Below are 72,089 nucleotides of genomic sequence, written 5' to 3' on the forward strand. Positions count from 1 at the left end.
TGGCTGTGAACCATAAGGCAGACAAGCAACGCCCTGGATTCCACACCAGTGGAGCCCAGGGATCACATCTTACACCATCCCTGAAGGTGCGGTTTATCCCTCCAGCGCCCCAACACTGTAGAGTTCAAAGCTCTATGTGACCACAGGGGAAAAGGAGTGGGTGGGATGAACTGAGGGACTGGGATTGACATGTACACGCTATTGATGACATGTATGATACGGATAACGAGAACCTACATTACAGTGCAGGGAACTCTACTCAATCCCCTGCGGTGACCTCCCCTGCGGTGACCTAACGGGAGGGAATCCACAGACAGAGAGGACGTGTGTACACGTATCGCTGACTCACTCTGCTCAACAGCAGTGACTAACACAATACTGTAACGCAACTATGCTCGAGTAAAATTAAAAAAAAAAAAAACTATGTGAATGGTCCTCAACACATGGTAAATCCAGACTTCCCAACCTCATGGTTCATGTTCAAGAGCAAGACAGTCATAAGCACCCTCGTCTGCAGATTATTGCTCAACTGTTTCACATCTTCAAGAAAAAGGTTTAGGGTCCAAGAAGAATGTTTGCATTCTTCTGCCTTTCACTTGATTCAACAAAAATTATCTATAAAATAAACTTGAAGACCTTAAGAAAGACCCAGCTTATTAAGTAAGGATTCTTTAAAAAAAAAAAATCATAACGCCACTGTTATGATTATAACTGGCAGAAATGGTCTCCTAAGATGCATTCCAACTCTAATTAAAACAGAGCTTTCCCAGGGCTCTCACTTAATTTTAATTTATATTAATATAGAAGAGTCATTCGATATATTGAACAGCCATCCTAAATCTAGTGGCTTAAACGCCAAGCATCTTCCCTTTCCCTAAGCCACAAGCTTGGAGATAGATAAAGGGCTGAGGGATAACATTCGGGATTACCCACCCATACAATAGGCATTTTTCCAGAATATGAAGAAAACTGTTTCCTAAAATGAGATTATGCTGTGCTTAGTCGAGCTTTTTCAAAGATGCAATGCCAAACAGAGTCTGCCCGTCAACAGCCATACTGGTGGACCTAAATGAAACTGTAAGAACAACATCTATTTGGAAACTGACTTTAATCAATGTTAAAGAGCTATAACTTTTCACTTAATTATACTGATGATTTGAGATCTGGAAGAAATTCCATATTGTTCCAAGGCTTCTTCCACTTCATTCAAAACTAGAAACTTCTCACTCCACGCACTCAGCATGACTTTCTTCTTAGCACTTATCGCAACCTGACACTGTTATATACATATTTGTGTACTGTTTCTTGTCCCTCTCTCCCACCAGGATGTCTCTGCAGTTCAGAGGCCCTGGCCGTGTGTTTGCTCTCATATTCCAGCACCAATAATAGACCTGGCACAGACCAAACCCTCGGAAGCGCTGTCTTTGATTACTGTTTGACTGGTAACTCTCGCTCTATGCTTTTATTTGTTGTTGTTGTTGTTCAGCTGCTAAGTCGTGTATGACTCTTTCAGACCCCATGGACTGTGGCACGCCAGGCTTCCCTGTTCTTCACCATCTCCCAGAGTTTGTTCAAACTCACGTGCATTGAGGTGGTGATGCAATCCAACCATCTCATCCTCTGTCGCCCCCTTCTCCTCCTGCCTTTAATGTTTCCCATGAATACTCCGAATACCAGACCATTTTACCTGTCTTCTGAGAAATCTGCAGGCAGGTCAAGAAGCAACAGTTAGAACCAGACATGGAACAAGAGACTGGTTCAAAATTGGGAAAGGAGTACATCAAGGCTGTATATTGTCACCCTACTTATTTAACTTAAAAGGAAGAGTATATCATGCGAAACGCTGAGCTAGATGACTCACAAGCTGGAATCAAGATTGCCAGGAGAAATATCAACAACTTCAGATATGCAGATGATACCATCCTAATGGCAGAGAGTGAAGAGGAACTAAAGAGACCCTTCATAAAGGTGAAAGAGGAGAGTGAAAAAGCTGGCTTAACACTCAACATTCAAAAGAGAAGATCATGGCATTCAGTCCCATAAGTTCATGGCAAATAGATGAGGAAACAACGGAAACAGTGAAAGACTTTCTTTTCTTGGGCTCCAAAATCACTGCAGATGGTGACTGCAGCCATGAAATTAAAAGACACTTGATCCTTGGAAGAAAAGCTATGATAAAGCTAGACAGCGTATTAAAAATCAGAGACATCACCTTGCTGACAAAGGCCTGTAGAGACAAAGCTATGGTTTTTCCAGTAGTCATGTACAGATGTGAGAGTTGGACCAAAAGAGGGCTGAGTGCCCAGGAATTGATGCTTTTGAACTGTGGTGTGGGAGAAGACTCTTGTTTGTCCTTTGGACAGCAAGGAGATCCAACCAGTCAATTCTAAAGGAAAACAACCCTGAATATTCATTGGAAGGACTGATGTTGAAGCTGAAGCTCCAATACTTTGGCCACCTGATGTGAAGAGCTGACTCACTGGAAAAGACCCTGATACTGGGAAAGACTGGGGGCAAGAGGAGAAGGGGACGACAGAGAATGAGACAGTTGGATGGCATCACCAACTCAATGGACGTAGTCTGAGCAAGGACAGGGAAGCCTGGCGTGATGCAGTCCACGGGGCTGCAAAGACTTGGACACACCCGAGCAACAACAACGTCTGAGCACAGACATGAGCCAGGGTAGGAGAGGCCATCCCACTGAGGCTGCCTTCTATTTTAGGAGGTACACAGTGCTGGCAAGGAAACAAGAGGGGCAGAAAGAAGCTTCCACCTGAGTTCTTCCCAAATAGTATTCCTTAATTAGACACACACAGCAAGCTCTTGGTCTTATTACACTGTTTGTTCTGATTTTGTGTAATAAGTGTTTCCTAAATCTGGCCACTGTTCTCCAAGTTCACTGCCACTGTTTGACTCCTGGTCCACTGCCTCCAGCATTCTCCATCAGTCTCTTAAGGCTCCGAATACACCTTCCCTATTTTTGCCATAGTTCACGTCCTAACAGGAATGTTACTCACGTCACTCCCTTGGTTAAAAATTTCTGTTTATTCTCCATGTTTATACAGTAAAATCCATTCACTCTTAGTTATCATACTATGTTCTTTATAACCTGAGTCCAACCTGTAGATACAGTCTACCTGGGCCATACTGACCTCCTTACCATTTTTTAGACACATCACCTTTTAGATTCTGTAATAAATATGCTGATTTTAGATTTCTTTGAAAGAAGATGAGACTAACAATGACACAGGTAGCAAGAATTTCAGCAGTTCTACACTACAGAGTACAAATACTGGGCTGACCAAAACAGTTAGGGTTTTTCATAAGACATCACAGGAAAACCCCAAGGAACTTTTTGGTCAACCCAATAATATGAAGTACAGGCACATCTTGGAGATATTGTAGATTTGGCTCCAGACCACCCCAGTAAAGAGAATATGGCAATAAAGTGAGTCACGTGGATTTTTGGTTTCTCAGGGCATATAAAAGTTATGTTTAAGACTCACAAACATAGAAAACAAAACTATAGCTACCAAAGGAAAAGAAGAAGGGCTAAATTAGGAGTTTGGGATTAGTAGGTAAAAACTAGTATATTTAAAATAGGTAAACAACAAGGGCCTACAAACTAGCATGTAAAAAATAGATAAACAACAAGGTCCTATAGCACAGAGAACTATATTCAGTATCTTAAATAAGTAAATAAAAATAAAAGCTGTGTTTAGATTATACTGTAGTCTGTTAAGTGTGCAATAGCATTACATCTGAGAAAACAATGCACATACCTTAATTAACAAAAACTTTATTTCTAAAAAATAATGACCATGATCTGGGCCTTCAGTGAGCTGCTGTCAAAGCTCGCTGAAGACAGATCATCATAAAAAATATAATGAGTTGGAAATATTGAAAGAATTACCAAAACATGACACAGAAACCCAAAGTGAGCTAATGCTGTTGGAAATATGCCACCAATACACTGGCTTGACACAGAACTGCCAAAAAACTTCAATTTGTAAAAAACACAACTTTGGTAAAGAGCAATAAATCGAAGCACAATAAGACAAAGTGTGCCTCTATCTGTTAGGGAGATGTTTGAAGGAGGCAGATGCAAAACTCTGCCTGCAACCATATCGATCTATGAGTCTTTAAACATACAGGTACTCAAAACCTACCCATATTCACACAGTAAATAAAAACCTCCCGAGCTCAGCCCCTCAGTCCCTACTGTACAAAGCCTCCCACAGTTATTCTGTCATAAGGGCAGCTTTTCAAAGACTTAGCCCAAAACACCACTGCTACGAACCATAAATAGCCACAAGCTCATTCTCAGAAGTGAAATCAAACTTCAGTAAACTTACCTAAGGGAGTTCATCTCTGTTTTCTGATGAGATGAGTCACCAGCCACATGGCTAAGTTTTTGAGCTTGGAATTTTGCTTTATTCTCTAAAGACTCCATTGTTTCTTTCATTATAAATATTTTAGACTTTAATTCACATTTTTTGTTTTCAAGCTATAATTTTAAAAATTAATAGGGATATGTCTCAGTTTCTTTTCCTTAAGCACTCTTTAATAATATTTCTGGGAGAAAACTAAGGAAATAAATTAGATTTATTTAAAAATACATTAAAAGTCATGTGTACACTTTAGGTTCTAGATGTAAGGGCAGGTAAACACATTTATCTCTCCTCTTCAGTATCACTGAAACCAAAGAAAAAAGGAAAGGCAAAAAAGGAAGGGAAGAATATGTCCATAACAGCAAAGAAGCAGGAAGGGAAAACACCAGCAGAAAAAAATTTCTAAAAAAAGTAGACAGTTCTGAATTGAAGAAAAATCAGGACAGAAAATACTATCACTAAAACACAAAATGGACAAGACTTGTATAAAGAAAGTGAACGTTTTCCTAAAGAGCACAAAACACAGCCTGACTTAATGTAGACACACCATGTTTCTCAAGGGGAACACAGTATTGGAGATGAATTAAAATTTCCTAACATAATTGTAAATCCCATGAAATTTCAGTAAGAGTCCTAACAAAATCTTTTTAAATTAGATAAGTGACTTATATTTCATGCTGAAATTTATTTAGGAGAAAAGAAAGTTAAGAAAAAAACAGTAAAAACTGGGGGGGGGAGGGTTAAGAATGCAGCTATACTTGCTTTATGAGATATCAAAATAAATTTAAAAGCCACTGTAATTAAAACAGTATGAATTTCACATATGGACAAGCAAACATATCCCTGATGTAAATTTTAAAAAGGTAGCATTTTAAGAAAGTGGGAAAAGAATAAACTCTTTAAAAACTAGAGTTGGGACAGCCACTCATTGGACACAAAAAATAAGCTAGATTTCTATTTCATTTTATATACAAAAATAAGTTCTAGAAGTAATAATGATCTATCTATAAAACTCAAAACCAAGAAATACTAGTGATAAATTTAAGTCTTCCAGTTAAGATGGCAGACTGACCACACACATTTTTATCTTCTCTTCCTCTAGAAACAGCGCTAAAATGACAGTAAAGGTTAAATATTATACTCTTAAGGACAAAGAGAACAAGAAAGAAAACAAGGGTGAACCGGTGACTTCAGTAACTTGTAGGAATAGTCACTGCAAAACTGTTTACAATAGCCAACACATGGAAGCAACCTACATTCCCACTGATAGAGGAATAAAGAAGATTTGGTACACATATACAATGGAGTATTACTCAGCCACTAAAAAGAATGAACGAATGCCATTTGCAACAACATGGATGGACCGAGAGAGTGTCATACTAAGTAAGTCAGACAGAGGAGAAATATCCTATGATTTCTCTTATATGTGGAATCTAAAAAGAAATGATACAAATGAATTTACTTACAAAACACAAAGAGACTTGCAGACTAAGAAAATAAACTTATGGCTGCCAGGGTGAAGGGATAGTTAGGGAGTTTGGGAAGGTCATGTACATGTTGCTATATTCAAAATGGATAACCAACAAGGACCTATTGTATAGACATGCGACTCTCCTCAATGCTCTGTGCCAACCTGGATGGGAGGGGGATTTGGGAGAGAATGGATACGTGTATACATACGACTGAGTCCTTTCCTGTTCACTGGAACGACTACAACACTGTTAATCAGGTATACCCCAATACAAAACAAAAAGTTTAAAGTCTGAAGGAAAAAAAAACCTGTGAAAGACAAAGAGTAGATACAGAATAGTGGCTCAGAGTGGGGAAAAAAATACAATCTAAAGCAGTTTCTGAACTTAGGAACTAATGATGTTGACACTAAATAATTCTGTTTCGGGGGGCTGTCCTGTGCATTGTAGGCTGTTTAGCAGTTATCTCTGCCCTCTGCTTACTAGATTCAAGTACTTTTGCCCCTTAATTGTGACAGACAAAATCCTCCAGGTATAGCCAAGTATCTCTTAGGAGGCAGAAGTGACCCCAGTTGGTGTCACTGACCTACAATGACCACGGTCAGGAACACCAACGAGCGGCCAGCCGACTGCACTGAAGCTGAGCACATGAGGCCACGCGGTGGGGCGGGGAGGTCCCTACACGGGCATTCCAGGTACTCCGCGTGACGCTCTCTAGGCCCATCCAAGTTGCTGCACATGGCACTGTTCATTCTTGTTAACCGCTGAGTAACAGTCTACTGTATGTGCCACATCTTTATTCCTCTATCAGTTATCTCTTTCTACAAAGTTCTCTTAGAAATCAAAAATACATGAAAAAATCAATAGAAGGGCTAAAAGATAAAGTTGGATCAATCTCCCAGAAAGTGAGAAAAAAGTCAAAGAGAAAATAAAGAAGAAGGGATAAGAACATCAGATCTTTTTAGGAAGTCAAAAACCAACTAATAATAGTTTCAGAAAGAGAAAATAGAATAGTAGAGTAAATTACCAAAGAAATGAAAACAGGAGATAAAGAGAGAAAACCCTAAAACTTTTCAGAAATAAAAACACGTCATGTACAAAGGACTCAGTAACAGAATAGCATCAGACATCTCAAGGAAAGCTGAAAGACAAATGAGGACAGTATTCAAAATTTTTAGTGAAAACAATTCTCCAATTGAGACTGGCATATGCCTAAGCCAGATCATAAATCTGAACGTTGAATAAAGACATTTTCAAACAAATAGACTAGCAACAAAATTTCCTCCCATGTATTCTCTTTCAGGAAACTGCTGGAGAAGGTACTGTGCCAGAAGAAGGAACAAACCGAGAGAGAAGAAAACATGAGGTTCAGTGTAGGAGGGGCAGACAGGGAAAGTCTCATGAGGACAGCTATGGAGAGACACAGTCCATAGGAAGGAGGAAGATGGAAAGCTCAAGAAGGAAGGTCTTTAGGGGGGAAGGACCAGAACTGATAGGTTTGAAAACAAAAATTACTGAAAGACATGTGGCAGAAATAAAGTCCGTGATAAAAATCAACAATGAACAACAGAAAAGTAACAAAACACAAAATGAAACAAAAGCCATGAATAACTCTAGGAAAGTGGTCTACAAGAAAAAAGGCAAGAGTAATATTGTTCCACTTGGCTGAGTCATAAACCATGGTAAGTCTTAGCAATATAGACAGTAACTATCAAAGACAGTAAAACATCTAATTAAACTATGTTAACGTAATGGGGGAAGAAAAGGGGAGTGCTAAGCGATCAACTACCATCCTGGAGACTCACTAAATAATCTTAAATCCATAAGTAGCACAAGCAGTTATTTAGAAACAGGGAGGTAAACACCAGGAAAAGAAGTTAAGCCGCTGTGGATGGTAATCTGTGAGACAGGGAAGTGAGAAGGGAAAAAAAATTGCACTAAAAGTTCCAGATTCTTATATTACAAACAAAAGCACATGCAAGGTATGAAGATTAAAAACAGGAATCACCTGGCTTAAAAACACTGCCTGAGCCTCTGACACTACTGTGAGCAGTCTCCAGTTACACCCCTCATCCCTGCCCACGGAAACAGTTATCCTGGGTCTCATGTTTCTCATTTCCTGTGTGCCTTAGCACAACACAGCTGTATGAATCTCCACACAACATACAGTTTATGTGACCATGTTCTGAAACTCTACATAAAAAGAATCATACTGCATGTTTTCTTTCTTCTTCTTCTGAGAAATAATTTACTTCTGGCTGTACTGCGTCTTTGTTGCTGTGTGGACTTTTCTCTAGCTGTGGAGAGTGGGGGCTGCTCTCCAGTTGGGGTGCTTGGGCTTCTCATTGCAGGGGCTTCTCTTGCTGCAGGGCGTGGGCTCCAGGGCACGTCGGGCTTTAGTAGCTGCAGCACACGGGCTCAGCAGTTGTTGTTCTGGGCTCTGGAGCACAGGCTCAAACACTTGGCGGCACACAGGTTTAGCTGCTCCGCAGCACTGCGATCTTCCCAGATCGGGAGTCAACCTGATCTTCTGCAATGGCCGGCAGGTTCTTTACCCCTGAGCCACCAAGGAAGCCCCTGCACGCTCTCTTCAACGTATCTGCACGATTCATGCACGCTGATGTCTGTGCCCACCGCTGTTCACTTTTGCTGCTTTGTAACGCCCCACTGTATGAATTACCACTCTTTATCTATGTTCCTCACAACTGACACCTAGATGTTTTCTATTTTCTGTCAGTGAGCGAACATTTTAGGTTTTCTGAGCCTGACGGTCCATTGCCACTACTGTACTGTAACACAAAAACAGCTATAGACAACGTATTAACAAATGAGCATTGCTGTGTTCCAATAAAAACTTTATTGCAAAAACAGTCTGGAGGCCAGATTTAGTCTGGGGGCCATAGTTTATTGACTTTGATTCAGGGTTCAATGGATTTGTTGACTAACAAGAGTAATCTACTGGCCAACCTAGAACAATGCCAAATTATTCTTCAAAGAGGTACCAGTTGGCACTCCCAGAAGCTTCACATACTCACTAATAAAGCTAGCTATAACTTGTTAATTTATGATGACTTGAAAGATGTAAAATGGTTTTGCTTTGGTTTTAGCTGGCATTTCCTCTATTTTTGACGTAGAACATCTTTTTATATTTATTAACCATTCATAATTTCTTCTATTGTGAAGTGTCAGTTCACAACTTCTGTCACTTTTTTTAGGTTAAACGTACAGCACATTGTTCTCCCAATTAGTGGCTGTCTTTTCAACTTACAGCCATTTGATGAAGCTACTCCTGTCTATGTGGTCCTATTTGTCTATGTTTTCTTTAACGGAATAAACCTGTTTGTGTCTTGTTTAGGAGCACACACTCTGGAATGAGACACCTGCTAGCTGTGTGATCTTGGGCAAGCCTCCCCTCTGCCTCACTTTCCTCATCTGTGAAATAAGGAAAATATTAGCACTTACTGCTTATAGTTGTGAGAATTAAAGTTATATGTATATGAATATATATAAAATGTTGAGAAAATTACCTGACACACAGTAAATGCTATATAAATGACTGTTATTATTATTTTGCTAAGGTAAAAAAGATTTTCTCTTGTATTTTCTTTTAAAATTTGGAGTTAATTCTTGAACACAAGGATGCAAGTAACCCTGAACTGATTTTTGGGTCTGGCATATATTTTAGGTAGGATCCAATTCCTTTTTTACATACATATATATGAACAGTCAATTGTCCCAGAAACAAGTGAAGTGAAGTGAAAGTGGCTCAGGTGTGTCCGACTCTTTGCAGGTCCATGGAATCTTCCAGGCCAGAATACTGGACTGGGTAGCCATTCCCTTCTCCAAGGGATCTTCTGAACCCAGGGATCAAACCCAGGTCTCCCACATTGCAGGTGGATTCTTTACGGGCTGAGCCACCAAGGAAGCCCATCCCAGAAACAGTGTTACTAAATAACTCTCTCTTATCCTGTTGATCTGAGTCCTCTATATATCAAATTTCTATAATTTGTGGGTTTGCTTTCTACTAGTTTTATCACTCTTAATCCCTGAGCACTACCACCCTATTTTAAATACTAACTCTAAAGCCTTCATATCTAGTAGGACAAATTTTGTATTCTTCTTTAAAATTTCTTTGACTCCTGACTCTCTGCCTCCATGTAAATTTTTAAATCTATTGTCAATTTTCACACACACGCACACACATCATGTTCTTAGGATTTCAGATGAAACTACATCAATTCTACAGATGAATCTGGGGAGGATTTACATTTTTTTACAAACATGGTATCTGTCACCTTTTTAATAAACCTGATAACCCCATAAGATCTTGATGTCTTAATAAGGTTATAAAATTTTTTCTATTAGGATCCTTCAAAATTATACACAGGCATCTTGTATTATTTCTTGCTATAAAAGTGGTATGGATTTTCTTTCCATCTATATTGCATGGGATTTGTCATGCTACTGTAATTCACTGTGCATTCTGAATTGGAGGATTTCTGTGTTTCCCATAATACCTAGAAAAGTATCAGTTACTATGCCATGAAATACAGCCTCTCTCATATTCTATTATAATCTCCTAGAATTCTGACTAAATAAGTGTCGGAACACTTTCACTTTATTCTCTAAGACTTTAAACTTATTTTATATTTCCTATCTCCTACTCTCTTTTCAATGACTTCTAGTACTTCAGATATATTTTCCAGTTTATTAAGTCATGCTTTTGGATTCTGGGCAGGCTAGAGTAATAGGGACCCTTAATAACTAAAAATTTAGGCAAAATACATGGAACAATGGTTTTCAAGACACTGGGCATCAAGCAATGATGTACAGTGGCCCCTAAGAGACATGAGATAAATGAGACGAGCCCAATCACTGCTCCAGCTTGTCGCTGGAAGATTTTCTAGGTGTGATACAGGAAAAGGAATCCAGCTGGACTCGGTGGTCCCCCTGAATTCAGACTATGGGCCTGAGAGTCAAGGGAGGCCAGAGCAGTTAGAATTTGTAGGGCAGATACTAGAGGGGAAAGAGCACAGGGCGAGAGCTCCAGAGATCTACAAACGGTGCCCCCGAGTCTCAGCTGAGCAGAAGCTCAGCACACTAAAAGCTACCCAGGGCCAGGGAAAGAGCCATCAAAGCATCAGAGGGAACTACTGAGGGCTCAGGCCAAGTCAGGAAGAGTTTCTTTCCCATCAGTCATTTGAAAACCTCGTAATTCATGGGGCAACAGGCAGCGAGTGTACCCAAAAAGATGTGGTCTCAGCAGTAAAACAAAACTAGTCCAAAACTAAATGCTCCTCTAGTCCCACTTAAAAGCAAAACCAAAAAGGATCAAGCTACTCCCATCTGACCTAACCGTATCCTAGAACAAACTTCAAGAGTGTTTCTAGGAATATAAGCTCTCCAGCAACCAAAAAAATAAAATAGACAATGTCTGACATCCAATCTAATGCAAAGCAGGAAAATACAACCTAAGTGGAAGAGGAGAAAAAATCAACTGGCCCAAGGTAGACTGAAACAGATGACAGAATTAGTAGATGAATAAAAACAGTGAAGACATGGAGAAGGAAACTAGCCAAAAGAAAACACAGTGAGAAAAAAAAAAGACTATCAAAACACTTACCAATTTGTTAAAAACCCTATCTTTAGTGAGAGTAATAAGGAATGAAAAGGAATTTCACTTTTACTCTAAGGCTATATTACATGATTTTTTGTTTAAAAAAACAAAAGAGCAAACAACTATCATAGCTAACACTTAATGAAAGCTTATGATATGGCAGTGAATATTCTAGGTTCTTGATATTAATTCATTTAATTTTCACAAAAACTCTAAGAAATAAGTTTGAGTACCATTTCTATCTTACAAACAAAGAAATTTACAGATAAAAAGTTTAAGACATTTGCCTACAGAAAACAGATGACAGATGTATTGATATGAACCCATGTAGTCAATCTTCAGAGTACACACTCCTAGTCAGTCACCAACACACAGCTTCTCTAAAATATTATTTTGAAATTTTAAAAACATACAGTACATTAAAATATAATTGAAATAGTCATTCACACAACAAAATATACCCCAAATCCAGTTTGATAAATTACCTGGTGATTAACACACGTCAAATGCTCAATAGTTTTCTCTAATTCTGATTTTCCAAAAATACTCATTTCCTGGAGATGCTGTAAGAGAATTTTATAGACAATGTTCACTCATATCAGATAATAAAACAAAATTTTCAAAAATAAGCAATGCAATTATACAGTACTATTTTGTCTTTTTATAACATAGAAAGGCTTTAGAAAGAAAGTCACTAGAAATTTTACAAAACTGCTGCTTTTTGTTGAAAACAAAAACAAGAGTTCTTCATCTTTTACACTCTACCTCCATGTGTGACTGTGACAGAAGACACAGACTGATACGGGTTCATTTATAAAAATGTACACATGCAGAAAAAGCCTTTGACAAAATTCAGCATCCATTTATGATTAAAACTCTCCAGAAAGTAGGAATAGAAGGAACATACCTCAACATAATAAAAGCTATATATGACAAACCCACAGCAAACATTATCCTCAATGGTGAAAAATTGAAAGCATTTCCCCTAAAATCAGGAACAAGACAAGGTTGCCCACTCTCACCATTACTATTCAACATAGTTTTGGAAGTGGTTGGCCACAGCAATCAGAGCAGAAAAAGAAGTAAAAGGAATCCAGATAGGAAAAGAAGAAGTGAAACTCTCGCTGTTTGCAGATGACATGATCCTCTATATAGAAAACCCTAAAGACTCTACCAGAAAATTACTAGAGTTAATCAACAAATACAGTAAAGTTGCAGGATATAAAATTAACACACAGAAATCCCTTGCATTCCTATACACTAACAATGAGAAAACAGAAAAAGAAATTAAGGAAACAATACCATTCACCACTGCAACAAAAAGAATAAAATACTTAGGAGTATATCTACCTAAAGAAACAAAAGACCTATATATAGAAAACTACAAAACACTGATGAAAGAAATCAAAGAGGACACAAACAGATGGAGAAATATACCGGGTTCATAAATTGGAAGAATCAATATTGTCAAAATGGCTATACTGCCCAAAGCAATCTATAGATTCAGTGCAATCCCTATCAAACTACCAATGGTATTTTTCACAGAACTAGAACAATTAATTTCACAACTTGTATGGAAATACAAAAAACCTCGAATAGCCAAAGTAATCTTGAGAAAGAAGAATGGAACTGGAGGAATCAACCTGCCTGACTTCAGGCTCTACTACAAAGCCACAGTCATCAAGACAGTATGATACTGGCACAAAGACAGAAATACAGATCAATGGAACAGAATAGAAAGCCCAGAGATAAATCCCCATACCTATGGACACCTTATCTTCAACAAAGGAGGCAAGGGTATACAATGGAAAAAAGACAACCTCTTTAACAAGTGGTGCTGGGAAAACTGGTCAACCACCTGTAAAAGAATGAAACTAGAACACTTTCTAACACCATACACAAAAATAAACTCAAAATGGATTAAAGATCTAAATGTAAGACCAGAAACTATAAAACTCCTAGAGGAGAACATAGGCAAAACATTCTCTGATATAAATCACAGCAGGATCCTCTATGACCCACAGCACAGAATATTAGAAACAAAAGCAAAAATAAACAAATGGGACCTAATGAAACTTAAAAGCTTTTGCACAACAAAGGAAATTATACGCAAGGTGAAAAGACAGCCCTCAGATTGGGAGAAAATAATAGCAAACGAAGCAACAGACAAAGGATTAATCTCAAAAATATATAAGCAACTGCTGCAGCTCAACTCCAGAAAAATAAATGACCCAATCAAAAAATGGGCTAAATAACTAAACAGACATTTCTCCAAAGAAGACATACAGATGGCTAGCAAACACATGAAAAGATGCTCAACATCACTCATTATCAGAGAAATGCAAATCAAAATCACAATTAGGTACCATTACACACCAGTCAGGATGGCTGCTTTCCAAAAGTCTACAAGCAATAAATGCTGGAGAGGGTGTGGAGAAAAGGGAACCCTCTTGCACTGCTGGTGGGAATGCAAACTAGTACAGCTGCTATGGAAAACAGTGTGGAGATTTCTTAAAAAACTGGAAATAGAACTGCCATATGACCCAGCAATCCCACTTCTGGGCATACCGAGGAAACCAGATCTGAAAGAGACACGTGCACCCCAGTGTTCATCGCAGCACTGTTTATAATAGCCAGGACATGGAAGCAACCTAGATGCCCATCAGCAGACAAATGAATAAGGAAGCTGTGGTACATATACACCATGGAATATTACTCAGCCGTTAAAAAGAATTCATCTGAATCAGTTCTAATGAGATGGATGAAACTGGAGCCCATTATACAGAGTGAAGTAAGCCAGAAAGATAAAGACCATTACAGTATACTAACACATATATATGGAATTTAGAAAGATGGTAATGATAACCCGATATGCAAAACAGAGAGAGAGACACAGATGTACAGAACAGACTTTTGGACTCTGTGGGAGAAGGCAAGGGTGGGAAGTTTCAAGAGAACAGCATTGAAACATGTATATTATCAAGGGTGAAACAGATCACCAGCCCAGGTTGGATGCATGAGACAAGTGCTCAGGGCTGGTGCACTGGGAAGACCAAGAGGGATCGGGTAGAGAGGGAAGTGGGAGGGGGGATCGGGATGGGGAATACATGTAAACCCATGGCTAATTCATGTCAATGTATGACAAAAACCACTATAATATTGTAAAGTAATTAGCCTCCAACTAACAAAAATAAATGAAAAAAAAAATTTACACAGATCAATCCATTAGGCAACCATAAAGGAAAAACCCAGCAGATTAAGTAAGCCCAGAAGTATGCCCTCATGAGAGGAGATGTAGGAGGAACAACAGACGGGCTCAGGAAGACACAGAAAACAGAAAACAGGGTGATGCAAGAGTTCAAAGTTTCAAGAGTGAGCTGGTCAATAATATAAACACAAGTGTTGTTATTTTTGGTTATATTAACTTATCTGACTCTTGTTGATGCTAAGTCCAGGACAAATGATATATTGGTGCTCCGTGAGAATTTTTCATGCCAATTCTTACTTCCATCCATGTTATTCATTAAAAATGGGCTTCATTGGTGGCTCAAATGGTAAAGAATCTATCTGCCTACAATGCAAGAGAACCAGATCTCTGGATCGGGAAGAACCCTGGGAAGGAAATGACAATCCAATCCAGTATCTTTGCCAGGAGAATTACATGGACAGAGGAGCCTAGCGGGTTTCAGTCCATGGGATCACAAAGAGTTGGACACGACTGACACTTTCACTACTATTCATTAAAAATAAGTTAAGACGTCTGATGTTTCGATTATATATTTCATTGAAGAAGTTACTCTACTGTAGGCCTTTTATTTACTAAATCATTCAGCCAGTACTGAGTATATATCATATACCAAGCATCAAGTAAACTGTGAGGAATACAGTAAAACAGATAAAGTCACTGATGTCACAGACAGTATAGTCTAGTAAAGATAAACCTTAAACAAGATATTAAAATAAAATTCATGAATATTTTGCTAGGAAAAGGAACTTGAATGCAACATATTGGAAGGCAATCAGGGATCCAGAGTCCACTTCCTGTGTAAGGAAATGACGTTTAACCTGGCTCTAAAGGATGAATAGAAATCAGCCAGGTGAGGAGACTGAAAGGGATAAAGGAGTTTTCAATAGCCTATGTTAAAGACAGGGGCATGAGAAAGTCCATTAAGCCTGGAGTTGAGAAAATGAGGGGTGGGGAGTGGGGAGGGCTAAGCCTGACCATGATGTAGCAAGGGCCAATCACGAAAGTCCCTGAGAATAGTTAATGGATTTTAAAACAGGAAGTGAAGTAAGCGGATTTACATCTTTGAGCAATGACTCTGACTTCAGTGTAAAATACAGATTTCAGAGGCCACTGATACACTAGTGCAGTTGAGAGAATTGGCCAGAATAGGATGGTAGCAGGGGAATAGTAACAAGCAAAGTGATTCAAAAGAAACCATTGTGAGCTCAGGAGCCAGAGTCTTTGTGACTTCATTAGCTGGGTAATCTTGGGCAAATCATTATTACTATTTTTTATTAAGGTATAGTTAATTCACAATATAAAATAGGTCTTAGGTATACAACATAATAGTTCACAGTTTTTAAAGATTTACTCCATTTATGATTATAAAATACCAGCTATACTTGCTGTGCTGTACAATATATTCTTGTAGCTTGTTTATTTTATACAAACTCATTAGTACCTTTAAAAAAAATTTTTTTTTAATGTTTTATTTGGCCATATCACAGCATATAGAATCCTAGATCCCAGACCAGGGATCGAATCCACACCCGCTGTTTTGAAAGTGCAGTCTTAGCCACTGGACAAGCAGGGAAATCTAATTCCCTACCCCATCTTGCCTCTCCCCCCACCCCTCTCCCCACCAGCAACCACTAGTTTGTTCTCTGTATCTGTGAGTCTGAGTCTTTCAGACTAGCTTGTTTCATTTTTTAGATTCCACGTGTAAGTGATAACATACAGTATTTGTTTCATTCACTAGCTTGTTTCATTTTTCAGATTGCACATGTAAGTGATAACATACAGTATTTGTTTTCCTCTGACTTATCTCACTAAGCATAAGGCCTTCCAAGTCCACCCGTGTTGTTGCAAACAGCAAAATTTAATTCTTTCTTATGGTCAAGTGGTACTCCATTGAATATACATACTACAGCGTCCTTATTCATTCATTGATGGACACTTCAGTTGCTTTTATATCTTGGGAACTATAAATAACGCTGCTATGAACATATATCTTTCAAATTACTGTTTTTATTTTCTTCAGGCATATACCCAGAAGTAGAATTGCTGGATCATATATTATTATAGATCTACTTTTAGGTTTTTGAGGAATCTTCAAACTGTTTTCCACAGTAGCTACATGAATTTACAATACCAATAGTGCACAAGCATTCCCTTTTCTCTACATCCTTGTCAACATTTGCTATTTGTGGTGTCTTTGATAACAGCCACTCCGACAGGTATAAGGTAATACCTCATTGTGGTTTTGAGTTTCATGATTAGCGATGTTGAGCATCTTTTCATGTGTCTGTTGGTTCAGCAAATTATTTAAATTCACTGTAACCCAGATAGCACATCTGTAGGCATTGCCAACTGAAAAGGCAACTGTGAACATTTATTGTCAAAGCCCGTGTAAAACGCACTAAAAACAGAGTTTCCCACATGGAAAGGGCATAACACGTGTTAACTATTATTAGAGGTAGCATCAGTAGGACTTTGTGATTAAATGAGAGATAGGAGTTTTCAGGGAGAGAGGACTCAGTGACGATGCCTGGGTTCAAAAACTGGCTGGGCAGTGAAATAACAGGAAACTAGTAGAGGAGACTTAATGACTGAGTGGATTAGTTGAGTTTTTATGTAAAAAACCTGTTGTAAACTCATAAATCCTGCCTCCTGTAATCCAGAAAGAGTCTGGTAATATGAATGTCACTTTTCCTGAGTTTTTGGTACTACTGTACTTTTTTATCCTACTTTTACATTCCTTAGTCATTTCAACAGATATGAAAAAGGATAAATCAGTAGCTTGTACTAAAAGTTGCCATATTACACAGAAGTTTTCCATTTGGTAACTGTGACACTTATTTTTATTAAAAAAGCACTTTGTGGGAGGCAATTTTCCAGAAGATCCAAATTGAAAGTACTCTGTTGGGGCAAAACTTTAACTGAAAATCTATGACATAAAGACCACCTCTATAATACTTAAAAGTTCTTATTCTTAACTTTAGGTACTAATTTCTAAACATTAATTCAATAATATTTATTGGAAGCAAACTATGGACTCCATAATAGTAATAATAATAGTTAACATTGAGTACTTTTAATGTACTGAGCACTGTTAAGTGCTTTATGCATGTTAACATTTTGGAGAGATTATGAAATAAAATACTGCCCAGAGATATGACACCAAAAGCACAAACAAAAGAAAACAATTACTTGGACTTCATCAAAATCTTAAAATATCTGTGCTTCAAATAACAATACTAAAAAAATGAAAAGACAACCCACAGAATGAGGGAGGGAAAATATTTGCAAATGATATATCTGACAAGGGACTTGCATTGAAAATATATAAAAGTATTCTTACAACTAAGTAAGATAATCTAATTTAAAAAAATGAGCAATGGATCTGAATAGAAATTTCTCTAAAGAAGATATACAAGTGGCTAAATAAACATATGAAAATAAACACTTTAGTCATCGTGGAAATGCAAATTAAAATTAAAAAGGATACTGCTTCTACCAGCATGATGATAACAAAAAAGACAGATAGTAACAAATATTGGTAAGGATGCAGAGAAATTAGAACTCTAACCCCTGCTAGTGGGACTAAAAATGGCACAGACACTTTAGAAAAATAGCTTGGCAGTTGCTCAAATGATTAAAGTTGACTCTAGGTATCCTATGACTCTAGCTATACATCTAAGGCAAAAGAAAACATACCCACACAGAAAGTTGTATACAAATGTTCAGAGCACCGTTATTTGTAACAGCCGAAGAGCAGAAACCACCCCAATGATAAAGATAATGTCGCCTATCCATACAATGGAATGTTACCCCATAATATAAAGTAATAAAGTGATACATATGACCTAACAGATGGATCTTGAAAACATTATGCTAAGTTAGAGAAGCCAGACAAAAACAAAAAAAACACATATTGAATGGTTCAATTTATATGAAATGTCCAGAGTAGGTAAATCTAGAAATAGAATGTAGTGGTTGCCTAGGCCTGAGGAGGATGGGAGATGTTAAGAGTGATTGCTAACTGGTACAAGAGTTTCTTTTTGACATAATGAACATGCTCTAAAAGTGACTGTGGGGATGGCTGAACAAGTCTGTGGATATACTAAAAACTAATGAATTATACACTTTAAATGGGTAAATTATATGGTATGTGAATATCTCAATGAAGCTTTTTTTTAAGGAAAAAAAAAAATCTCCCTTCATATGAGGGACTGCCTATTGAGATCAGAATTGGTTCTTTTCTATAAAGAAAGAGATAATAAATGTTTTAGGCTTTCATTCAACAATGAAATCTGAATTTCACAATTTTCATATGTCATGAAATGTTCTTCTTTCGATTTTTTTCAATGATTTTAACATGTAAAAACCATTCTTAGCACATTGGCCATATAAAAACAGTGTTCTGGATTTGGCTCATGGGCCATGGTTTGCCAACTCCTGATCTAGATTCAAAATAGTCATATCACAGGAAAACATAAAAAAAAGACCTCCCTTTTTCTCAATAAATTACCTTTTAAAAATAAGTCACTCTAATTACTTACTTTTAACTTGTCTTTTAAAGCTTCCTTTTCTGCCATAATCCTTCTTAAGTCAGATAACGCAAGTTCCTTCTCCTTTTCTATGAGACTAGATAGTATTATGGGAGACTGTAGTTTGGGTAGAGTCTTGTCTGAGTGCGGATAATTCTTCCTGAGCCTTAAAGCAGGAAAAGATATAAATTAAAAAACACTGACCACCAGCCCAGGTGGGATGCATGAGTCAAGTGCTCGGGCCTGGTAGGCTGGGAAGACCCAGAGGAATCGGGTGGAGAGGGAGGTGGGATGGGGGACCGGGATGGGGAATACGTGTAACTCTATGGCTGATTCATATCAATGTATGACAAAACCCACTGAAAAATAAAAAAATTTAAAAAAATTAAAAAAAAAAAAAACCACTGGATATGCTCCCATTTAAAGAAAGGAGAACTAAACATATGCTACTTTTGCTCTCTTCCCAAATGCCACCAAAATGAGAGTAAGAGGATTCAAGCAATAATAGTAATAATTAAAACAAAAAGACAAGAAGATGGAGAGAAGTGCCAACCACAAAATTTTGAAAGCCAAATAGCAGATGGACAACTACTAATTAAGTAAGCAGACCCAAGAAAGCTGAAAGCTAAGCCAACTGCAGGAAAAGCCCAGAAAGCAGATCAATATGTACTGCAGAACCCAAAAAAACTTCAAAAGTAAGAAAAGTTCCTTCAACTTGGCCTTTTAACTCTATATTTTTCTCTTCCTCTCAAAATAGCAATAGGATTTCATGGGAGATTGGTATGAGAACAAATTTTGGTGATAAACATGATGCTTTGCTCAGACTCACTTTGCCTTCTGACAACTGAGGCTTGTAACTGGTCCAACCTAGTGAATTTCCCCTCCCTATCCCTCAAAGCTAAGTCCTTAATATTCATTGTATCCAATTAGTTAGTGCTACCCACTGGAAGATACACATAACCCAACATGATTGAATCCCAAGCAAATACTTGACTCAGAGTCAGGCTAAGACCCATTCAGTGGTTTGAGAAATAGGGAATTATCCCAAAGTGACCTGACCCATAGATAGGCTAGAAAAGAGGAAAAATAAGTATGAAAAAACAATAGAAATCTCTGCTTTGGGCAGAGATAGTAGGGCAGGATGATAGTAGAAACTACTAACTATGAAGGAATATCCCTAAAATCCATATACTACAGTAATATAAAGGATATATACTGGTTCCATTATAGTTAACTGGTGTTACATAATCAATATCTTACTTCATTATATAAGACACTTAGTTTATCTCTTTCTGCTGTCAATAATTTAACATTGGACTGTATATCCACCATGTGCTTTTCAAATCTTTCTAGCATACGCTGAAGTTCATCTCTTTCTCTTGTGACGAGATGGATATCTGAGTCGCAATCACCCTGAAACATAATTCAAGACAGAAGTTATCATTTCAAGACAATATTGTTTCAAGATAATTCAAGACAGAATTATCACCACATGGTTGGCACAAGGATGCTGAAGATGAGACTGACTGAAAGATGCTAACAGACAAAAAGAACACAACTTCCTTTAATGTAATTAAAGAACACAATTATTAATCTATAAGGAGAGCAGGAGAGAGAATGTTGGCAATACTGGGGCAAATTTCCAGGCCTTCGAGTTCCCAGCAAGAGACCCAGCTGCCACTGATCCTACTTGATTAGACCCCATCAGATGCTCCAAGTGTCACTCTACCCCAGTTGTGTATACTGCTGTTGTAACTAAAGTATAATCCCCAGACTGGAAGCATACAGTATCTGGGAACATGCAAGGCATGCAAATTTTGAGGTATATCCCAGACCTACTCAATCAGAAACTATGGGGGCAGGGCCCAGTAACTGGTTTATCAAGCCCTCCAAGTGATTCTGATTCATTTGGAGCTGGGAATCACTAGTTCATAGCCCTCTCCACGGGAGGAATCAAGCGGGTATGTGAATACCTGCTAACCTGCTCACCCAGCCCAAGTAACTTAACAGCCTAGCACATTCCTCAGTGTTTTCTGAGACTAAATCCAAGATCAATTTCCCAAGCATACCAGCCCCCAACTGTCCCAGCACCAAACCTATGTGAGCTCTATTTTTTCTGCAATCAGATAAATATAAATATTTCTACCAGACAGTGTACATTAGGATATTCACTGAATAAGCAAGTACTTCCAACATTCCTAAAACAAAATTATACCTATTACTTCAGTACAACTTAAAAAAAAAACCCATTAACCTCATAGTTATTATAGAAAATAAATATGGTAAATGGACACTTGGGGTCTATGACATATTAATGTTCAAGTACTATATGCAGAAGCTCCAGATAGTGACAATCTGGTATTTTGCTACATTGCAAAGCATTCTGATCTATGTTATTCAATATCTACTATGAACATACCATGTCCAAAGTACACTTGGTAAATGGTAAATATCCATGAAGTATCCTTCACCTGTCACTTGGAAATAAGTTATCCTCTTGGTTAAGCAAGAAAAGTCAAGGGAAAATGAATGAGATTAGCTATCTGGACACCTTGAAGGACAAAATGTATCTGTATTACAGGATAAAAGCAATTAGGGTGAGGACTTAATTAACATTTAAATAACGATAAAAGAAAACCTATGACGTAAACATATTTAAATAAAAATATTTTTACAGAAAGGAGGTGGTATGCCTAGATTTTAGAAAAGGAGAGCTCAACGAATAAGGATTTGACAGTCTGTTTTTCATTATTATCTAGGTCTCAGCTTAAACGCCACTCTCTGTAAGGAGTCCTTCCAGATTCTCCAATCTAATTTAGATCTCCCTCTATATACTCTCATAGCATTCTGAATATTTCCTGTATTCTTTCCTCATTAATACTTACTATAAATGAGATTATAAAGTTATTTACACAACTGGGTGTTTAATGTGTCTTTATCACTAAAACCAGAGATCAAATTGCCAACATCCACTGGGTCATAGGAAGAGCAAGAGAATTAAAAAAAAAAAAAAAAAAAAGAATCTGCTTCACTGACTGTGCTAAAGCCTTTGATTGTATGGATCACATGGATCACAACAAACTGTGGAAAATTCTTAAAGAGACAGGAGTACCAGACACCTTACCTGTCTACTGAGAAACCTGTATGCAGGTCAGGAAGCAATAGTTAGAACTGGAGATGGAACAACAGATTGGTTTAAAATTGGGAAAGGAGTACATCAAGTTTTTTATATTGTCACCCTGCTTATTTAACTTATATGCAGAGTACATCATGCAAAATACCTGAATAGGTGACTCACAAGCTGGAATCAAGACTGCCAGGAGAAATATCAACAACCTCAGATATGCAGATGTTACCATCCTAATGGCAGAAAGTGAAGAGGAACTAAAGAGCCTCTTTATGACGGTGAAAGAGGAAAGAAAGTGAAAAAGCTGGCTTAAAACTCAACATTCAATAAACTAAGATCATGGCATCTGGTCCCATCACTTTATAGCAAATAGATGTAGAGAAAGTGGAAAGAGTGACAGATTTTATTTTCTTGGGCTCCAAAATCAATGTGAATGGTGATTGCAGCCATGAAATTAAAAAATGTTTGCTCCTTGGAAGAAAAGCTATGACAAACCTAGACAGAGTACTACAAAGGGAGATATCACTTCTCTGACAAAGGTCTGTATAGTCAAAGCTACAGTTTTTCCAGTAGTCATGTACAGATGTGAGAGTTGGACCAAAAAGAGGGCTGAGAGCCCAGGAATCGATGCTTTCAAATTGTGATGCTGGAGAAGACTCTTGAGAATCCCCTGGACAGCAAGGAGATCCAACCACTCAATTCTAAAGGAAATCAACCCTAAATAATCACTGGAAGGACTGATGCTGAAGCTGAAGCGCCAATACTTTGGCCACCTGGTGTGAAAAGCAAACTCATTGGAAAAGACCCTGATGCCGGGAAAGACAGAAGGCAGGAGGAGAAGGGGACGACAGAAGACGAGATGGCTGGATGGCATCACTGACTCAACAGACATGAGTTTGAGAAAGCTCAAGAAGATGGTGAAGGACAGGGAAGCCTGGTGTGCTGCAGTCTATGGGGCTGCAGAGAGTCAGACGTGACTTACAGACTGAACCACCACCAACACTAAAACGCAAGTGCCCTCAGAGACACAGGAGGTCCTTCTCACCACACCTTCAGTACTTAGCATGTAATTCTAAAATGAATGAATTCCCCACTTCGCTAAATGTGTCTTGTATGTATGTATGAGTGTTAATAATTCCCTTTTATCACTCCATTTTTCCTAAACACACATGCACACATACACAAACTCATGTACACATACCCACAATGCTAGACTGAGAGTAGGAAACAGGTCTTCTTTATCTTGTATCCTGGATGCCACATTCATAGTATGCTCTCAGTACACATCTACTGAATTAAACCTAACTTTCTATCTACACCTGATGTGCTTGGGAGAAGAAAACGGCAACCCACTCCAGTATTCCTGCCTGGAGAATCCCAGGGATGGAGAAGCCTGGTGGGCTGCTGTCTATGGGGTTGCACAGAGTTGGACATGACTGAAGTGACTTGGCAGCAGCAGCAGATGTGCTTTAAACCAGCAAATAATAAAGAAATAAAACATTTACTAGGAATTAGATGTTATGTTAGACCCTTATACAATTATGTCATGTAATCTTCATAAGAGGTTGTAGATACATTCCTCACTTTGCAAATGAGGAAGCCAGGGCTCCATGAGTTAGGTAACTTGTCTAAGGTCATAAAGCCAGTGTCTGGAGTTGAAGCTTCTAATAAGGTTTCCAACTCCAAAGCATTTCCCATTACACTATACCCAAAACTCACATTTGGAAATCTGGTGAGTACAAGGTCCAAGAGACCAGCGCTGTCCCTACATAGACAACAAGGAACGATAACCCTATATGGAAAACAGAAAAAGAGACACAGATGTATAGAACAGACTTTTAGACTCTGTGGGAGAAGGCGAGGGTGGGATGTCCTGAGAGAAGAGCATTGAAACAAGTATACTATCAAGGGTGAAACAGATCACCAGCCAAGGTTGGATGCATGGGACAAGTGCTCAGGGCTGGTGCACTGGGAAGACCCAGAGGGATGGGATGGAGAGGGAGGCGGGAGGGGGGATTGGGATGTGGAACACATGTAAATCCATGGCTGATTCATGTCAATGTATGGCAAAAACCACTACAATAATGTAAAGTAATTAGCCTCCAACTAATAAAAATAAATGAAAAAAAAAATTACCGATACAAAAAAATGTCAATATATTTTCTGAGTTGCAGCAATCCCAGGAAACTCTGCCCAACAATTTACTATAAAAAGCAGGGGTTGAAAACACAGCCTGTACCAAATCGAGCTTGAAAGAGGTCTATGCTGTCTGCCAACAACTGTTTCTAAACAAGTTTAAAACACCCAGTTTTAGACTGGAATTTACTCCTTAGTTCACAGCACTCACAACTGTCTTACACTCCACCCATCTCACTCATGTACATCACCCATTATTCCCTACCACGCCTGAAATTTACTACTTGACTCTAAATGCTACCAAGGTCCCAACTTTCTAAACTTTACAAAATGAATCATGTCAGGTATCATTAGAACATTTCAAGAAACTAAATAAGATGAAGGGGGGAAGGCCCCTCCTAATTTTACCAGTAACTTACCCATATCTCAACTTGCCTTTCAACCATGAATTCACACCAAGCAAACAAATCCAATATTTAAAAGTATTGAGACACTTACCCACTCAGTTCTACTTATAAGTTGATTAAACTAATCAACATTTTTGAAGAAGACTGTCCCACACAATGAAGGTGATCAATTCAGTGATTTCTTTTTCTTGATTCCTAAGTATATATAGAGATTAAAAAACAACTCAGCACACATAAATTAACTTAACTGTATGTCCCCACCCATTCATTGTGCTCTTAACAGATAACAAAGCACAGTGTTTAAACTAACACTCTAAATCAAATTCAGCCATGAGTCAATTAAGTTACAAAACAGTCTAATCAGAAAATGTCTCAAAACCATTTGGCAATAGGCAGAAGATCTTCAAGAAAAAGATGACAGAGTTGGTAAATGCAGTCAAGTCTAAAATCAAATGTCCTGAGTTTTAATGACTGTACTTCCAACTTCTCTAATTTTATCCATTATGTACATAATGTGAGGGTCATAGAAGCCTCCAGGAATCCTCTAACTCCAGCGTTTAACAGAAAGAAGAATCTGGACACTGTAAAAGCAGTGCTAAGGGGAAGGTTCATAGCATTACAGGCTAACCTCAAGAAACAAGTCAAATAAACAACCTAACTCTACACCTAAAGCAACTTAGAGAAGGAAGAAATGAACCCCAGTGTTAGCAGAAGGAAAGAAATCTTAAAAATTAGGGCAGAAATAAATGCAAAAGAAACAAAAGAGACCATAGAAAAAATCAACAAAACTAAAGGCTGGTTTTTAGAAAAGGTAAACAAAATTGACAAACCGTTAGCCAGACTCATCAAGAAACAAAGGGAGAAGAACCAAATCAACAAAATTAGAAATGAAAATGGAGAGATCACAACAGACAACACTGAAATATGAAGGATCATAAGAGACTACTACCAGCAGCTCTATGCCAATAAAATGGACAACTTGGAAGAAATGGACAAATTCTTAGAGAAGTATAACTTTTCAAAACTGAACCAGGAAGAAATAGAAGGTCTTAACAGACCCGTCACAAGCACGGAAATCGAAACTGTAATCAGAAATCTTCCAGCAAACAAAAGCCCAGGACCAGATGGCTTCACAGCGGAATTCTACCAAAAATTTAGAGAAGAGCTAACACCTGTCTTACTCAAACTCTTCCAGAAAATTGCAGAAGAAGGCAAACTTCCAAACTCATTCTATGAGGCCACCATCACCCTAATTCCAAAACCAAACAAAGATGCCACAAAAAAAGAAAACTACAGGCCAATATCACTGATGAACACAGATGCAAAAATCCTTAACAAAATTCTAGCAAACAGAATCCAACAGCATATTAAAAAGATCATACATCATGACCAAGTGGGCTTTATCCCAGGAATGCAAGGATTCTTTAATATCTGCAAATCAATCAATGTAATACACCACATTAACAAATTGAAAGATAAAAACCACATGATTATCTCAATACATGCAGAAAAAGCCTTTGACAAAATTCAACATCCACTTATGATAAAAATTTTCCAAAAAGCAGGAATAGAAGGAACATACTTCAACATAATAATACAAGCTATATATGACAAACCCACAGCAAACATTACCCTCAATGGTGAAAATTGAAAGCATTTCCCTTAAAGTCAGGAACAAGTCAAGGGTGCCCACTCTCACCATTACTAATCAACATAGTTTTGGAAGTGGTTGGCCACAGCAATCAGAGCAGAAAAAGAAATAAAAGCAATCCAGATAGGAAAAGAAGAGGTAAAACTCTCATTGATTGCAGATGACATGATCTTCTACATAGAAAACCCTAAAGACTCTACCAGAAAATTATTAGAGCTAATCAATAAATACAGTAATGTTGCAGGATATAAAATTAACACACAGAAATCCCTTGCATTTCTATACACTACCAATGAGAAAAGAGAAAGAGAAATTAAGGAAACAATACCACTCACCATTGCAGCAAAAGGAATTGAATACATAGGAGTATATCTGCCTAAAGAAATGAAAGACCTATATATAGAAAACTATAAAATACTGATGAAAGAAATCAAAGAGGACACAAACAGATGGAGAAATATACTGTGTTCATAAATTGGAAGAATCATTATTGTGAAAATGAATATACTACCCAAAGCAATCTATAGATTCAATGCAATCCCTATCAAGTTACCAACGGTATTTTTCACAGAACTAGAACAAATAATTTCACAATTTGTATGGAAATTCAAGAAACCTCGAATAGCCAAAGCAATCTTGAGAAAGAAGAATGGAACTGGAGGGATCAATCTGCCTGACTTCAGGCTCTACTACAAAGCCACAGTCATCAAGACAGTATGATACTGGCACAAAGACAGAAATACAGATCAATGGAAAAGAATAGAAAGCCCAGAGATAAATCCACGTACCTATGGACACCTTATCTTCGACAAAGGAGGCAAGGATATACAATGGAAAAAAGACAACCTCTTTAACAAGTGGGGCTGGGAAAACTGGTCAACCACCTGTAAAAGAATGAAACTAGAACACTTTCTAACACCATACACAAAAATAAACTCAAAATGGATTAAAGATCTAAATGTAAGACCAGAAACTATAAAACTTCTAGAGGAGAACACAGGCAAAACACTCTCTGATATAAATCACAGCAAGATCCTTTTTGACCCACCTCCCAGAATATTGGAAATAAAAGCAAAAATAAACAAATGGGACCTAATGAAACTTAAAAGCTTTTGCACAACAAAGGAAACTATAAGCAAAGTGAAAAGACACACTTCAGAATGGGAGAAAATAATAGCAAATGAAGAAACAGACAAAGGATTAATCTCAAAAATATACAAGCAACTCCTGCAGTTCAATTCCAGAAAAATAAATGACCCAATCAAAAAATGGGCCAAAGAACTAAACAGACATTTCTCCAAAGAAGACATACAGATGGTTAACAAACACATGAAAAGATGCTCAACATCACTCATTATCAGAGAAATGCAAATCAAAACCACAATGAGGTACACGCCAGTCAGAATGGCTGCTATCCCAAAGGGGTACACGCCAGTCAGAATGGCTGCTATCCAAAAGTCTACAAGCAATAAATGCTGGAGAGGGTGTGGAGAAAAGGGAACCCTCTTACACTGTTGGTGGGAATGCAAACTAGTACAGCCGCTATGGAGAACAGTGTGGAGATTTCTTAAAAAACTGGAAATAGAACTGTCATATGACCCAGCAATCCCACTCCTGGGCATACACACCAAGGAAACCAGACCTGAAAGAGACACGTGTACCCCAGTGTTCATCGCAGCACGGTTTATAATAGCCAGGACATGGAAGCAACCTAGATGCCCATCAGCAGACGAATGGATAAGAAAGCTATGGTAGATATATACAATGGAATATTACTCAGCCATTAAAAAGAATACATTTGAATCAGTTCTAATGAGATGGATGAAACTGGAGCCCATTATACAGAGTGAAGTAAGCCAGAAAGATAAAGACCAATACAGTATACTAACGCATATATATGGAATTTACAAAGATGGTAATGATAACCCTATATGCAGGACAGAAAAAGAGACACAGATGTATAGAACAGACTTTTGGACTCGAAGGGAGAAGGCGAGGGTAGGATGATCTGAGAGAATAGCATTGAAACATGTATATTATCAAGTGTGAAACAGATCGGCAGTCCAGGTTGGATGCATGAGACAAGTGCTCAGGGCTGGTATACTGGGATGACCCAGAGGGATGGGATGGGGAGGGAGGTGGGAGGGGGGATCAGGATGGGGAACACATGTAAATCCATGGCTGATTCATGTCAATGTATGGCAAAAACCACTACAATATTGTAAAGTAATTAGCCTCCAACTAATAAAAATAAATGAAAAAAGAAAGAAAGAAAAATCTAAAGAACCCAAATGATAGTCAGAAAATTTTGAAAATAATTAAGACCTAAAATGAGGACATGTCTTTATTCTCACATTTTTATTCATCATCATTAACCTTATACATCTTTAGACCATCAAGTTGCAGACGTGATTGTAGTGGACAAAGGGGATGATCTGTCCAGTGCTCACTGCCATTTTTTACCCCTTCCTGTTGCACAGTTATCATAGAAGATGCCTGGTCTGTACAATGTGGCCTGCCTTTCTGACTGGTCCAAGAATGGGAATGGCCTGAAGCCATGTAGCCTGCCATGGAGACAAAGCCATTCTACTTAAAGAGAGAAAATGCAGATGATACCAAAAGTAAAGATTAGAAAGAGAGGAAGTGTCCAGCAGCATGAGTTCCTGGATCCAGTTTCTGGAAGCTCAGATGCCCCTGCACCCTTCCCAGATATATAATGAGCTATTCAATCTCCCTTAATTTCCAGGAATCAGTACCTTACACTTTGTTCTTAAGTAGTTTTCCTAATTAATGCAGTGTTCCTAAAGTCACAGACTACAAAAAGGTCACAGAAGACTACAAAAATGAAAATTAAGAAAGACTTCTTAAAAATAAGTATGAATAACATTACATTATTACAATAATACACCAAAAGTTTGCTCATAAAGCTCTTTTTTGCCTTATCAAACACTCTCACAAAGAGATATTACCTTTTCTAGTGTTTTAAATACTGGAATTTTTTCACAGGTAGAATGACTTCTAGAGCAAGATCTTCGCTGTATTATATGTTGAAGTTTTTTTAGTTCTTTCTTATAAAAATCTCGTTCATCTTCTATACCTTTCAGAAACGTATCTAAACGAGAAGGTGACTTGTGTCATCGTTTTATTCCGTGTTCTAGTCTCATCCTCTCAATTTCCACAGTAAGTTCTCTTTCTGCAAATTAAAGTCATAAAATCTTAAAACAATGTTGCATATAAAATGTATAATCAGCCAAATAAACTATAACAATAATTTTTACAATGAAAGCTACTAAAAATCATTAGCTATTTTGCATATCATCTACAACTGTCAAATATCAAAGAGGTAAATGCTGAAAGGAAAAGATTTAAAAAAATTATATTAAAAGTTTAAATAAAATCCACTAAGTCAAGTCCTGCTTTTGTCATATACAAGTCTGGGCACTATTCAGTACTACACAGTGAACAATAAATTATCACATGGTACTTACTCTCTGATGACCTGAAAATGCACTAAAAGAAAATTTACCTGTTAAAACTGGTTATAATATGCATGACTTTAACATGAAGCTTAAATTTAACATAGTATACACAGAACAACTAGTCTTTCCTCACACAAGCACAATTATTAACTTTTACCATAGAAATGACATTTTCAGGAGTCAAAAGTAGCCTGTGCATGCATGCATGCTAAGTCACTTCAGTCGTGTCTGACTCTAGGCGACCCCATGGACTGTATGTAGCCCACCAGGCTCCTCTGTCCACGGGATTCTCCAGGCAAGAATCCTGGAGTGTGTAGCCATGCCCTCCTCCAGGGGATCTTACCAACCCAGGGATGGAACCCCCATCATTCATGTCTCCTGCACTGGCAGGCAGGTACTTCACCTCTAGGACCACCTGGGAAGCCAAAAGTTGCCTAATATTGGCAATTTTGTATAGTTCAATCTAATTTAACTGATGTTCTTTACAATTCAAAGGCATGAAGTGATTTTCAAGACATATTCCAATTCACTTACCATCTTCTTTCATTCATTTGACAGATAATTATTGAGCATTTACTGTAGGTCCAGCATGAGCTAAGAATACAGTATGAAAAACATGTCCAAGGTCAAATAATTATTCTAACTGTAGCAGGACAAGAGTCACAAAAGAACAGTATGCAATATAATCCAGAGGATGAACAGCAGAATTCATTCTGAGTGACCAGAGAGGTTAAGAAAGTAAGAGAGCTGAAGATTCCATTCAGGCAAATGCCTTAAATGGTAAGTCAAATAAACTGATGAATGAAAAGTGTCCACTGTATTTAGCACAATGGAGGTGACTGGTGACCTTAACGAGAGCAGTTGTACTGGTAAAGTTAGAGGACAGAAGCAAACTGGAGTGGACTGAGGTGCTAAATGAAGAAGGAAATGGCAACCCATCCCAGTATTCTTGCCTGGAAAATTCCGTGGACATAGGAGCCTGGTGGGCTGCCGTCTATGGGGTCACACAGAGTCAGACACTACTGAAGCAACTTAGCAGCAGCAGCAGAGGTGCTAAAGGATAGAAGGTGATCAAGCAGAAAAGCAGGGATGAATGACTTTTCAAGATGTAAAAACTATAATGAGGAGGAAAGAGTATCTGGATAGGGATGGGTCACAGTTTTTGCTTTAGAATGGGAAAAGGGAAAAGCATGTTTGAATACCAATGGGGAAAAAACAGTTCAAAGGCTAATGTTATCAAAAAGAGATAATATGTAGCATTTTAGAGTGAGAGAGAATGGGACCTAGAGAACAGATGGAGGCAGCGGCCCATCATAAAAGCCAAATGGCTCCACTCTAATAGGGAAGATAAGGATGGATAGGTTCAAGATCTGGGGACAGGAAACATGGAATGCCTCCCTGATGGCTTCTGTTCTTTTAGGAAAACTGGAGGTAAGATCATCTACTCAGAATGGGTTTACTGAGAATGAAAAACACTTGAGTATGTTCCTGCAGGATGGGAGATCAAGCAGTAAGGAATATAGAGTAAGATCTCCATACCTCACTGAAGGGGGCGCTGTGGTTCGGGGCCATGTAACTTCCAGTGCTATAGCTACGGTCTGGGGCACACGCTTGCTCCTAGGAAGAAACGTTATGACCAACCTAGACAGCATATTAAAAAGCAGAGACATTACTTTGACAACAAAGGTCCATTTAGTCAAAACTATGGCTTTTCCAGTAGTTACGTATGGGTGTGAGAGTTGGACTAAAAAGAAAGCTGAGTGCCAAAGAATTGATGCTTTTGAGTTGTGGTGTTGGAGAAGACCCTTGAGAGTCCCTTGGACTGCAAGGAGATCCAACCACTCCATCCTAAAGGCGATCAGTCCTGAATATTCATTGGAAGGACTGATGCTGAAGCTGAAACTCCAGTACTTTGGCCACCTGATGCGAAGAGCTGACTAATTGGAAAAGCCCCTGATGCTGGGAAAGATTGAAGGCGGGAGAAGATGGGGACGGCAGAGGATGAGATGGTTGGATGGCATCACTGACTCAATGGACATGAGTCTGAGTAAACTCTGGGAGCTGGAGTGGACAGGGAGGCCTGGTGTGCTGCAGTCCATGGGGTCGCAAAGAGTAGGAGACAACTGAGCGACTGAACTGAACTCAACTGGGGCACAGGCAAGCAGCACTTAGCTGCTCACAAGTAAACGTTTTAGCTGATCCACGGCTGGATTTTGGGTAGGAGGATGCATTCAAAACACAAAGAAACAGGGGAGTTTCAGGTATCTGAGAGATTATGGTGAAACAGCAAGATAGAGATAGCATGAAAGGAAGTAAAATTGCTAACATTCATATGTAGGCCTAAGCACTTTAATAATATATGAACTCATTTAATCCTCATGACAATCTTTTGGGTTAGGTGCCATCTTAACCACAGAGACAGGGAAACTGAAGTAACATTAAAGAACATGCTCAAGTCAAACAGCTGGTTAAGCAGACAAGGGGTCAGATAGATTAGCCCCACGGATGCTGAAGAGCCTAGGATACAGCATCTTCTTAAAATAGCACACTGGCTTTCCTTCACTTCCTCAGAAACATGGAGTTTGATGGCACCAGGATTCTGCACTTGCCATCCGCCCTGCCTGGAAGATTGCCCCAGACTGTCATATGGCTTGGTGTCCAGCACTAAGCCCTTTGATCAGATGATCTCTAGCATACCCTCCCATTTTATCTAATACCCTGACCATCTGAGATAAATTCCTTCCCTTATGTGCTACCAGTTTTTCTCCCTAACTAGATTAAAGCCTCCATAAGAGCAGTGGGCCTGTGTATCTTGTTTACCTTTATACATCCCAGCACTACAGGCTCATAACCATTTGTCAAATGAATGAATGAATGAATTCTTACAAGTTCCTTAAACCAATTCATTTAGGATAAGGTACCTGGCAGAAAGTTAGCCTATTTCAAGTATGTAAGTGTGTGTGTGTGCCTGAAGGTGATAAAATGGCATTTACTTAAAAAGATTCTGTACTTCAATTTCCCACTATTTCATAATGGTCTTCCTCATAGTCTTAATTCTAATATCCTGTGTCTCAAAGAAAGATAAATTTTCATTGGAAAATATTCAACTGGGGTTCCCTGTACCAACTAGTCAGAATATAAAAGGTTCCTGTAAGGTCCTTGAGGGAGAGAGATTGTCTACTGTATCTCAGTGCCTAGTCTGGTTTCTGATACATTGCAAACACGCAACAAATATTTATTGGATGAATAAATGAAAAAGAAACATCATCTACTACTAAAAATAAAACATTAAGAGGAAATCACACTTTTTAAGTTATTAACATTTTATATTTTACCTGTGACTGCAAAACTTTCAATTTTTTTGTTAAGTCTTTGCTTTTCTTGTTCAAGCTGATGAACAACAGTTTCCAGGTCTGATTTTTTAAGGAGTTCATCATTCAGCCTCTCCTGTTCTTTATGACATAAGCTTAATTCCTGAAAATTTTAACACTAAAATTAAGATTTCTAGAAACTGTACAAAACATGAAAGCACACTTATTTAAGAGTAATTCACATACACACACTTTTAGTTAGTCAAATATATACCATTTCAATTAAAGTTAATTCTCAATTGAGGCTAAAAGCATCATAAAACCCAAACTCAATAGTGCTCCCTTCTAAAGTAGTAGAATTATTGGATTTTATTTTATTTTAATTTGTTTAGCATATTGTCTTTCAAAAAAGTGAATATGACTTGCTCAACAAAAAATTTTAAAGCGTTTTTATGTTTAAAGAAAAGCGAAAATAGACAGTGCTCTGAGACCACCACAGGTATACGTAAGCGCAGACGGTGCTCTGAGACCACCACTGGTATATGTAAGTGAAGACGGTGCTCTGAGACCACCACGGGTATACGTAAGTACGGGGTTATTCTCAGTTTCACCTACACAATGGGGGTAAGATCAGCACCCGGACACCGAGGAGTCATCTATGAATGACTCATCTACAGATCCATCTATGGGTGATTCTATGAGTGTGAAACACTCTGTACTAACACATGGCAAGTACTTAATAAATGTTAGCTAATAACACTGTTAGCATTTATCTTAAAAATACATAAAATGTAATACCAGTGGAAAAAATAAGAAAGGTCAGAAAGTAGCTACATCTTGCTGTCAGGCAACAATGTTGAAACTTGGTCACAGTTCTGAGACAATATTATAAATCACATACAACTGCAAACAGTGTGCATTACAAACAGCAGTGAACAAACAGCAAAATTCCCTGTCCTCATGGAGCTTACACTATAGTGAAAACATCATCAAAACATCTACTTTATATCTCCTGACTTCATGGGACACTTTTACGTATCTATGAAACTCAAAAGTGGACAACAACTAGCAGGTTTAGCTAATTATTCAGTGTTCAGCTGAACTGACTACCTGATAAAGTAGTTGGATAAAACAGAAAGGCACTGTGATACGCTGTTCATAATGAACATAACATAGTGAAAAAGCAGTTAAGTATCTGAACACCTACTATGAGCCAGTGTATCACAAAAGGCTTCGCTTTTTAATTTGCCTCATGACTGCCACAGAGTATTACTACTAGACTGTAAAAAGAGTGTAGTAATGAGAAAACTTGGAAGGTAGTATTAGTCTTTGTTTCCAACATTAATGGAGACTCATCCAATTTAGCAGGCTATTAAAAAAGTCTCAATAATCTATCAGGTGACCACCTAGGATTTTCTACTTGTACACAAGACATTCTTTCTGCCAGTTCTAGGCTATAAGATTATATTTAGGTTAGGCTACATCCAGGTTTATGCTGGGATGATTACTAGTTGTCTCATTTGAAGACCACCAGAATGAACAATATGACTAGTAAAATGGTTTGTACTTCCAAGCAAAATAATTAAAAGAAAGCTGAGTTCTTTTTAATAAAGGTCAACAATTTTCTCAAGTAATTATCAGTTTTTACTTTAAATATTAGTAAAATGACGAGTCATGAAGTCATTTAAGTAATAAAAAATTCCTAACAGGCTTTCCAAATTTGAGTGTAACTTGCTACCTATTATATATGATTAAAGAAGTATACAAATATACATGCTGTCTGAAATAAGTCAGAGAAAGACAACTATCATATGGTATCGCTTATATATGGAATCTAAAAAAATGGGTACAAATGAAGTTATCTACAAAACAGACGTACAGTTACAGATGCAGCAAACAAGCCCACGGTGAGCCGGGGGTAAGCAGGGAGAGGGCGTAAAGTGGAGACTGGGCGCGACATGTGCACACTGATGTGTGTAAACCAGGAAGTTAGTGAGGACCCCTGTATGTGCACACTGCTGTATGTAAACCAGGAAGTGAGTGAGGACCCCTGTATGTGCACACTGCTGTACGTAAACCAGGAAGTTAATGAGGACCCCCTGTATGTACACACTGCTGTATGTAAACCAGGAAGTGAGTGAGGACCCCTGTATGGGCACACTGCTGTATGTAAACCAGGAAGTGAGTGAGGACCCCTGTATGTGCACACTGCTGTATGTAAACCAGGAAGTTAATGAGGACCCCCTGTATGTACACACTGCTGTATGTAAACCAGGAAGTGAGTGAGGACCCCTGTATGGGCACACTGCTGTATGTAAACCAGGAAGTGAGTGAGGACCCCTGTATGTGCACACTGCTGTATGTAAACCAGGAAGTGAGTGAGGACCCCTGTATGTGCACACTGCTGTATGTAAACCAGGAAGTGAGTGAGGACCCCTGTATGTGCACACTGCTGTATGTAAACCAGGAAGTGAGTGAGGACCCCTGTATGTGCACACTGCTGTATGTAAACCAGGAAGTGAGTGAGGACCCCTGTATGTGCACACTGCTGTATGTAAACCAGGAAGTGAGTGAGGACCCCTGTATGTGCACACTGCTGTATGTAAACCAGGAAGTGAGTGAGGACCCCTGTATGTGCACACTGCTGTATGTAAACCAGGAAGTGAGTGAGGACCCCTGTATGTGCACACTGCTGTATGTAAACCAGGAAGTGAGTGAGGACCCCTGTATGTGCACACTGCTGTATGTAAACCAGGAAGTGAGTGAGGACCCCCTGTATGTGCACACTGCTGTATGTAAACCAGGAAGTGAGTGAGGACCCCTGTATGTGCACACTGCTGTATGTAAACCAGGAAGTGAGTGAGGACCCCTGTATGTGCACACTGCTGTATGTAAACCAGGAAGTTAATGAGGACCCCCTGTATGTGCACACTGCTGTATGTAAACCAGGAAGTGAGTGAGGACCCCTGTATGTGCACACTGCTGTATGTAAACCAGGAAGTGAGTGAGGACCCCTGTATGTGCACACTGCTGTATGTAAACCAGGAAGTTAATGAGGACCCCCTGTATGTGCACACTGCTGTATGTAAACCAGGAAGTGAGTGAGGACCCCTGTATGTGCACACTGCTGTATGTAAACCAGGAAGTGAGTGAGGACCCCCTGTATGTGCACACTGCTGTATGTAAACCAGGAAGTTAATGAGGACCCCCTGTATGTACACACTGCTGTATGTAAACCAGGAAGTGAGTGAGGACCCCTGTATGTGCACACTGCTGTATGTAAACCAGGAAGTGAGTGAGGACCCCCTGTATGTGCACACTGCTGTATGTAAACCAGGAAGTTAATGAGGACCCCCTGTATGTGCACACTGCTGTATGTAAACCAGGAAGTTAATGAGGACCCCCTGTATGTACACACTGCTGTATGTAAACCAGGAAGTGAGTGAGGACCCCCTGTATGTACACACTGCTGTATGTAAACCAGGAAGTGAGTGAGGACCCCTGTATGTGCACACTGCTGTATGTAAACCAGGAAGTGAGTGAGGACCCCCTATATGTGCACACTGCTGTATGTAAACCAGGAAGTTAATGAGGACCCCCTGTATGTGCACACTGCTGTATGTAAACCAGGAAGTTAATGAGGACCCCCTGTATGTACACACTGCTGTATGTAAACCAGGAAGTGAGTGAGGACCCCCTGTATGTACACACTGCTGTATGTAAACCAGGAAGTGAGTGAGGACCCCCTGTATGTGCACACTGCTGTATGTAAACCAGGAAGTTAATGAGGACCCCCTGTATGTACACACTGCTGTATGTAAACCAGGAAGTGAGTGAGGACCCCTGTATGTGCACACTGCTGTATGTAAACCAGGAAGTGAGTGAGGACCCCCTGTATGTGCACACTGCTGTATGTAAACCAGGAAGTTAATGAGGACCCCCTGTATGTACACACTGCTGTATGTAAACCAGGAAGTTAATGAGGACCCCCTGTATGTACACACTGCTGTATGTAAACCAGGAAGTGAGTGAGGACCCCTTGTATGTACACACTGCTATATGTAAAACGGGAAATTCACAAGGACCCCCTGTATATACACACTGCTATATGTAAAATAGGAAATTAATAAGGAACCCCTGTATATACACACTGCTATATGTAAAACAGGAAATTAATAAGGACCCCCTGTATATACACACTGCTACATGTAAAATAGGAAATTAATAAGGACCCCCTGTATAGCTCAAGGAACTCTACTGAATACTCTTGTAATGGCCTCTATACATAAAAGAATCTGTAAAAAAGAGTGAATATATGTATAAGTTATTCACTTTGCTGTGTATCTAAAACTAACACAACATTGTAAATCAACTCTATTACAGTAAACTTTTTTTAATTTCTAGAAATATAAATAATATAAATATAAAATAATAATATAAAAATAATATAAAGAACCAAATATATAATACAATGGGATATTACTGGCTATAAAAAAGAAGTAATGATACATGCTATGATACGCATGAACATTGAAAACAATGGGTTAAGCGTAAATCACACATAAAAGGTTTACATATTGTATAATTTCATTTACATAGAATATCTAGAATAGGCAAATTATAGATTACAGAGACAGAAAGCAGATTAGCAGCTGTCAGAGGTTGAGCAGAGGAAAATGAGGACTGACTGCTAATGGGTACGAGGTTTCTTTCTAGAGTGATTAAAATGTTCTGGAATTAGTAGTGATGGCTGTACTACTTTGTATCTATACCAAAACCGCTGTACACTTAAAACAGTAAATATGATAGATAAATTATATTTAGCAAAAAAAATGTCAAATAAAACATAAAATTTTTAATGAAAATTCTAGCAATTCAATACAAAACCTACTCACCAGTTGAAGTTTTCCCATTGTTTCTTCAAGATTCCGCATTTCAGAAAGGTTTTTTTTAATCTCTTTCTAGGAATAAAAAGCTTATTAGGTACATACCTAAAAGTCAAGAATACTTAATGCTAGGTGACAGTGACGATGAGGCCAAGTCATTTTTGAGTAATTCATGTTCCCTGCCATCAGTGAGAGCCAAAGCTTCAGCCAGCTCTAGGCCTCAGTTTCCATGAAGAGGACGCAAAGTTTAGCTTTCTCTTTATTTTCTGGTATCCTGAATGCTTATAGGGACCTATTTGTAACACGTGCAACAAGAGAGCCACTTGAAAATCTTCTGTCTGTGTACTTGTAGGACTATTCTCAAGCCTTGATGTTTAGAATTCCTCTTACGGCCCTGTCATTTCCTGACTTTCCTACCCTATTTGCTTTTCCACCACCCACTACTATCAACCTGGGCTTGTACTCAGCGCTCAGCTGTGTCCAACTCTTGGCTACCCAAGGACTGCAGCCCGCCATGCTCCTCTGTCCATGGAATTCTCCAGGCAAGAATACTGGAGAGGGGTGCCATGCCCTCATCCAGGAGACGATCAACCTGGACCCTCTAAATGGCAACTAAGAGTGCTGAATGCCAAGGTTAAAATATTATGACCTAACAGGAATCTTTTTTTTTTTTTTTTTTTTAATATTATTCTAACAGGAATCTTTTACTCAGCCAAGTTGTCATTCTCGACTACTGCCCATGTGACATGTGAAACTGTTCAGTATGTTGTGCACACATGAGAGAATATGCAAAGAAAGTAGAAAAGGAGAGCAATGAGATACAGAAATACTGCAAAGAAACCAAAGTCACAAAAGCAAAATTAAAACTGCACTAATCGAGACTTCCCTGGTGGTTCAATGGCTAAGACTCCATGCTCCCAACACAGGGGGCCCAGGTTTGATCCCTGGTCAGGGAACTTGATCCCACATGCCAACTAAGACTGGTAAAATAAACAATTTTAAAAATTGCACTAATTATGTTTTCTTCATTTTCAAGGTTGTTTTGCCTATTCTGGGTCCCTTGAGATCCATATGAATTTTTGGATTTTTTCCTATTTTTGTAAAAAAACTATCCCTGGGATTTGGAGAGGGATCACACTGAATCTGCAGATTATTTTGGGTAGTGGGGACATTCAAACAATAAAGTCTTCCAATCCATGAACATAGGATATCTTTCCATTTATTTCTGTCTCTAAATTCTTTCAGCAGTGTTCTATAGTTTTCAGTATATAAATCTTTTGCCTCCTTGGTTAAGTTTATCCCTAAGATCTTTATTCTTTTTGACGCTACTGTAAACAGGATTATTTTCTTAATTTTCTTTTTGGATTTTAATATAGAAATGCATCCAGATTCCTATGCAATGATTTTGTATCCTGCAAGTTTGCTGAATTTATTAGTTCTTTTTTTTGTTTATTGGCATCTTTAGGGTTTTCTGTACATAATATCATCTCATCTGGAAACAAAATTTTACTTCTTTATTTCCAATTTGAATGCCTTTTACTTCTTTTTCTCGCCCAATTCCTCTGGCCAAGACTTCCTGTACTATGTTGAACAGAAGTAGAGAGAATGGACATCCTAGTCTTGTTTCTCATCTTAGAGGGAAAGGTTTCAGTCTTTCACCACTGGGTATGATGTTAGCTGTGGGCTTTTCACATATGGCCTTTATTATGTTGACGTAGTTTCTTTCTATTCTACTAATTAATGGAGATGACACTGTATAAGATTAATTCATTTTAGTTTGATGTAAAGTAGTGACCTTAAAACTATTAATAGGTTATACTCATACTTGGTATAATATAAAGATTATCCAAGTATTATGCAAAACTATCATATACATACAGTTTTACAAAATCAATATCTGGATTCCTAATTTGCAAATATCCTTCTTAAAAATTATCTACCTGAAAACCTGTGGTCTAGGTATCATGTGAATTCTTCTTTCCCATCTACCCTCCCACAATTGCCTTTTGCCCACTTTTCAAAAGAAAAGCAAGCTTCTAATTTCATACTATAATATCTCTACATATAAAAAACTTCTGAAGTACCAGACAACACCTGAAATGTTGGGGCTGGTCAAAGCCTTTTATTAAGATGCTATTTTCTCCCATTATATCTTACTAAAAGATGTCTTTTCAGTACAATTTTACTTTTTTATCTAATAAGTACCAACATTTGTGCTACATCTGTCACTTTGATCCATTGACTACTAATAATTATAATGATAACACTTTTTACAGGAAAATGCTAACATTCTGAACCTTACAGTCACAGGACATTTTTAAATTAAAAAAATTTCAATTCATGTGTTTTTAATTGCACAGACATTTGATAGTTATCATAAAAAGATATTCAAGCATAAAATATGTTACAATAAGATATAATTTTGTGGGGATTTCAAGAAGGGTCATTTGGATTCTACTGGCTATATTTATAAGAACAATATGACAACTTTAAGAGATCAATGTTTACAACTGATTAGAAATTACATCCTTTGCATCTATTTAAAGATGAAAAATGTTAGCTACCAACTTAAAAATGTGCAAGGACATACACAGTTTCAAAAAATACCTTTAAAGGGTTCATGAGCACATAATGACCTAGAGGACAAACTTCAGAAGCCTGCTCATAATGCAGAGAAAGGACAGATGAAAATCTTGACTGAAAAGAGGAAAGAATCTGGAGAATTGCCATAAGAATAGATGTGCTTCAGAAAGACGCGTGAACAACTGGAGAAAGGGCAAACATTTAGAGCATGTAAATAACACTTTAAAAAAGCTTGAATTACAAAACAAACCAAAAGACCTGGATGGGATATCAAAAGAACTCAAGCTCACTCCACTCCAGGAAAATTAACGAGCGCCCCCACAGCTGAGACGTACCTTTGCTTCCTCAAGTTCTTTGTCGGCAGTCTTGAGCACTTCTTCTTTATCTCTTTCCAACTGCTGTGCTAACTGGTCTATTTCAGTTAATTCCTGGCAGAGTTTTTCATTTTTGTTACTTAAATTAACAACTTCAGATGTTACTGTTTCCTGGGTTTCCATAAGCTCTTGTAAATGCTTTTCCAGGTCTTTATTAGTTTGCTGAAGAAAGTCAACCTAAATGGAATTTCTAATTCATAAGTCAATAAATTGGAAAATTATCAAATACTGAACTTTCAAAATACTTCAAAACACTGTGTTTTTTAAAGTACTGAAACTTAAAACTCCAGCTATTTTACATTTTCAAATTTATAATTTTGATTTGTAAAACTGCTGATGAGTGGTTTCATAAAAATATATATATGTCTTCAGTTTTCAAGCATGGAAGGAAAGGATAAGTAAGAAATTTGTGTGACCCTTTTCCCAATATAGAGTTCTAAATATATGACAAGATATGATGATATTAGTCTGGAGTGTGGTCCCATACAGTAGCCACTAGCATCTGCATATGGCTGCCTAAGCACTTAAAATGTGGCTAGTCCAGAGGTGTGCTATAAATACAAAGAGGAGTCCAAAGACTCAGTACAAAAAAATAGTACAACATGCCAAAGATATCTGACAACACCGACTACATGTTGAAATGACAACATTTTGGATATATTTAAGTAGATACACTATTAAAATTAATTTCACTTGTTTTGTTTTTACTTTTTTTAATCAGACTACTAGGAAATTTTAAATGACATATGTGGCTCATACCCTATTTCTACTGAACAGCACTGCTCAAGAGCTATGCTAATATTTGGGACTTAATCTACTCTGGCTGCAGTCCAGGCAGCAGTGATATCTATATTTCTAAAGATCCTATGGAAACAACCTAATGTCCTTGACAGATGAATGGATAAAGATGATGTAGTGTGTGTGTGTGTGTGTGTGTGTGTGTGTGTGTGCGCGCGCGCATGCGCGCGCGCGTGCACAACAGAGTATTATTCAGCCATAAAAAGAAGGGAATAAAGCCATTTACAGACACATGGGCGGACCTAGAGATTATCACACTAAATGAAGTCAGAAAGAAGACAAATACCAGGTGATATCACTTATGTGTGGAATAAAAAAATACAAATGAACTTACTTACAAAACAGAAACAGACTCGAAGACACAGAAAACAAATTTATGGGTACCAAAGGGGAGAGGGGATTGGGGAGGGATAAATTAGGAGTTTTGGATCAGCAGATACAAACTGTTGTATATAAAATACACAAGGTCCTACCGTATAGCACAGGGAACTATATTCAATAACATGTAATAAAACATAACGGAAGGACTTCCCTAGTGGTCCAGTAGTTAGGAATCCAGCTGCCAAAGCAGGGGACACTAGCGCAACCCTCATCCAGAAACTAAGATCCCACAGGCCACGGGGCAACTAAGCCTGAAAAATGCAACTCCCGAGCCCGCCCGCTGCAACTGCTAAAGACTGGGCCCTGGAGCTCAAGCTTGGCAAGAAGAGAAGCCGCCTCCGCAAGACGCCTGTGCGCTGCCTAGAGTCGCCCTGGCCGTCGGAACCAAAGCCCACGTGCAGCACAGGAGACCCAGCGCAGTTAAAAACGAAGAGACACAACGGAAAAGAATATGAAAAACAACAGTGATACAATACGGATAACTGAGTCACTTGCTGCATGCCAGAGAGTAACACACAGTGACTCAGCTGTGCTTCAGTTAAAAAAAAATTTCTAAAAGCCATTTGTCATGTTTCACGAAATCTCTTGTTCTTTCACTCTTAGGTCAAACGCATGGCAAGGCAAACTACTACGTAGTTAAATAAAAACTATGTTTACTTTTTATGTTTATTTTTAAAAATAATATTTGTAATATTATAAAAGAAATAAAAATTTTGAAAATGGAGAAAATCATAAAGAAGACTATCTCACCACACAAAGATAAACCTTAATTATTAGTGTATTTTGGCGTAGTTCTAGTGTTTTCTCTCTCTGAATGTATATACACAATTTTTAAAGCAAACTGAGGATTACTTTTTACCTATAGTTTATTCTCTTCTTTTAAACACCTAATACTGTGGTATATCAATTCCTACACCTCATTAAATATAAAAACAGGATTTTTCAACAGCTGTACCCAATTTTGGATACTCTGACTCTATGAAATTTTTTCTGCTGTAGATAATACCCAAATAAAAAACCCTTCCACCTTTACAAACCCAAAGACTGTTAAAAACACTTACAACTTTATACGCTCAGTGAAATAATCATAAAAGTCGTTACCTGAATATTTAAATGAGCAATAAGCTTTTCATTGGCTTTATTTCTAGTCTCCAGAGAAGGGATATCAGAGGAGCGACCCCCATCCAACGCAATCGACAATCGTTCTATCTCTCGTTCTCTAAGTTCAAGCTGAAAACATAAAGTTGTGCTATCATTTTTAAAGATATGGTTTTGAACTGAAATGATTAACACTGCACAAATGTTTATTTGAATATACTTCCATTTTTCTTATGTCCCACAATGTACACAAAAGATTAGCATTCATATATGTTACTGACACATAAATGGTATTATGAGATCCATTTAAGCAGAGCAAAAATATACACAGAAAATCTCAACCTAAGAATTGTCAACACAGGTTTCATAAGTATTTTTATTGAAGAGATTCTTTCTAATTTTACGTTTTGTTTTTTCCCTCCTCTAAGATTAGGCAATGTTTATACAAAAAGAAACGAAGTCCTAGAACTGAGTTTGAACTACTTCAGTGCCTGGTGAAATAAATGGGAGATAAACAAATGAATATAAAACAAAAAGGAAAGTGATTTGCTATTAAAACTCATTATTAAAAAGGATATAAGGCCGGAATGAATTTGCTTTACTATCTATTACATAGAAAAAAACAGACATACAATCAAAAACATCACTACCAACCATGAATTCACATGCAAGAATCTAGAAAAACACACACACTTTCAAACTTTGGTTTTCTTTTCAAAAAAAAAAATTGAAAACAAAAACCAAGTATTCAATTTAACAAACAATTATTGAGCATAGTTCTAAATATACAAAGATGAATAAAACATGATCCCTTACTTTCAGGAACACACAGCTTTACAGGAAAAGCAATAAAGTAAACCAATAATTGCTTTAATATGTTATTCAATGATACAATAATAGAAATAGGTATATAGTACCAAAGTAGTCAAGGGAACAAATAAGTCCAAAAAAGTTATAAAATATGCTAGGCAGAGAAGAAAGGAGGGATATTCCAGGCAGTGACAAAGAAGCACAGGCAACACGCTATGTTTAAAGGAGCAGAAGTGACTCAGTGTGACTGAATTACAACACGCAAGGGGAATTAACAGTTGGAGATGAGGCCAAAGATTTAGGCAGGAACTAATTATGATAAGCTCTGTATACTTCACTAGGGAGAAATATTACTCAGGACTAAAGGGTGAATGTGATAAGAATAGGACCAGAAGCAAGGAGACCTACTGTAGGAACATATGAGAGATGATTAGAGCCTAAGAAACAGTGGGACAGGACAGAACAGAATACGTAAGTTTAAGAACTGATAGAACTTGGCAAGTGGTATGTGACAGGCAGAGAACAAGACGTATAAAGACTACAGAATGCTGGCTTGGGTGGATGCTGAAGCTTCCAACCAAAGCTGAGCATATAGAAGGAGAAACGAATGTGAGACAGAAGCTGAAAGTTCAGCACTAGGCATATGTGAACACACAGCTTTCATCCAAATGGAAATGCCAGTGTCAAGCTGGGCATATCAGAACGGAGCTCAGCAGAGAAGTGTCAGCCTGAGAGGCTGGGGAGTCATCAATATTCAGGTAATGAACTAAGAGAGTGGATGAGACTATCTGAGAAAACATGGAGAGAAGTCAAAGAATCCTGGGGACTGGTGATATTTTAGGGAGGAGGCAGACAAAAGAGCAAAGACGATATTATAAGAGGCTAAAAAAAAAAAAGGCAAGAAAAGGAAAACAAAAAGAAAATGAAGCCACAGAAGAGTTTCAAAGAGAAATGATCAATAATGTCAAATACTGCAGAGTGAGTCACGAAAATGAAGACTTAAAAGTATCCTTCTGGATGTGGCAACTAATGTCAATGGTAACAGTAACTAGACCAACTTATACAGTGGGGGACAGAGGCCAACAGGAGGTTAAGAAGTGAACAGGAAGTGAAGAAGTAGAGAAAGAAGAATAAGACACCCTCTAGACCGGCTCAGACGGTAAAGCGTCTGTCTGCAATGCAGGAGACGCGGGTTCGATCCCTGGGTTGGGAAGATCCCCTGGAGAAGGAAATGGCAGCCCACTCCAGTATTCTTGCCTGGGAAATCCCAAGGACCACGGAGCCTGGTAGGCTACCATCCATGGGGTCGCAAAGAGTCAGACACGGTGGGGTCGCAAAGAGTCGGACACAACTGAGCGACTTCACTTTCACTTTCAGAGTAGGCATGAGGGAGAAGAAGGCCTTAGTTAGCAAGAGGGGAAAGGTAATTAAAAGATTTTTTAAGGGGTATTAGTGATGATGATAAAAGTATCTCCTCACAGTACTGAAAAAATGTATAGTCATTAAAATGACTATTTAAGTTTGTTAAAGAATAACTGATTAAAGCAATATCCGAAGGAGAAGAGAGGGAATGGGGCCAAGCGCACGAAACAGGAAGAATACCATCCTACCCATTAAGTCTTAAGGAGAACCTGTGAATATTGCTCATTTTAAAGGGAGAGATAGGAAAATGAAAAAGAAGATGATGTCCTAAGAAGGAGGGTGTTACAGGCCATGGAAAGAGCTTGAAGAGAACAGTAAAATCTGGAATATATGCTGAGAAGAGAACAAACTCCCACCAAAAAAAAAAAAAAAAACTGATAGCGCAGACTCAATCAAGACTGATAACCACATGAAATTGGTGATTTCAATCAGAACGGTCAGGCTATTTTCTTCAAACGCCTCAGCCACCTCATGGAGACAATAAAGACTGATCAGTTTATGTTCATAAAGTACTTAGGAAAATGTGATGAAAGAATGACTGAATATAAATTGAAAAATATTAATTAATATTCATCTCATATGCATATTTGATATGTTCAACATCTCTCCATAAAGTAAGTTTTTTGGATGACATTACTACAATTCCTTTTAACTCCATCTATCCAAGTGATCTTCAAAGTAGTTTATAAACTTAACACTTATACCAATACATAGGTTACATCTATACTGGTATGTGCAGATTTCTTCACTCCAAAAAAACGTAGTTATGTGCAGAATATGAAAAACGTGTTACCTGATTTAAACTTCAGTAAGCATATTAAGAAAGAAAGCCTATAATTACCCAAATCAGAATTTATCCAAGACACAAAAAGAAAGTATAAAAGAACAAAGGTTGTTCAAAGTTTTCATCTAACCCCGAGTCTATTCACTCCCTCTTTAGAAAACCGTCTTATGGGGCACCGGTGCTTATAGAGAAAGTTTTCACGTAACCCCAAATCTGTTCACTCCCTTGCTTCTTTACGGAGCACCAGTGCTTTTAGAGAAAACATTCAACAAGCATGGCCACTCGGAAGAGTAACTTTCAAAGACATACTCAAAATGATAAAATCTACAGAAAGGGTAAAACAAGTTTTTAAAAAGACTATCATAAAGCATAATACACTTCAATAAAATATCTCTTGAGATGGAAACAGTTAATATGGTCATAATATTTGGGGAGATAGATGACTCACCTTAAAAAAAAAACCAAACTACTACTCACCTCAATGCATAGTGCAGGGAATGAACTGAAGGCTCTGAAGCCATCTAAGCCATTCCATCTATTAATTCTATTAACGAATTTACTAAAAAGAAAAGCTGTATTAAAAACTCAGGTATCAGAAATATTAAACATAACCCAATTCTATTTACAGTCACAGCGCACTCACCTCAATCCCAACTAGATAAATAAAAAATCCTACCTGCTTGTTATAATCTCTCAGTCCACTTTCCATCACTGCTAACTTCTCTTGTAACTGGCACACTTCCTGTTGAACTTCTTGAATTCTGAAACATATTTATAAGTAATTTCAATATATTTTTGATAAGAAATACAAAATTACAAAAGTGAAATTAGATGCCTTCTTTTAAAAAACCCTGAACTTTTTGTTTCTCAGTGAGGTAGGAGGTGCTGGGCCAAACGGCTCCCAGGCCACAGCACAGAGTACATTATCTTAGAGATTTAATTTTATAAGAACAGATACAAAACTGAGTGGTAAATAATCTGAAACTCAGAATCATTATGTCTCCTACTGCATTTTGAGTCTTAAGACAAATTCTTTTGGGTACTGTTACCAATTCTTAGGTTCAGGGAACTAAGCATCAAGTCTAAAACTCACAATACTATTAAGTGAAATAAGGGACTAAATGTTTTCTGACCCCACATGACCCTGTATTTTCTAACAAATTACCTTGCAATCTTAGAGAGAAGAAAAATACTAAGAAATACCAATTTTCCAGGTAACTACAGCAAAAAAAAACCTACTCTTTCCTGGAACTTGTTAATTCCAAGAGAATCAAGATTTGTCTAAATCACCTGACTTGTATGAATGCCCAAATGTACTGTACTACATCAAACTTTGCCAAGCATTAACAAAACAGGACATAATCATTTTCATACTGGAAAAATAAAGCCTGAAGCCAGGTTTAATTTTGAGAGAGATTTTCCATAGGGTAGGCACAGTACCACTGAACACTGCGTGTACCTGTTGTTAGTATTACCAGAACCAACACCGCCCACTAATCTAGGAGCAGGAGCGCAGTATGTACGCAGCCGCACTCATACATGCATGAGTGACTCTGAATACAGTGTATGTGCAAAGTAAAACAAATATGATAATCAAGAGACTAATGCTACCTATGATGGCCTGATAGAAAAGAAGAATGTTTCTGGCTTACTTCACTCTGTATAATGGGCTCCAGTTTCATCCATCTCATTAGAACTGATTCAGATGAATTCTTTTTAACGGCTGAGTAATATTCCATGGTGTATATGTACCACAGCTTCCTTATTCATTTGTCTGCTGATGGGCATCTAGGTTGCTTCCATGTCCTGGCTATTATAAACAGTGCTGCGATGAACATTGGGGTGCACGTGTCTCTTTCAGATCTGGATTCCTCTGTGTGTATGCCCAGAAGTGGTATTGCTGGGTCATATGGCAGTTCTATTTCCAGTTTTTTAAGAAATCTCCACACTGTTTTCCATAGTGGCTGTACTAGTTTGCATTCCCACCAACAGTGTAAGAGGGTTCCCTTTTCTCCACACCCTCTCCAGCATTTATTGCTTGTAGACTTTTGGATAGCAGCCATCCTGACTGGCGTGTAATGGTACCTCATTGTGGTTTTGATTTGCATTTCTCTGATAATGAGTGATGTTGAGCATCTTTTCATGTGTTTGTTAGCCATCTGTATGTCTTCTTTGGAGAACATTACAGTATACTAACACATATATATGGAATTTAGATAGATGGTAGCGATAACCCTATATGCAAAAAAGAAAAAGAGACACAGAAGTACAGAACAGACTTTTGAACTCTGGGGGAGAACGTGAGGGTGGGATGTTTTGAAAGAACAGCATGTATATTATCTATGGTGAAACAGACCACCAGCCCAGGTGGGATGCATGAGTCAAGTGCTCGGGCCTGGTGCACTGGGAGGACCCTGAGGAGTCGGGTGGAGAAGGAGGTGGGAGGGGGGGATCGGGATGGGGAATACGTGTAACTCTATGGCTGATTCATGTCAATGTATGACAAAACCCACTGAAATGTTGTGAAGTGATTGGCCTCCAACTAATAAAATAATATTAAAAAAAAAAAAAAAGAAGAATGTTAAGGCAAAGAAAGAGACAGAAAATGATACACATGTTGTTGTTCAGTTACTAAGCTGTGTCCAACTCTTTGCGACCCCATGGACTGCAGCAACCCAGGCCTCACTGTTCCTCACCATCTCTCATAATTTGCCCAAGTTCTTGTCCATTGAATCGAATACATATGGAGCCGTCTAAAACTCGGTAAATAATACTAACATATTGTCTAAGTCCTAATTTATAAGTACCAGAAAAACACAAAATATTTCATGGGTAAAGTCAAGTAAGTGTATAAATACAGGTACATAATATTGTGTGAGAATAACTGAGCTAAAGACCCTAATTAGTCCCCCAACCAATGTCTTTTTTTAAATTGCTACAGACATTAATAATAAAGTAGAAAACTCTCTCATATTGTCTACATGATCTACAAGTAAAAAGCCGGCTGCATTAGCCATTCCCACTAGTGTGTTCTGCACTTAAACCGCTACGGCAGCCGAGGCTGTCACTCGAACTCTCCTGCTCCTCTGCACCTTCTAACATGTTCTTAATGGCCTTTTGTGTATTTCCCCTTGTCTCACCTTCTTACCGGGTTGTAAGTTTCTCAAAAGTTGCATCTTTACAGCCCGAGAACACTTACATAGCCTTTTCCAAAGAGTTTATTGAAATTATAATTAAAATAGAATTTACACCTGATTCCAAGTTAAGGAAACACCAACATAAAGACCTAGAGAATCATGAAGCAAGACTTTCACAGCCAGTTACAAGTCTACTCATGCTACTGGCATTTTAGAAAAATCTGAACTAACAGAGAGTCTGTGGAAGATTTACTTGGGTGATAAAGCTGAATGTCAAAGCAACTCTACTGAAATAGGCTCTAGGTGGCACTAAATTGTTTCAAAGCAAATATGAACAGAAACCTCAGATATATGATTTACTTGAAATCAAATTTCAAAACAAGTGAAAACCTTCAATATTCAGAATATATTCAGAAAGCATTTACTGGATGCTTATGCAAAGTTCTATGCTACACACCAGAGATAGGCTAGTTAAGAAGACAAAACCCTACTATCAAGAAATTTAAGGCTAACCAAGTGATGAGGTAACTAAAGCCAACAGAGGATTCTTTAATGCACCTGTCATCAGCCACATGCAGGAGGTCTGCGATGTAAGGGCCATCCGGCTGAGGAACCGGATATGAACTGATTTCAGAGGGAGGGACTGCTTCATCAATCTGCATGCGCTGGCGCCTGAAAGCAATATTTCTTTTCTTGCCACCTAAAACAATAAAGCAAATGTGTATTTCAAAAAACTGAAAACAAAACACTGTCTTAGAATTAAATAGTTCAGAAGGCTAGCCTTTTTGTTATAAACTATGTCTCTAGGTCTTATTACATAAGAGCCAGGTCAAATGTTTTCTCCCTTACATATAAATACCTACCTGATCTTTAACTGAACAACTCATTTCTGCAAACCTCAACAACACATGGTTAGAAAGCAACCTTATTTTCTGCAAGCTTGGTATATATGCCCAGATTTAATCTGTCCCTTCATGAGATGGGGACCAAACTCTGGCAAGACTAAAAGTTGAATGTGCCCTGTGGTACATAACAGAGCTCAAGAAGTCATCACCAGCAGAAAACTGTCAAATGAGAAGCTTCAAGGCAATGATAACTAAAATAAACATGTTTATTAAGCAAGGCCAAAGGAGCCGATAACTGAAACTTTAAGAATCAAAATCAGTATATAGCAGAATATGTATCCTGAATTAATGGGGAATTTTCTTAATTATCCTTAAAACCAGCAGGAGTAATTTCTTTTAATGGCTAGATATATCCCATGTTCGTCCAAACCACAAGGATAATTCAGCTTTTCCAGTACCTGGCCAAGATTAGACACGTACTTGAAAAACTAACTGACCCTCACAAAGAACAAACACAACCCATAACTCTGTCTTCCTCAGAATCCTAACAAGTTTTCTATACTCCTACCCTCTTGTTTTGAGGATGAAGAAACCAGGTCAAGAGTATTTAGGTGACCTGCTTGTAGTTACACACCTGAACATGCAAACCACTTTCTTCTTCCCTCATCTCCTGGTTTTCCTCCTCGGCTGGTCCTTCTCAGTTTCTCTCAGAGACCCTCTTCTTCCATCTGTGCCTTAAAAGACAATTTCCTAGGGTCTGTCTTTGGTTCTCCTCTCTTTCCAATCTACATAATCTCACTAGTAACTCCTACCACATTCAAAGCTTCAGTTCTCAGGATATTCCAATGATTTCCAAATGTGACTCTCCATCTAGGACCATATTTCTGAGGACAGATCTACATATTCCACTGCATACAAGGAGTTTCAATGTGAATGTCCTGTGGATACAACATATTCAACAAACCCTTTGTAGACGGTGGACTTGTGTTCTGTTTTCCATATTCCCTATCTTAAGAAATAGTACCAGGACATCCTTGGTGGTCTTGTGGTTAAGACTAGGGGCGCAGGTTTGATCCCTGGTTAAGGAACTAACATCCCACATGCCCCATGGTGCAGCCAAAAAAAAGAAAGAAATAGTATTAATATCCTCATTCATCCACTCATTCACTTCAAACAGAAATTTGGAAATTCCTCTACATTCCAAGTTTACTAAATTTATCCATCCCTAAATTTTAGAGATTACACCTCTAAATCACCCTTGATTTAGGCCCACTCTTTTCTCAGAAAATCTAATTATCCTCCTTTTTTAGTTTTCTTAATCTTTTAGTTTCTTCTGAGATGTTCCCCCACATTTCGGCATCTCTTCTGCCCTTGGCTCATGGTCCTCGCTCTCCCAGCTTATTTTCTGCCATTTCAAGTCCCATGGATTCCTCCCTGATCCTGGCCTCCCAGTTTGCAATTCTTCAATTCTTAGAGTCTCCTCTTCACTCAGCTACAGGCACAGAGTAACATGATTAAGCCTGGACTGTGTTACCAGACAGAACTGAGCCAGCTTCCAGGTCTTCAGCTCTCTTCTGAGGCAGCCTTCACTCTGACCAAATTACTGCTGGTCCTCACCGTGTTCTTTAGTCCCTCAGTCTCTACCAGGTCTCATAATTCAGCACCTCCCTTCCCCTCATTTACTTCCATAACCTTAATCTCATGGTTCAGACACCTCCATGGTCTGGTTACTACTACTGGGGGTTCTTCCATCAACTTTGAGCCTGGACAACCACTAACGCTGCATATGCCCCATCATTTCTTTTTCCTTCTCTGATAACTACTGAGCATTAGGCTAAGAAGACTAAAATAAACTAAGAAATAACAAAGTATATCATTTTCAAAGTCTTTAGAGTATGAATTATTTTTATAATTAATAATGATGGTGATAATAATAGAAAAAAGAACTCAAATTAATAATGAAAGAAAACCCTAGGCACTGAGGATAGACTCCTTACACCTAAGAAGTTTACTGTTATGTAAGTTTCTAAGCACATGTATAGAATATAAGCTGGGTCTTCAGAAATCAATTTTAAAGGTTTTGTGACTATCCAAATACATTTTTTCAAATACTAAAGTCTAAAGCATGAATACCCAAAGTCCCATTTCAGTCAACAGTTTTAACATCTTTAAAAGATTAGATGTATATAATTTGCTTTGAGAGGGAACAGATTCACCTGGAGTTTGAACTACAGCTTGCAAATTCTTTTCTTGAAGCTGTTGAATTTTTTCATTCTTAGCTTTACTTTCTTTCTCCATAAGTTTGAGTTTATGAACATATTGATTATTTAGAAATTTCAGATCAGCTGTTTCACGGGCGCACTTTTTCAACGTGGTTTTCAACTCTTAAAATGAAAAAGATTTAAAGAGCATTTTATACATCAAGAAGTTCTCCCATTTCATAAAACAAAAAAATCAATGCTTTGTTAGAAGGTTGTAACTTTTCTACCATGATTAACAAAACTGCAAGCAAGTCACTAAGCACAAAAAGGAATTATATTTTTCTTCTGTGATGAGACTAATATGAGCTTTTGATCCAGTAAATTGGATATGAAGCTAAGGGATTATCAATTCATGCCAAGTATTAGCCAGGGCTTTCTACTAAATACAAGAAGATTTTATAATAAGTTAGCCACATAATTTACCCTTTGCCTAGTACCTCTGAAATCATTCTATCTTCCAGATCAAAAACAGGGTATAAAAGAATCAGAACAATAGACACACAACTTTTTCTCAGAAACACAGAAGTTGTTACAAGAAAATTTTTCTTCAGTACCAGCATTTAATATTTTCTACAGCAACTTCTGGGCTTCCCAGATGCCACAGTTGGTAAAGAATCTGCCTGCCAATGCAGGAGACACAAGAGACGTGGGTTCAATCCCTGGGTTGGGAAGATCCCCTGGTGAAGTAAAAGGCAACCCACTCCAGTATTCTTGCCTGGAAAATTCCATGGACAGAGGAGATTGGTGGGTTACAGTTCACAGGTTCACAAAGAGTCAAACACAACTGAGCGCACACCACCACCATTACAGCAATTTTAATTCTAAAAGTGTAATCCACATTCAGTGAAGATGAATATAGTTGTGGAATGCAAATTTATTTTTCTTTTGGAAACTCTTCAACACACCCTACAATACTTCAGGAACTATCAGTAGGAAGACTATCACATTTTCTAATCAATAGTTTCAAAGGTAGAGTAGGATTTCCCACATATAAAATGAAAAGGGCAAAAATTTCAAAAGTCACAAAAATTTACCTTTAATATGTTGACCTGATTGTTCTCTCAGTTTCATTAATTCCAGGTATAATTCATTATTTTCTTTACTCAACCTTACATTTTCAAGTTTATAAGGTTCCAATACAAAATCAAAATTGGCACTCTCTTTTTCAGCTTTCACAGCAGATAACTTTGATTTCCGAAGACTTTCTGTTGTATGAACTAGATCACTAATATTAAAGAATGGAAAATGCAAATACAAGGAAACATTCTATTAACTTTTAATAACTAAAAACAGACTTCTAAAAGGACTTAAATGTTAATACTAACATGCTATCAAATCGAAAATCAAACATACAAAAACAAACACTAGAGGTCTTTCAAGGTACTAAGAAGGTCTCAAAACTTTCCTGTCGTAATTAAGTTATAAAACATATACATATAGGCAGAACCATCTTTAAACCTGGTCTCACTCACCCCCCATGTCTAATTAGTCACCTGATCCTGTGGAATCTGTGAACCTTACTTGGTCATTTAACATTTACTGAATGCCTGCTACATGCTAAGTGTCAGGGATGCAACAAACACGGATCAGTTACCTACCTCTAAGAACACAGATGAACAGAATATTCACTACATCAACATTTACTGGGCAGGGAACATGGTAAGGAACCCACTGACATGGAGCTTATATCCTACTAACAATTTGTCAAAAGTTACGGTACTATGTGATAAACTCAATAAATATTTCAGTGCCGACCTTGTGTTCAGCCCATCCTAGGTATGGCGGTAAAACAGTCAGTCTCTAGTTTCTTGGAAGTCTGCATTCTAATGGGAAGGTAAAACAAATTTCCAACAACAATAACAGCTAAGGTAACGTGCGGTATATGTGACAGAGAGCTGCAGGCCATATAGCTAACTGAGCATAAAGACAAAGCAGGAAGGAGAGGAGAAAGAGACTTTACAGGCAGACAGAACAGCACATGGAGAGACCGAGGGCGAGAGCGAACATGTTTTCAGGAGCTTATGTGGTTGGAGCAGGGAAGATGAAGGGAATGTAAAATCACTGGGGAAAATGTGTGTCAGTTTCTTGGAAAGTTAAACATACTCCCACCCTATAATTCTGAATTGCTGACCTAGAACTAGATCATGAAGGATTCTGGAGCCCATACTAGAGACCACAAAGTATCTTTCATCCACTCTCTTCTTTTCATCATTATCACTTATAGTCCTACTGCAAAAACTTCCTAGACCATTTCTCTGCTCTAGTTAGTCTCAAATCACAGTAATAAGATTCATGTGGAAAAGAATAAAAATCACAAAGAATCTTTCAGCTAAATTAACATGTTCACAGCTAAAGTCATGATCAACCACCTTAGATCGGCATTATAAATGCGTAGCAATTAGAGACCAGTGACTAACATAATATCATGTCAACTGCATTTCAATAAAATAAAAACCAGTGAGTAAAGCAGCTACAGAACTCCTAACTAGATCAGAAAATCACATTAAAAACTGTACTTTTACTCACAGACAAAACCCTCAGAAACATTTACTCTAAACAGTATAGAGTGCACAGTGACCCTGGAGTTTTGCGACGTGGAGAAGAGAGAAGCTTCAGACGATTTAAGGACTTTAAAAGTCTACCCATTTCTGTACTAAAGCACAAAGCTCAACAAGAAACTAGATAAAGGGGATTCAGGGTCACACAAGTTTGCAGTAGTGTTTCCATCTTTACCTGAAAAGTTTTTCCACCAAAGGTAAACAGTCCACTGTCAAAGTCTGGCGGTATCCCAACGGATCCAATCTTTTCCTAATATTAAGATACTTTCTTTCTGCAGCTGTAGTCATCTTATGTTCCAAACTAGGTTTATTCACTTCCAAAAATTAAAATCCTATAAGAAAAGAGTGAAACATCATTCTATTATCAGTTATTATTATTGTTTAATGTTTTAAAAAAGGATTCTTTTATTATGAAGCAATTATTTTTTTTATTTTTCAGGCAGACAGCTCTCTAGAATATTTAGATTGATTTAAATCCAATGCTAATGATATCCATGCTGCTGCATTAAAATAAATATCCCCTCATAAACTTAATACACAGAAGTTAAAACAATAAAACCTCTAGAAAAAAGAAAGAACATTTTTTCAAGCCTGAGACAGGCAGAGAATACTTAGAGAAGCCTCTTTTAAGTTTTTCTTTTAAATATAAAAGAGAAACTTGATAAATTGGATTTCTTCAAATTAAAAATGTCTGCTTATCAAAATATATCCTTTTATTTGACAAAACAAAAACTTAGAAGAGTAGGAGAAACATATTCATAATATCTAACAAAGGATTTGTATACAAAATACAGAAAGAATCCTTACAATTCAATAATAAAGATAACCCAATAAGAAATGCAAGGCTAAGATTTGCAAAAGATATTTAAATGAGAATAATCATATGAAAAGATGCTTAACACCACTAGACATCAGAGAAATACAAATTAAAACCACAATGAAATATAATTTTGTCCATACTAGAATGGCTAAAATTAAAGGTACAATACTAAATGTCTTCAAGGACTTGGAGTAACAGGAATTTTCACATTGCTAAGGAGTGTCAAATCACTGTGGAAAAGTCTGTGGGAGGGAGGCTCAAGAGGGACAGGATATATAAGTCCTCATAACTGAGTCACGTTGTAGTGCAGCAAGCGCCAACACAACTTGTAAAGCAATTATCCCCCAATTAAAATAAATTAAAAAGTGTGGCAGTTTCTCATAAAGGTAAACATCTAGCCTATGACTGTGTAATTCTACTCCAAGGTACTTACTCAAGAACATGAAAACAAACATCTATAAAGAGACTCTACAAGAATATTTGAAGCATCTTTATTCATGATAGCTTCAAACTGGAAACAAACTATACAGAAGAAGGATAAGGACACTATACTTAAACAATGTAATATCACTCAAGAATAAAACAGAACTGGTACCTGTCAACAGTATGGATGAATTTAAAAACATCTGAGCAATAGAAGCCATGATTATATGAAGTTCAAAACGGGCAAAATTAAACTATGTACATAGAAATCATAACAGCTGTCACCTAGAGTGATAGGGGTAGTTGGAGCCTGACTGGAAGGGCGTGAGGGAGTTTTCTTAGGTAATGAAAATATTGTGGTAATGGGGACAGACATCACACCAATGTATACATTTATCAAAGCTTTTCAAATAGCATATGTAAAGTTTACTGAGATTAAAAAAGAAAGACCCCAACATGTAAGTATCTCTGGACATCTTTTTATCCTTGTCTTTTAAAATATCTATGAATATATCATCTATCAAACTGCCCTAAAATGGAGTTATCCAAAGATCACTTCTTTAAAAAAACATGCTCTCTTTTCTAACCTTTGCCAGGTAAATGTGGTCCTAGTACTCAATATTTCTAAATCAAACAAAAACTTTGTTTTACATCTGTATTGCTTTTCACAATTTATATAAAACATGCATGGATATGAATATATGCAAAATTGGATCCTCACAACTACTATGAGGGAAAAAGGGTCAAGGACACCCTCCACATTCAAAGATGAGGAAAGGCTGCCTAGAGACAATAACTTTTTCTAAATCACAAGGTCACCCAAGCAGGTGGGCAGTCAGGTCTCCTGAGTCCTGACCCAGCGCTCAGGTTTCTGCATTATGCCGCCTCAACGTACTAGATGACTCCTAAGTGAGTACTACTCCTTGATAACTTACTAGATGACTCCTAAGTGAGGACTACTCCTTGATAACTTACTAGATGACTCCTAAGTGAGGACTACTCCTTGATAACTTACTAGATGACTCCTAAGTGAGGACTACTCCTTGATAACTTACTAGGTGACTCCTAAGTGAGTACTACTCCTTGATAACTTACTAGGTGACTCCTAAGTGAGGACTACTCCTTGATAACTTACTAGGTGACTCCTAAGTGAGTACTACTCCTTGATAACTTACTAGGTGACTCCTAAGTGAGGACTACTCCTTGATAACTTACTAGGTGACTCCTAAGTGAGTATTACTCCTTGATAACTTACTAGGTGACTCCAAGTGAGGACTACTCCTTGATAACTTACTAGGTGACTCCTAAGTGAGGACTACTCCTTGATAACTTACTAGATGACTCCTAAGTGAGGACTACTCCTTGATAACTTACTAGGTGACTCCTAAGTGAGGACTACTCCTTGATAACTTACTAGGTGACTCCTAAGTGAGGACTACTCCTTGATAACTTACTAGGTGACTCCTAAGTGAGTACTACTCCTTGATAACTTACTAGATGACTCCTAAGTGAGGACTACTCCTTGATAACTTACTAGGTGACTCCTAAGTGAATATTACTCCTTGATAACTTACTAGGTGACTCCTAAGTGAGTACTACTTCTTGATAACTTACTAGGTGACTCCTAAGTGAGTACTACTCCTTGATAACTCCTTCCTACAAATCTCTCCCTCTCCACATTCTTGTTAGCCTTTTCTCTGAATGACGTCCCCATTCTATGCTAGGTTCTTTCTAAGTTCCTTCCACAAGAGGGACCTGACTGATGCAGGTGTTCTAGAAAAAGTCCTGAAGTCAGAAGTGCACCTGTCAGAACAAGAACCAGCAGGGCCTCACAATTCAAACATGCCTCCTTTTCGTCTGGTATCAACTTTGGTTACCCAGAAAGAACACATCCTCACATCCTTCTGAGAGAGAATATGAGTATTAAAAAAGAAAAATCATCAACACATACGACAGATGAAAAAGATTAAAATCCTCTCAGGAAGGACAAAAACACATTAGGCTTTCCCCACCCAAGCATGGGCTTCACCACCAACACAACGCGCCCGTCTACATCATCCGAACACTGCGGTCATACTGAAAGTTTTCCAGCAGAACAACACAAAAGGGAAGGTTTGGAGGTCCTCCACGCGTACGTGTTTGGAACTACCCACTTCCTTAACTTTAGGGAGCTCACGTCTGAAAGCCAGCGCATCTTATTTTTACAAAAGTATCCTGGGCGTGTGTGTGTGTGTTTGTGTGTGTGTGTGTGTGTGTGTGTGTGTGTGTGTGTGTGTAATCTCCTGTGTATATAATAAATATGCACAAGGGCTAGAAAAACAAAACACCCCAATCCTGGGCGTGTGTGTGTGTGTGTGTGTGTGTGTGTGTGTGTGTGTGTAATCTCCTGTGTATATAATAAATATGCACAAGGGCTAGAAAAACAAAACACCCAATCCTGGGCGTGTGTGTGTGTGTGTGTGTGTGTGTGTGTGTGTGTGTGTGTAATCTCCTGTGTATATAATAAATATGCACAAGGGCTAGAAAAACAAAACACCCAATCCTGGGCGTGTGTGTGTGTGTTTGTGTGTGTGTGTGTGTGTGTGTGTGTGTGTGTAATCTCCTGTGTATATAATAAATATGCACAAGGGCTAGAAAAACAAAACACCCCAATCCTGGGCGTGTGTGTGTGTGTGTGTGTGTGTGTGTGTGTGTGTGTGTAATCTCCTGTGTATATAATAAATATGCACAAGGGCTAGAAAAACAAAACACCCAATCCTGGGCGTGTGTGTGTGTGTGTGTGTGTGTGTGTGTATAATCTCCTGTGTATATAATAAATATGCACAAGGGCTAGAAAAACAAAACACCCCAATCCTGGGCGTGTGTGTGTGTGTGTGTGTGTATAATCTCCTGTGTATATAATAAATATGCACAAGGGCTAGAAAAACAAAACACCCCAATCCTGGGCGTGTGTGTGTGTGTGTGTGTGTGTGTGTGTGTATAATCTCCTGTGTATATAATAAATATGCACAAGGGCTAGAAAAACAAAACACCCCAAACCATCATTAACTAGGTTATCTCGCGAATCCTCCCTCACTGAACTAAAAACAGTAGAGAGTGGAAGAGGGGATGTTTACTAAGGTGCCGGACAAAGGTTAATAAATGACTCGTCCTAGGCTTTGGGGCACTTTTGTTTTACAAAGAGCCTGTATGATTCTTCTACGAAAGGGTATTTTAACTTTCAAATCAACCCATCAGTCGGTAGGAGGCGGATCTGCTGGAACCGCACAGACGCGCGGCGAGCGGGGCCGGAGGAACCGGGAGTCCTGGCAACCCCAGGCGGACCTCTGGGCCGCAGTTCCACGGTCGGGCGCTGAAGGGAAGGGGGTGTCCGCGGCGAGGCGACAGGGCTCCGCGCCCCGCCCGCCCGGGGCCCGCTTCCTCCCGAGGCCGCGCGGCCTCCCTCCCGGCAGCTGCCGGGCCCGGCCCGCGGGGACGGCCCTGGAGGCGGAGGCGCCGCCCTGCCCAGCCCTCCCGCCCCGCGCCGCGCTCAGCCGCAGCCCCGGCCGCCGCTCCCTCCGCCTGCGGTCGCATCTCCCCTCGCGCCTCGCCTCCCTCGCTGGCTCCTCCCGCCCAGACACCGGCTCCAGCGCTGGGACAGTTTGAAAATGGCGCGGAGAGACGATCAGGGCCGGCGCGGAGGAGGTGCCGCGGTTGCCTCGGTAACGGGAGCGGCCGACGTTTCGCCGCGCGCAGCGGGGACACGCCCGACCGGGATGGCTGCGCTGGGCCCCGGTGCCCGGAAACGCAACGGCCCGCACGGCGCGGGGCCGCGGCGCCCCCTGGCGGCCGGCGAGCCCCTAACTTCAGCGGCTGCCGGCGGTAGGACTCCTCCAAGTCGATCGCGTGCCTTGCTTGACCTTCTCGGCACGGGGTCAAAATCCCGCCCAGCCCTGGTCCCTGCCGCGGATTAGCCTTCACCCGTTCGGGGGAAGCCTTCGCCTAATCTCCAAGGACAGGCGCAATTGCAGCTTTCCGTGTCAGCCACCTAACACAGTTAACTGTTGCTCCCACACCCACGCCCAGATGTGTAGACCCTTATGATATACTTAGCCCGCTATGATGATATAACATCGTGATGTTTTGATCCTATGAGTTACAACTCATCCCGTCAAAACGTAATTATTTGTGTGTCTCTCCCTGCCGTCCCCAGTTGTGAATTCCTGAAGTCAGAGATTATTTTACTCAGTTATGTCTCTCTGGCACTAACCGCAATAAACATTTGTGAATGGAATTAAATCCAAATCAACTCGGTTTAGAGAGCTTGTTCATAAACAGAAAACACATGGTCAAATTGTAGAATTCTATTTCTCGCGTGAAAACTTCTAGATGATCAGAGACGAGCTCATTTCCTCCTTTCTGATTACTGCTCTGGCAAGTAGGACTTTCATTCTGAAAAGGTATTGTCTTTGCATGTTACCTGACTGCTTTGTGGGTTGTGAATACTGTACCCATTCGTGTATTGTTTTAACCGTTTCCGTTGTGTCTTGTCTGCCTTCCAGCATCCTTTAAAAGTTGTTTTGTGGCATTTCTAAGAGGAAGTGAGTTAGGTTCTGTAGATGGCTTTTGTAGTCTTGAAGATGTACCTTTATGCCGGACCAGCCGGGAGATTTCAGCGAGCAACACGACGCGTTCCTTTAGGCTAAGAAATAAAGACACAGGACAGATGGGGTCGAGAGGATCGCTGCAGTCAACGATGCTCCTTTATTTCTCTAAGCTTCATTTATACTTAAACCAAGAAGGAGACATCACAAAGAAAATTCTTCCCCATGTACATCATCTTAAGATAACAATAATTAGAACTCTCACTAGGCGCCAGAGCACAGGAATGGCATCCTGATTTAGATTAGGGGTAATCGTAAAGAGGCTATCTGTCTGCGTCTTGTGTGCATTCAAGGCTTACTAGTGTTGTGTTTATCTTTGGATAGTAAATTCAGAGGGGTGGCGGGACAGAGAGCTATGTCCTTGAAGGAACCCTTGATAATTAAGGCAGCTCCCAGAGTCAGCTCTTTCAAGCCGCTCCCCGCAGCTCCCCCTCTTTTATTTAGTAAAAGGGCACGCCTGATTCTTTTGGCGTAAGTAATTACTGTGTAGGACAGCCTTGATGTCCCACAACTCTGTAATGAATTTCTTTATGATACAAGGAGCAATGCACACAAAAAGCGCAAACACTAGGAGCACAGCCATGACCCCTGTAAAAAGAGGCCAAAGTGAGGTAATCGAGGGAAAATTGGAAAACAAACTGTTAACAAACTCTTCAGCATTTTTTGCCAAATCCATACTAGCCCGAGGAGCATTTTCTATATCAAGAATTTCCTGATGAAGTTGTAATAGATCCAAGGAAATGTTTTCATTATACCAAATACCATCTAAATGTAATTTTATCTTATTCCAAGGGGTCTCAGTATTATTATAAATTTTTGGAGTTACACAAATCCAACGATAATTAGCATGACATCTAATTTTTGTTCTCAGCTTTAACCCTTGCACTTCTTTTCCCAAAAATCTTACTGCATCATAGAGCGCATTTAGCCTATCTTTTAATTTTCTATCTATATCTTTTTGAACTCCTAAAGCTTTTGAAGTGTTCTTTGCCAAATCATCTACAATATTAGCAGTATGCACAGATTGAACTAAAGATACCGAAGCAGTAACAGCAGAAGCAATTAAAGTTATAAGAGTTACTACTCCCAGAATTATTAATCCTATCCACCTTCGTGGCTTAGCAAGGGCTGTACGCACTCTTACCCATAGTTTAAGCCCAGACTCTTCATACCAGGGCTCAGTAAGATTTACAGGCAACATAACAAAAGGTGGTTGTTTAACTATTAAGACTCCAGAATTATTTCTTATTCCCCGAATGCAATTGGTTAGGGTACAATTAAAACAATGAATATAATATTGACTATTTTTCTTAGTAAGATTTACAGAACCAGCAATAATCATAAATGGATAAGGTACACAAGCCCGAGGATATCTCCAGGTTGCATTCCAAAAAAGGTCCACCTTTAACCTTTTCTCCAGTCTGCAGGAAGGATCCGCTTGTTTCAAAAGCGGCCAGCAACTTCCAGACCTCAGTTTGATAAACAAGGGTGCTGCCAAGATTCCAAATTCTTGCTGCAAACTGTCTGTTACTTTCCTTTCCGGGGTTTCTCTCTGAGTCTGGCGACCAGTCTCACAGTGAGTGCGTGCTGTTAGGAATAGAATACACCGTAGCAGTCTCATTCCGGCAGAGTTTCCATGGCACTGCTATATGTTTCCCTTTTTGCCCCAGGCCACAGAATGGGATATCCTGGGGTCCCGTTCCGTTGCGTCGCTGTGCATGCCCTGTGAGCTTGGTCACACCAGGAATATCCACACTCCAGCCAGTGCTGTAATCAGAATATCCAACATCTGTAACAGTGAGACAACCTGAAACATTATGATTTCGGAAAAAACACATTGGTAATTGTGAAGAGGATCCAGTATAAGAAATGTTGGCATTCTGCGGAAAAATATGTTTATCAGAAAACCCCCCCAAAAGTATTGTGTCATTCACATACACAGGAACAGAACTCATTTCCCATCCAACAGGCTGCAAAAGAGGGGGATCAGGAACATACGCCCAGAAGACATCAGCATTCATGGAACTTATCTGGTTTAAAAGGAGTAATAAAGAAATTAATATACTAGTAGGAGAGGCGGGGGAAGGGTTTGGAGCATTCTCACACGCCATCTATAACAGGGCCTGTATCTGCTGAGCTGTCTGCAGCGGGGCTGTCTCCTGGATTGTGAGCTGTCTCATTCGCTCCACCAGTGATCTCCTCCACCGTGCGTACCAGCCTTTCCGGGAGCCAGCGCGGCGCTTCAGCATTCTGCGGGAAAACACAAACATGACCTCTCCCCCATGTTAGAACTGGATCCGGCCCATGCCATCTGCCTTCCAGCGGGTCTTTCCACCTGACTAATGACCGAACCTTTTTATTGTCATAGTGCCAAAAACGTTGAGCTGCTGATTTGCCATCCTGGTCAAGACTTAGAAAATTCAAAATGAATAAGGCATGGCTGAGGAGATTGTTAGGAGTAATAGTATATAAATTCCCCCTTTTTAATTTTTTCAATTGGTGCTGAAGGGTTTGATGTGCCCGCTCAACAATTCCTTGGCCCTGTGGATTATATGGAATACCAGTCTTATGCACAATTTGTAATTGGGCACAGAAGACTTGAAAATTGCGACCAGTATATCCGGGGCCATTGTCTGTTTTGATGCATTTAGGCAGGCCCATAGCAGAAAAGCTCCGTAAGCAATGCTGAATACAATGCTTACTAGCCTCTCCAGGTTGAAGTGTGGCCATGAGGAAACCAGAAAAGGTATCAACAGTAACGTGCACATATTTCAATTTTCCAAAATCAGAAATATGTGTAACATCCATTTGCCACAAATCATTGGGGAGTAAACCCCGAGGATTGACTCCATAAGTGGGAAGAACAAAAAACTGTGGGCAGGTAGGACAAGTTTTTACAATGTGACGAGCGGCCTCTCGAGAAATTCCAAATTGCAGCCGTAAAGAGTTGCTATTCTGATGGTGTATTGCATGAGAGGCCTATGCCGCAGAGATAGGGGTTAAGGAAGAATAACATACCATACGGGTGGCTTCATCTGCCAGAGCATTCCCAGCCGCTAAAGGTCCAGGAAGGGCAGTGTGAGCACGTATGTGCCCAAAAAAGCAAGGATGAGTTCGGGCTCAAATGAGATTCTGAATTTTCAAAAACGAGGTTTGAATAGAGGGCTTTGCAGCTCCAATGAGGGGTACTGTTTCAATGACTGAGAGAGCTCTGACAACATAATGACTGTCAGAGTATAAATTAAAACTTTGAGGAACACGTTGCAGAGCTTGGAGTACTGCAAAAAGCTCTACTTCTTGAGCTGATGAATATGAAGTTTGACAATAATAAGGTTCATTTTCAATCACCAAACTGGCCATGCCATTGGAAGATCCATCAGTAAAGACAGTTGTCCCCTTTTCCAAAGGGCATTGCTGCACGACTTTTGGAAAAATAAACTGATGCAGCTGTGCAAATTGTAACAATTTATTAGCAGGATAATGTTGTTTAATCTCCCCTGCATACTGTGCAAGCGCAATTGCCCAATCATCAGAAAATTGAGAAAGCCATAGTTGCTGTTCAGTTGAAAAAGGAATACAGATAAAGTGGGGATCCCTTCCTAAATAATTAACGGATTCCTGTCTGCCTTTGGCTATTACTTTAGCTACAAGAACATGATAAGGACTTAACACCCGTAAAGGAGAAACTGGCAAGTAAATCCACCTTAGAGGGTTATCTTGAAACAGGACACCTGTAGGTGAATGTTCTGAGGCAAGGATATAAAGTCCCCAAGGCCTTTCATAGTCACAGTAACTGGAATGCTGCTGTGATAAGGCAGTTTCCACTTTCTGAAGAGCTCGCTCTCCAGCTTCTGTAAGGCTGCGTGGGGAGGTAGGATTATTATCTCCCTTTAAGACATCAAAAAGAGGCTTTAATTCATATGTTGCAAGATGTAAATAGGGCCTAATCCAATTAATGTCCCCGAGCAACTTTTGAAAATCATTTAAGTGTTTTTAGATTATCCCTTCGCAAAGCAATAGGCTGAACTCCAAATGTCTCCCTTTCGAAACGAAAGCCAAGATAGGAATAAGGAGGAAAGGTTTGCACCTTTTCTTTGGCTATTATAAGCCCTGCAGCCTTCAAAGTTGGTTCCATGAAGGCATAAGCTGCTAACAGATGTTTTTCATCAAAATGTGCCAGCAGTATATCATCCATGTAATGCAAAATGTAAACATCAGAGTATTTTACTCGAGTCTCTTCTAATGCTGCTACAACAAATTTTTGACATAAAGTCGGACTATTAGCCATACCTTGAGGCAAAACTTTCCATTGATATAGGCGCATTGGTTGAGAGAAATTAACAGATGGAACACTAAAGGCAAATCGAGGACAGTCTTGAGGTGCTAAGGGAATAGTATAAAAACAATCCTTTAGGTCTATGATTATTATATGAGCATTTCTTGGAATAGCCATGGGGGAAGGTAAGCCAGGTTGTAATGCTCCCATGACTTCCATAGTTTCATTAACCTTTCGTAAATCCTGCAAAAGCCTCCATTTTCCAGATTTTTTCTTAATAACAAAAATGGGCGAATTCCAAGGTGAATTAGACTGTTCAATATGTCCCAATTCCAACTGTTCCTGCACCAGTTGTTGGGCAGCATCAATTTTCTCTTTGGAAAGGGGCCACTGATCAACCCACACAGGCTCCTCAGACTTCCAAGTAATAGGATCTGCGTGAATTACAGGAGGATCAGAGGTCCCTTCTAAAAATACCCAAGTCCACATCTTTTTGGTAAACTTTTTGTCTGAACAGGCACAACAGTTCCCTGATTATTTTTTCCAAGTCCCGAGGTGGGAAGAAGCCCTTGATCTAAAAGCTGATTACTAACCTGTTCACTGGGACTGTATAAATATACTCCCATGTGGGTCATAACATCTCGTCCCCACAAATTTACAGGGAGGTTTGGGAGGATATAAGGTCTAATGTCCCCTTCATGACCCTCATGGTCAGTCCAATGTAACAACTCTGTACTTTGTTCAGGGTTATTAGTTTGACCAATTCCTTGCAATGTTGATATAGCTATCTGTTTAGGCCATTCTCGGGGCCAGTGTCTCTCAGCAATAACAGAAACATCAGCTCCTGTGTCCAAAATGCCTGTAAACAACTTTCCATTTATTCTTAACGTTAACTCAGGACGATTATTAGTTATTGCCTGGACCCAGTAGGCGTCAGAGGATCCAAAGGCATTTTCCCCTCTCCTGGAAGCCAATGCTTTTCCTGTCTGCACCGCAGGGACCAATATCAATTGAGCTATATGCTGTCCACTAGCTATGGTGGTAATGCATTGCGGAGAATGGGCCATAATTTTGATTTCTCCTGTATAATCAGCATCAATTACTCCAGGAGCTATGAGCAGTCCTTTTATGGTAGAGCTACTACGTCCAAGCAAAAGGCCCACAGTTCCATCAGGCAAAGGGCCGTATACCCCAGTGGGCAGAGCTTCCATTCCCATTTCGGGAGTCAATACTGTGTAGGAGGAGGAATAGAGGTCCAAGCCTGCACTCCCTGAGGTGGCTCTGAACAAGTCTGTGACTCGCTTTCTACCATCTGATTTCCCTGAATTGCCCCATAACATTGTTTCGGGGCCAGGGGCTGGCCCCTCACCCAGTTTCCCGACTGCGAGGGAAGTGGGTTGCCCTGGACATCAATTTTTGATTTACAATCTTTTGCCCAATGTCTTCCTTTTTTGCATCTAGGGCATAAATTAGGAGTTTTAATATTCCCCGAATTGGCTCGTTGGGGGCAAAAGGCAGCACGATGTCCAGGCTGGCCACAAGCAAAACAGCCAGCATTTCCTCTACTAGGTAATCCTCGTTTATTTTTTATCTGCTGTTGATATAGCACTTCTTTTATGCTTTTACCTTGTAAAGCTGCAGCCAGGGTAATACCCTGCATATAGGAAGGTCCAATATCAGCACATATACGAATGTAATCTGATAGGCTCCCCTTTTTTCTGTACGGTCTAAGCGCAGCCTGACAGGCAGAATTTGCATTTTCATAGGCTAATTGTTTAGTAAGCACCATTCTAGCCTGCTCATCAGCCATAATCTTACCTACTGCTTCAAGAAGACGAGCCACAAAATCTTGATATGGTTCATCAGGTCCCTGACGAATTTTTGAAAGGTCCTCAGTCTTATTACTAGAACAAGGAAGCTTTTTCCAAGCCTGCCGAGCAGCATTAGAAATTTGAGCATATGCTCCAGGCAAATAATTTAATTGAGCATTCGTATTCTGATAAGCTCCTTCCCCTATCAACATCTCATATGTAGTATTAATCCCTTGCCGCTGGTTTAATTCAGCTATAAGGCCACATTGTTCCATAAATTCTGATTTCCACAATAAATAGTCCCCTCCTGTTAAGCAAGCTCTTGCTATTTTTTTCCAGTCACTTGGCGGCAAATTTTGACCTCCTAAATTCTCTATCATAGCCTGGGTGAAAGGAGCCGTGGGGCCGTATTGTGCACAAGCAATTTTTAATTCTTTTAGTTGTTTGAAAGGTAAAGCCTCATAATACCGCTGGTTTTCATGCTCAAATACTGGGAAAGCAGTGGAGAATCCCTGAACAGTTTTTCCAGCTCTTTGGGCCTGTTGCATAGCTTTTTGCAAGGGGGACAAACTCTGTGATTCATGAGCTATAGCTAATGATTTTTCAGGTTTGGAAATAGGCGGAGGATCTAATCCAGCAATAATTGAGGGAGCATAAGCAGGAGGCGCAGCAGGGATTGAACCAGCACCTTCATCCCTACCTTCCCTTTTTATTTCTTCCTTTATTGTTATTAATAATTGCTGCATGAGTGCCTCCAGACTCTTTGTCGGAGGGGCAGCTGCTGCCTGCACATTTGAATCATAAGTTACAAGTAATTCCCAATGATCATCCTTATGGTAAGCAGCTGCCTGTTCCTCTAAACTTTCCTCATCCTTTGGAGTCAACATTCCCTCATTTTCCTTCAAAGGTTTGGCAGATTCTAATTCAAAGTTTGTGGGTCTTTTCCCTTCAGGAGTAGCATAAACTTTAGGAGTAGCATAAATTGGATCTTCAGATGAGAACATGTGTTTTAATTTACTCCCTTCCTCATGTTCAAAATCAAGGCAGTCTCTTATTAAAGACCATAATGAAAATGTCTCCACAGGAACCTTATTAGGTCCATGGAGAGTATAATATGTTTGAATCTGTTTCCCTATCTTTTTCCATATCTCTAAACTCATAGTCCCTTCCTGTGGAAACCAGGGACATACTTCCTCAACAAAACTAAGAAAAGTCTGCAATTTTGTTTTAGTAACCTGCATTCCCCAATGCTTCAACATTATCTGTAACATATGCACAAACAACTGACGACTATGATCTTGCCCCATAGTTTATACTCTCGACAATAAACCTTCCTACCCCACAATATTCAAGCAAATATCCTTTTACTTACTTACTGCACAATTTCCAACGGGTAGCAGCCGAGAGGAACTTTCGACGAGCCACACGCTTGGGCGCCACTTGCCGGACCAGCGGGGAGGTTTCAGCGAGCAACACGACGCGTTCCTTTAGGCTAAGAAATAAAGACACAGGACAGATGGGGTCGAGAGGATCGCTGCAGTCAACGATGCTCCTTTATTTCTCTAAGCTTCATTTATACTTAAACCAAGAAGGAGACATCACAAAGAAAATTCTTCCCCATGTACATCATCTTAAGATAACAATAATTAGAACTCTCACTAGGCGTCAGAGCACAGGAATGGCATCCTGATTTAGATTAGGGGTAATCGTAAAGAGGCTATCTGTCTGCGTCTTGTGTGCATTCAAGGCTTACTAGTGTTGTGTTTATCTTTGGATAGTAAATTCAGAGGGGTGGCGGGACAGAGAGCTATGTCCTTGAAGGAACCCTTGATAATCAAGGCAGCTCCCAGAGTCAGCTCTTTCAAGCCGCTCCTCGCACCTTTAAATACATTTTTTTTCCCCTGAACAACAAATATTTTTTTAAAATCACAGCAAAAGGACTATGCAGTGGCCATCCAGTCCAGATAACTCTGTCCCAAATGCATAGCAGTTAGAAAATGTAAGAATCAAAGTCAAAGAAATTTTAAAAGGTAAGTGGGATACTGAAGTTATAGGCCAGTTTTGCTCCAGGTAACATGGAAGACCAGAGCAAGTTCACTGTTGGACTGGGATCAGGGTCCCCGTGCACACCCAAAGTTGTTGCTGTTTGCCACCCAGGTCCTAGGCTTTAGGGGAGCAGCAGGGCTAGGGAAGCAGAAGAAAGTAGAAACTGAGCTTGCTCTGGGCTCTCCCCAAATCACCAGGGGATGGGAATCCTGAATTGGGGGTCAATCCTGGTAGGCCTACCCTCAAAATTGATAATTAGGAGGAGGTAGAGCTAGATGGGACCTGAATTGCAGGCAGATTCTTTGCCATCTGAGCCACCAGGGAAGCCCATGAATACTGGAGTGGGCAGCCTATCCCTTCTCTGGGGAAACTTCCTGACCCAGGAATCCAGAGGGAGTCAGTCTCCTGCATTGCAGGTGGATTCTTTACCAGCTGAGCTACCAGGGAAGCCCCAGAGAAAAAGAACCTTTCACTGAAAATGAGCTTGCAAACCAAAAACAATCAAGAAATCTGATGCTAACAAAGCCAACACAATAAAACATCAGAACATGAATTCTTGGGTTTCCCTGGTAGCTCAGTGGTGAAGAATCTGCCTTCCAGGGCAGGAGACGTGGTTCAGTCCCCGATCCAGGGAGATTCCACACACCCCAGAGCAGCTAAGCCCACGCGCGACAACCGCTGAGCCTGTGCTCGGGAGCCTGGGAGATGCAACCACTGAGCCCGTGTGCCTGGCTGTTGAAGCCTGCGTGTCCTGGAGCCCGTGCTCCCCAGCAGGAGAAGCCACCTCAGCGAGAACCGCAAACAGCAGCTAGAGAGCAGCCCTCACTCGCCGCAACTAGAGAAAAGTCTGCGCGGCAGCAAAGACCCAGCATAGCCAACAATAAACAAATAAAAATTCAAAAACCCATGAATTCTCTCTAGACGGAAGAGGCTGATGAAGCTTTAAAAATGCATATGTGTAAGGTGATCTGGATCAAAGTTTTGCAACGTTGTCATTTTGGAAGTTTAGGGCTGAATAATTCTTTGTTTCAGAGGGCCTGTCCTAGGCGCTGTAGAAATGTCGAGTAGCATTCCTGGCTTCCGTCCACGAGATGCCAGTACCACCCACCAAGTTGTGACAATCAAAGATCTCTCCAGATACTGCCGACTGTCCCCTGGGAGGCAAAACCACTCCCGGTTGAGAGCCACTGGTCTAGATAGACGGAAGAAGTAACTTCCATTAGAAAGAACAAGAATTGTTAAATGAAACAAGAACAGATGCATATGAGAGGGAACCAGTCAGAAAATCTGGAAATTAAAATTATAGTCATCAAAAACTTTACATTATTAAGTGGAATGAAATGTAGATTATAGTTAAAAGAATCAGAGAATTTACCTAGAACCCATTTCTTTGCAGACAAGTACATTTAGAACACAATTAAGAAATACAAATACTAGCTTGAGAGACTCTAAAGAGGCACAGAAGGGAATAGCAGCTATGGCAGGCAGACCTCTCCTCCAAAGATGTCCACACCCAAATTTCTGGTACCTAAGAATATGTTATATTACTTGGCAAGAGGGAATTTACAGATGTAATTAAGGTCGTTAAAAGCCTAAGAATAGGCAGATTGTCCTGAATTTTTCAGGTGGGCCCAATGTATTTGCACAAACCCTTAAAAGCAAACAGATGTGAACAGGACTTGACAGCTGCTGGGGGTCTGAGGCTGGTGGGTGCATGCGATGAGTGCGGGGGTCCCAGGAGAGCTGAAGGAGACTAACAGCCCGCAGGGACCCGTGAACCTCAGCCCCAGGAACGGGGAGCTGAGTGCCTGCCGACAACTGGGATGGACGAGGAAGCAGATCTCTTCCTCTATTTTCTTACCTCCAGGTAAAAACTCAGACTGCTGACACCTTGCTTTTGACAGCAGAGCCCGCTTGGACTTCCGACCTACAGAACTATGAGATAATAAATTTGCATTGTCTTAAGCTGCTATGTTTATGTGACTTGTTACTGTAGGAAGAGAAAAAACAACTCAGCAGAGAAGCAAGATTTGAAGAGATAATAGCTAAGAATCTTCCAGAACTGAATCAAGGTACACATCTTCAGATGAAAAATTTGCATCATTCTAGTTAAAGATGGAAGATTAAACGTATACATTAACTTTAACCTCTCTCCCTTCCTCCCTCCCTCATTGCTTCCTTCTCTCTATCCCTCCCTCCTTCATCCTTCTAGAATGATGATAAAGGAATTTTAAAGATACTTTTTAAAAAGGCTTTAGAACAAACAGAACAGCAGTGGAGACGAGATCAATAAAGTTTCAGGGCTGGCAAGCAGATGGGCAGTAGGAAACTGACTTCTCAGCTTTGAAAATCTTGAATCCCAACCAGCAGTGGGGAAAGTGAAGAAGCCACCTAACTATTCTGCAGAAACCTCAAAGGCCCAGGGTCTGGTGGCACCGGGTACCCTGCTGGAGCTAACAGCAGCACAGCTGTTTTTGGTAGAAAGCTTCCAGCTGTCTTGCTCCCTAGACCGTCCGGAGCTGCTTTTGTGTGGTTTCACCTCCTCCTGGAGCAGACGCTTTGCGTCCTGACCTTTCTTACTTCATTACCGTTCTGCCAGCAGGACGGATCAGTTGCAGGCTAAGCAAACTCTGTGTGTAAAACAAACAGGCGTTATTCATACTGGACATCAGCAAGCTATTTACTGACTGTGAGCCTCTCCAAGTAGTAAGGAGAAAGATGGCTGAGAAAACTTTTAGACACGGGATGCACACGCTTGGTGTGTATGGC

At 39.3% G+C, this 72,089-nt stretch overlaps 1 protein-coding gene across 1 annotated transcript; it reads right to left on the reverse strand.

Moving 5' to 3' along the window:
• Positions 1–4,351: 4,351 nt before the first annotated feature.
• Positions 4,352–57,374, reverse strand: LOC136176511 (centrosomal protein of 135 kDa-like). The gene is given in 16 exon segments (XM_065946811.1): positions 4,352–4,507; positions 11,963–12,040; positions 19,266–19,352; positions 19,354–19,419; positions 20,514–20,666; positions 29,544–29,767; positions 33,389–33,527; positions 38,260–38,325; positions 41,169–41,384; positions 43,488–43,616; positions 47,177–47,261; positions 50,196–50,337; positions 52,699–52,866; positions 53,778–53,968; positions 55,477–55,633; positions 56,717–57,374. Coding segments are annotated over 15 exon segments (2,013 nt in total). The 5' UTR covers positions 55,590–55,633; positions 56,717–57,374.
• Positions 57,375–72,089: the final 14,715 nt, after the last annotated feature.

Source organism: Muntiacus reevesi, chromosome 10 (genome assembly GCF_963930625.1).
Source record: "Muntiacus reevesi chromosome 10, mMunRee1.1, whole genome shotgun sequence".
Taxonomy (NCBI): domain Eukaryota; kingdom Metazoa; phylum Chordata; class Mammalia; order Artiodactyla; family Cervidae; genus Muntiacus; species Muntiacus reevesi.